The following is a 60,948-nucleotide window of genomic DNA, read 5'->3' on the forward strand; positions in this document are numbered from 1 at the left end:
TAATCATAAGTATCTACTAAAGAGCAGGAAATATTCACACAAAATAAAATAAAAACAGCTACATTAAATAGTTACTTAAACCATCACAAATACTACAGCCTGCTGTACTGGTTATTATGCCAGAAGTACACTGCCCCGGTTACTGGTAATGGGGCAAACCGTTTTGTAACAGTTGGTCCTCTTGGCTGGGTGCCAACATCCTGCTGTGGTCAGTGATATCGATCCTGCTGTCTATTCATTGTCTGAGAGAGTCAGCTGACTGCTCTATTCTATTCTATTCATAGGACTATGCACAGAACTGACATTGGTGCTGGCAGACAATACACCTATGTAGGGTGTCATACGCCTCGTGCAGCAGAGGGGTTAAACCGTATGTGCAGCTTTTCAAAGCAAAACGCTGTACATACAAACTCCAGCCCCCATGACCATTATACCATATATTGGTCAAACAAAAAAACACTTTCCCATGTTAGACAGTGGTGCTTTTATTATATATTTGATGTATTTATTATTAATGCTTGTTTGTAGTTAAAATGGTTTTCACCACAGGCTTAAGGACAAGTCATCAACAGGTCATGCCACAGGAGCCTGAGAGACTCTTAATTTATGTCAAGTCAAACGGTTTTAAAACAGTTTGACACAGAACTGGAAACCGGGTCAGACGTCTGATAGCATCATAACCACTACAGTGGGCCTTTAACCCCTTAAGGACCAAACTTCTGGAATAAAAGGGAATCATGACGTGTCAGACATGTCATGTGTCCTTAAGGGGTTAAAGGGTCACAAAGCCTCATAGCCACTTCATCTTACTGATGTAGTTATGGTGAAAGTCACAGTCACAAAAATGTTTCATTTCACTTTTTTTGGTGTGCATGATGCAACCTGGCCATCAATACTCTCTTCCTGTCTGGCAATATCAGTTTTGTGAAACTTTTGCATCTGGTGTCTATACACAGAGCACGCTAACCCCATAGGCTTTGGACAGGCTGCCTGTGGCTGAGTTAGTTGCACAAACACTGTCAAAGTTCCTGCTGCCCAGCTAATGTAACTGTTTATTGTTTGATAAAAAAATAAACACAAAACCTGTTAGTCAGAGGAAAAAAAACAAGCCACTCTGTCGGGAGTGTATGCCCCATCAAATTGTGCGTGTACCTGTTGAACTTCAACTCCTGTCATGCTAAGTGAGATTCTAACTTAGGCTATTGGGAGTTAAACTTCTGCGAGGGGAAATATAACTAAATTCAAATTAAATTAATTTGTTATGCTTCAATGTAAGAATAAAATGGTCAGTAAATCCTATAAAGGAACATTATAGTGTCAGGAATACAAACAAGTATTCCTGACACAAGTTTTAAAAACACAGTTAAGGTGACCAACCCCCTTGCCTTCATTTTAAAAGGTGATTTTAAAACCCTTTCTTCCAACGCGACACTGGTCTCCCTGCTGCTTGCCCTCCACATGTTCCGCCTCTTTGGCCGAGAGCAAATCTGACAATCTCAGCTAATCCAATGCTTTTTAGGAAAGCATTCGGGAGGTCATTGGGCATGCACGACAAAACACCATGCTACGCCAATCAGTATTTCCTCATAGAGATCCATTGAATCAATGCATCTCCATGCAGAGCGTGGAGACGCTGAAAGTCACTGCTATGCAGCAATGACCCAGGAAACACCTCTAGTGGCCGTCTGAGTGACTACCACTAGAGATGTTCCAAGGCTGCAATGTAAAAGCAGTGTTTATAATAAAAAAAAAACATACACACCAGAAACACTACATTAGCTGTACTTCTTCTGGTGACTAATGTCTCTTTAATACGCATTATGCCACTTTCAGTGTTTGTACTTTTTGGAGAGTGCAGCAAGATTGGAGCAAATAGTGCCAAAGTAACAAAGATGTATATAACATTATTTAATGTATACATTATATGTACACTGATTTACACAACTCCCATAAAGCACAACTGGTCACATGTGGACATGTCCCCTGCACACTGCTGAGCATTTTGTATCAGGAGAAAAGAACAAATATGATTACAGATAAGTAACACTTACCAAACAATTTTGCTTTGGCAAAAGGTGGAAAGAGCTCAGTCTGTCTGAAGAGAAGCTTGTGTAATTGCCAGAGTTCTTTATGTAATTTTTTAAAATCGCTGTACCTCTTCCAAGTAACTACCTGAAGCGGGGGGAAAAAATGCAGTTACATCAATATGGAAATATAAATTAAATCTGCTCGGCTACCTGTATAAGATCAGTCACCAAATATTTAGAACAAAGGCAAGTATATTAATAAAGGAAATAAAAATAAACTATGTAGACACATCAGAAGCTAGCTTCCATGGAAATAACTTGCAGGAGTTTAATGGAACGATGTAGCAATAGTCTGTTCTATGTTTTAATATTGTCATATGAAGTATAGAAGTTTTCAGGTCCAAATCCCTTTGTGCCACCATGCAATTCAGAGATTTAACACATGGGGCAGCATCCATCATCATGCCTTGTATGTACTAGCAGGGTTAGATCTCTGCTGGGAGACCCAGGTAGCACTGTCAGGTAGGGCCACGTTTTGGGTCCCCACACTGACTGGTGAGCCCTTTAAACTGTGGTTGAGCGATCCCGTTTAGCCATGGACCAGTAATGTCATTCATAGTGTAACTATGATGCCCTCAGAGAGAGGGAGACAAGTATGGTCTGAAAAGATACACACACAAAAAAAACACAAAAAAGCGAACAAGCAAAATAAAGCGCTAATAATAAGCGTAACCTGATAATATATAGAAGTATAAAAAGGAGCGCTGGACCTTTAAAGTGCAAATAGCTCAAAAACAACTAAACAAAGGGAAAAGGTGCACTGTGCCTTTAAATACTGTGCGAGGTATGATAAAGTGCAATTAGGTAGTGCACCTTAAAGTGCAAACAGTGATAATGCCAACAATAGAGGAAATATATATCAAGTGCACTTTAAAATGCACTACCTAATTGCACTTTATCATACTTTGCATACTATTTAAAGGCACAGCGCACCTTTATTTCAATGGTCTGAAAAGACCCTGATCCTTACATGTCCCCTTCTTGAAAATGATTGCTATGGAGAGCATAAAAATAATTAGCAGAGCGAGATCTCCCTCTCATTCTGCAAACATTACAGTACACAGTGCTGTTTACCTAGATGAAATGCTTCTGCAGATATCAGCAGTGACGCAAGCGCAGGCAATCAGCAGAGGGTTCGTGTAGTGTTAGGGTTGGTGTTAGGGCTGGCATAGGGTTAGGAATGGAAACCGAATCAAATTATGACACTATTCAATATAGTTACATAGATTATGTCACATGATATAGTGTTTCTATGAAATAAGCAAAGAGGCATTTCAATATGGGGGCACACAGTATACACACAGTATACATGTGTGGTATTGTTGTACTTGGGCAATGCAGCAAAACACAAATCAAGAGCTTCTGAAGTAGCAGATCACACAAAGCATGTGAAACTAACTATAACAATGCAATATGTATATGGGAAATAAATATTTATCACTAGATTTGGCAGAAACTGCTGACGAAAGAGCCAAGGGAAAATACATAAAGTGACACTATAGTCACCAGAACAACTACAGCCTAATGTAGTTGTTCTGGTGAATATAACCTCCTCCTGCAGCATTTTTGCTGTAAACCCTTCCTTTTCCAAGAAAAGGCAGTGTTTATATTGCTCCCTAGGAAAACCTCCAGTAGCCACTCCTCAGATGGCTACTAGAGGTGCTTCCTGGGGCAGTGCTACACTTTCCCCATAGAGATGCAGATTGGCAAAGTTGGTGTTTGGCTCCGCCCCCACCCCCTTGACGATCTCAGCCAATCAAATGCTTTTCCTATGGGAAATCTGCTGATGTCAGCCAAGGAGGCGGGGCAGGGCTGGCAGACCCGCGCAGCCCTGAAAATAAGGTATGTTTTTTTACCTTTTATGGGGGCAAACCATCTAAATGTTTTTATTCCTAAACCAGCACTAGTATTGCTCTTCCTGCTAACCAATAGAGATAAAGATTATTATCCCCTATACATTCAAAAAAAGAGAAAAAAAAGGCGTGGGAGTATGTGCCTTTGAGTACTTGAGATTTGCACGCATGAAACGCGTTGAGACACAAACGATGTCTTATGTAATTTGTGCCCTGTATTTGGGCACTTATTTAGATGATATGTATTCTGAATTAGAAAGGCTCTGCTGTGGCCACAGTTATTAATAAGGACAGTTCCTGGATGAAATGCAGATAAATGATACAAGTGTTCAGGTGACCGCCGTAAGGGTCATTCAAAGTTGCATTTTCAAGTGAATTTGGGAATACTACTAGAAGCATTTGTTGTGTTGAGCTATATCAATTGCTTTTGTCGGATTTGTTCATTGCAAACAATTGAAAGTCTGTAAATTTTGCAATTGGAGTGGAATAATTTTGATTAAAACTGTATATTTGTTTAGCGTTCTAGGTTCTGTGACTGCTGTTAAAGGGACACTATAGGAACCCAGACCGTGCCATCTCAGTCTTGGTGCCGTGTCCCTGTTCCCTTAACCCTGCAATGTAAAAAACTGCAGTGTTAGGACTGCCTCTAGTGGCTCTCGACCAGACAGGCACAAGAGATGCTTCCTGCAGTTCAATGGAGTTTGACACAGTGAAAAATGCCTTTGGGATAGTGTGCAGGTAACTCTTATTTTGTTTCCATTATATGTACTGGGACTGATGTGTACTATAGTCATTGCTGTTGCCCAGGAGTAGTGGAAGCTTGAGCACTGGACTTAATCTTGTATATTTGTTTGTTTTGTATTGCACAGCCATGTTACAGTGCAGCTGCATACCCCTATTAAGGGTTTATAAGTATGTAGGGGTTTTACTCTGTCTCATTAGAGATTTTTACCTGAAGCTGAAAAAAGCTAGGTGAATTGTTAGCGTAGGACTAGCTTAAAGAGTTTTGTCTTGACGTGGCAGATGAGCTTACACTAAAAAAACCTCCAGTTATTTAAATGTGCGTAGGGGTTTGGGATAGCGTGCAGGTAACTTTTCTTTGGTTTTTATTGTATGTACAATAGTCATTGCTGCACCCCGACATTAGTGGAATTTGAGTGCAAGACTTAATTTTGTATAAATGAAAAACAAATAAAAAAAATTTACATTTGAATTAGATTTATTTTTGCAAAATGCTTTGGGGGGAAATCTATCTAAAGAGAGATATCCAATTGAAAATGCCACTATTACACGCACTGTACTGTCCAAGGGTAAAATAAAAAAATTCACCAACCAATAAAATTCATGCTTACATCATTCCCCATTATACCCAAGATGCCCAGGTCATAGAGAGCAAAGCCCTTTAAAAATGGGGACATGCAGTGTTTGCAGTTAGTGTCCACTTTGTGAGCTGCAGTAGTATATACTGTTCTTGCGAACTTTGTGATTTACTACGCCGAAGAATTTATTTAAAAAATAAATCATTAAAAAGGTTGTACATTTCTAACAACTAGAACTCGGCAGCAAGAGGTGAGTTTTTCAGGATAAGATTCTAATAATTGAATATGGATACTTTATATTATGGGCAGGTACTCAGAACTTCCCAACTGGCATAAAAGCAATATTATTATTTTTTTCTCCTCCCAACATCATTATAACAAAATCCATATAGAGAGAGGAGTGGAGGTGACATTCAAGCCGAGGGACAATTCCCATCAACAAAAATGGACAGCGGTGGACCTCTTAAGAGATATCTTATGGGAGGAGAATATTACCTCTTTAAAGACGCCACTGTATTTGAAAACAAATTTTTTCAGGTAATGCATTTTTATTATTAGTATATATGTGTATTTAAACAAATATTTATTTAAATAAATTTCAAATAATTATAGCAAACTGCACTTTTTTTTTTTTAAATTAAAGTTTTTTTTATTTTGAAAAGGTAGAAAGAAATGGAGGTACATGAAGTAGAAAAGGGGTACTTTTTAATACCTAGACAATAAACGCAACACCCCACCTACTTGTCTAGAACAACCAGTTTCAAAATCACATGCTATGAGGGCATGTATAAGTACAGCACAAATATTGTCAACACCCAGATACACACAATATATACACATACACAAATACTGTAAAGACACTCTGTTGTATTTGTAGTGGGAACTTTTTCAGTTCTAACCTTTGCATTCATAATGGTTTTCCTATATCTTCCCCTCTTGATAGTCCTGCTCCATTCTGACAAACTGGAGCAGGTTCATAATAGTGGTCTTAAATAAAAATCGCTATCAATCTAGACTGGTCTGCTTTTTAATTGAAAATAACTGGAAATGCAGATCTACAATTATGAAGTTTTGTTTTCAGGTCTCAGAAAATGGCCAGAGTATTCATATTTCTCGACGCACACCAGTAATAACTCTGGCCATTGCCGCAACAGAACCATCTTTACCACCCGACTTCCTTTTGGTAGCGGAGGATTCATTTCAACAGCATGAACATCAGCCAGCTCAGCCAATGACTCTAACAAGGTACCACTTCTTAATTTCTGTTATGTTAAAGGAACTATTTAGTGTTTGGTTGCCTGGGCAAAGTCTGCCATTGCAGGAGTCTGTAGATTTCATTTTACACCTTATTTGTTTTAGTGCATATCCAATGCAGACGGTTAGCACTGCGGTGGTTAATGAAGAGACAAGAAGGCTGAAGGTGACCTTGATTACCGGTACAACGTTTTTCTTTGAGCCGGAAGACAAATACAGTGAAGAGACAAAAACATTTTACATATACCTTACTGAATTGCTGTCCAAGAAGGAAAAAGATCAGGTATGTATTCTATGCCTGCTACTTTTTTTTATTTTAGAATAATGGTGCTGTTAGATATTAATCATGTTTTATATATTGGAAAACGAAAGTTGAGCCAAATGGTTTAATATGGTACACCAATGAACTGGGGATAACCCTAAAAGGGAACTATGTGAATGAATGAAAGAGAAAATGGTGTACTTTGGGGACAAAGGGATGCCAGCTTACTACCAGACTGGAAGGTAAATGAAAAATAAATAAAATTTTATTGATTAAAATAACACAATGCACTCCCGGCAGTTGGAGGGCACACACCTACGTTGTTTATGTACATGTACAACAGCCAAGTTTCATATGTTACCAAATAGTTCTTGTTTTTCTTCTTTTATAAATCGTAAAACTAAAGTTGACAAATCGTAACTCGCAATATCTCAGAGTATTAAGGTAACTAATACATCAGTTTAGGGAGCAATGGCGGTGAACTTTAGACCACCATCCGCCGCATGGTTATGCGATGGACAAGTTACACGCACTCTGTATACAAAGTGTATGTCAATCGTTGTTTGAGTTACGAAATGTACTCGACCTATGCATGTTGTTATCTCTGTCAACATAAATAAAGAATTTAAAAATAAATAAATAAATAACACAATGCATTAAAAACAAGTATTCAATAAGCAGGTAAATAGTATAGTCAAATTTTCATCATACGCTTTGGTGAACATTTGACTATATACTATTTACCTGCTTATTGAATAGCTGTTTTTTAATGCATTGTACATGAACACCAACACCACTGTATATAAAGGCTTTTTCACATTGTGTTATTTTAATCAATACCATTTATTTTTCATTTACCTTCCAGTCTGGTAGTAAGCTGGCATCCCTTTGTGTTTAGACTACATCCCAGTCCCCATAGTACACCATTTTCTTTCTTTCATTCACAAGTTTTAAATAATTACTGAATCCTAGATCAGCTCAATTTTTATAAAGGTTTGCTTTGGGATATAAAATGGTAGATCATAGTTTTTGATTTCTGCCAGTTTCACCATGTACAAATATGATACCTATTCACGAACTCATGTGAATACTCCCTTCTAGAATAAATTCTGGATATTTTACTTGTATCTATTCGTGTGTTATCAGGGCAATAAATGTTAGGAAAAGAGGTTGATACTCGTTATCTTTGTTCCTGGTATCAGACAGGACTATTTAAAAGGATGTAAAGTCTGGGTTACTTCACTAAGGATAAGATGGATTCACCACAATTTGTTGATTAGTCACAGCTCATCAGTTTAAACCAAAATTTCCAATTAGATTTTCAGTTCACTACAAGTTGGTACTAAAGGACCACTATAGGCACCCAGACCACTTCAGCTCAATGAAGTGGTCTGGGTGCCAGGTCCCTCTAGTTTTAACCCTGCAGCTGTAAACATAGCAGTTTCAGAGAAAATGCTATGTTTACATTAGGGTTAATCCAGCCTCTAGTGGCTGTCTCATTGACAGCCGCTAGAGGCGCTTCCGCGCTTCTCACTGTGATTTTCACAGTGAGAAGACGCCAGCATCCATAGGAAAGCATTGAGACTATGGACTGATTGAAAGCGCATTCGGAGGATGACGTCGGAAGAGGGACGAGAGTCCCGAGCGCCGCGGGAGCCCGGCGCTGGAGAAAGGTAAGAATCTAACCTTTTCCTCCCCCTTCAGCCCGGCGGGAGGGGGGGGGGACCTAAAGACCATATAGAGCCAGAAAAACAAGTTTGTTTTCCTGGCACTATAGTGGTCCTTTAACCCCTTAAGGACCAAACTTCTGAAATAAAATGGAATCATGACATGTCACACATGTCATGTGTCCTTAAGGGGTTAAAGGAGCACTATAGTCACCTAAATTACTTTAGCGAAATAAAGCAGTTTTAGTGTATAGATCATTCCCCTGCAAGTTCACTGCTCAATTCACTGTCATTTAGGAGTTAAATCACTTTGTTTCTGTTTATGCAGCCCTAGCCACAACTCCCCTGGCTATGATTGACAGAGCCTGCATGAAAAAAAACTGGTTTCACTTTCAAACAGATGTAATTTACCTTAAATAATTGTATCTCAATCTCTAAATTGAACTTTAAATCACATACAGGAGGCTCTTGCAGGGTCTAGCAAGCTATTAACATAGCAGGGGATAAGAAAATCTTAATTAAACAGAACTTGCAATAAAGAAAGCCTGAATAGGGCTCTCTTTACAGGAAGTGTTTATGGAAGGCTGTGCAAGTCACATGCAGGGAGGTGTGACTAGGGTTCATAAACAAAGGGATTTAACTCCTAAATGGCAGAGGATTGAGCAGTGAGACTGCAGGGGCATGTTCTATACACCAAAACTGCTTCATTAAGCTAAAGTTGTTCAGGTGACTATAGTGTCCCTTTAAGAGCAAGACAATATTTTAGGAAAACTTTCTAAAGAACCTTCAGTAAAAGACATTATTGTCACTGATCGATTATTTTCTTATTTTGACATTTAGGAGGAATCACCAGGAATACAAACTGAAATTGAAGTTAATGAGGAAAAAGAGAACATCAGGTAATACTCTGTGCTATCTAAGGCCGCCACTATTGGTAGGAATGTCACTTAGTACTTTACATTAATAATTACTCAAATAATAAATTAATATTTCAAAATAACAAAACAAATTTTGTGATCACTTCCTAGCAACGAAGACAAAGGCAAAAAAATCATGAATTCATCTATATTTGGAGTCCCAGTGGCAAAAGGCAAGACAATGAAAGGTAAGGTTGCCTTAGACTAAGTTGTGTATATCAAACAGCAACTATTTCTATAAGTTGAAGTGGCTAGGATGTCCAGAGCGTTCCGTTAACATTTTATGGAGTTTGCCGTTTAATGTGAACTGCTCATCCAAATATCCTGTTCATAAATCATATTTTTTTGTTTCTATTACAGAGAAAAAAAGCTTTGGTGGATTTAAAAAAAAGAGGAAAGAGGGTAAAAGAAAATCTAATGCCGTTGAGAAACAACCCAAGAAGAAAGTTGTAAACAAAATCATCACACTCCTGCCTTAGTTCTGTAGAGTCTCCATGAAGTTCGCAAGAACGTAAATACAGAGTTGTTGTTGTTGTTGTTTTTTGAAAATACAGTGTTTATTATTCAGCAATTCAAAACTTTGATTATATAATAGTGTCTTTTATTATGTAACAGATCTAAAAATATAAACATTAAAGGGATTCTATAATGCCTGGAAAACAAACTCGTCAAGGCCCCCTTCCGCGGCACATAATTCAGGATCTCCTCCATCCAAGCTCAAAAACATTTAGTAGGTACTCAATTATAGCATTTTTCCTCTTCAGCCAAGACTAATTTTTGTCCAGAAACAAACCGATTTTGTTTGCTCCACCAGCACCATAAAGACTATAGAGGAAAGACAATTAAAGGACCACTCTAGTGCCAGGAAAACATACTCGTTTTCCTGGCACTAGAGTGCCCTGAGGGTGCCCCCACCCTCAGGGACCCACTCCCGTCGGGCTCTGGAAAGGGGAAAGGGGTTAAATCTTACCTTTTTCCAGCGCTGGGCGGAGAGCTCTCCTCCTCCGATCCGCCTCTTCTCCTCCCTGTCGGCTGAATGCGCACGCGCGGCAAGAGCTGCGCGCGCATTCAGCCGGTCACATAGGAAAGCATTCTCAATGCTTTCCTATGGACGCTGGCGTGCTCTCACTGTGAAAATCACAGTGAGAAGCACGCAAGCGCCTCTAGCGGCTGTCAGTGAGACAGCCACTAGAGGACATAGGGGGAAGGCTTAACCCATTCATAAACATAGCAGTTTCTCTGAAACTGCTATGTTTATGAAAAAATGGGTTAACCCTAGAAGGACCTGGCACCCAGACCACCTCATTAAGCTGAAGTGGTCTGGGTGCCTAGAGTGGTCCTTTAAATGCTACCAGAAACAGTAAGTCATCCACCACCTTCAGATTTGGAGCTAGCTTCTATTTTTAACAAACAAACAAACCTTTTCCTTAGTCCCAAATGCAATCATACAAATCCTAAATCTGAACAAACAATTCAACTCTTTTTAAACACTAAACATCCCATAAACTCTAATTCTAAATTAAACTCAACTCTAACCCTAAGATTTATAATCCTCTAATAAACTAAAAACTCACTTTAACTGCTTTTTTGGGGGGGGTGGGAGGATGAGTGTTGGTTGCAGGGGCACCTTAGAATTCTCTGCCTAGAAGTATATGACACATAAATCACACTATAGCTTAACCATATTTTGTATTTTGTACTTGTATTTAGCAACTTTTCTGAGGGTTTCGGGATAAACATGTTCTTAAAGCGTCATGGCGAATCCAGTTTGTTTTGGTTTTTTTTTTTTTTAACACCCCTCCCGACTCCACTTCATCTAATTGTCCCCATAGTCACCCCCAAATGCCCCTAAGTCCCACATATTACCTATTTTAAAATCTTTATTTTATGCCCGGACCTAGGTCCTGGGCACTGCTATCTTTGTGTAAGAAGATTAAGTCCCTGTGGGAAACGTCATTTCCCCACACTAGATAGCACTGTGAAATTCCCGCACATGCCCAGTTAAACACTTGGGCATTCGTTATTGTCTGAAATTCGGACAGGAATTTCATCTATTCATTCATTCGTCAGAAAGACAAAGAATGAATAGAAATTTCAGAAAAACAAACAATCACCGAATATCGGTGTTGGTTTGTTCAGTTTATTACAAGGAGCTAGCTACCGGCACGCAGCTCCCTCCTTGAAATATGTAAAAATAGAAGCGGCAGGGAGCAGTGTTCCCCGCTACTTCCTAAGCCCCCCATGTCCTCCCTCACTCTATGGGGGTCAATATGAACCCCATAATAGCATAAGGGAGATTAAAATCTCCTGAATAGGCCGCAAGAGGCTCCACCATAGTACCATCCGAAGAAGCTCAATTTTCGTTCTACAGGGATCTCTCAGGAAATACCGTAACATGGAGGAAGTCCTTCCGGCAGGTCACTCAGCTACTTCGCGAACAAGCCATTCCTTACACGTGGGGCCCACACCATCTACAGGCATATCTCCGCTCACACTGCATGCGACCCAGGCCTTCCCACCCTGTTATGGTATTAAACCAACGCAGAGGCAAGCTATTGAAAGACTCCTACCGGCAAACTACATGCCCAGAGGTGCCCACTGTCTATTATAAACGCAGAACCGCGCCTTTACTCATGTGGGCATTAAACCGCTGCGCAATGGCACCCCCCAGGCCCAGCTTATGACCCCCTTAAATTAAGCGAGACCGAACTGAACAGCTTTTATATAAAAATTCAAATTGGGTTGCCCCCCCCTGTTTGTAATAAAATCTGTTTCTTATAAAAAATTTAAAAAATACAAAAAATAAAAAATAATTCAAAGGATTCTCTAGTGCCAGGAAAACACTAGAGAATCCTGGAGTGCCAAATTCCCTCCCGCCCCCCATCCCACGCTGCTGAAGGGGTTAAAACCCCTTCAGACACTTACCTGAATCCAGCCCTGATGTGCCTCAAGCTGGGTCAGGCTCCACCCACACTTCACCCCTGCCGACGTCCGCCGATGCTTTCCTATGGGGATTACGCCGACGCTGGAGGTCCTCCTGCATAGCGTGAGGACGTCCAGTATCATTTAGACGACCAAAAGTCGTCTAAGTAGCCGGAAGTCCCTCTTTGTGGCTGTCTGGTATAAAAACTGCAACAATTACATTTGCAGGGTTAAGAGTGATGGGAGTTGGCACCCAGACCACTTCAATGGGCTGAAGTGGTCTGGGTGCCTACAGTGTCCCTTTAAATTTTATTTATAATCCTGTTGTGTATATTGAACTTTAATTACATACATGAGACTCCTGTAGGTTCTAGCACCAAAATCACTGTGTTAAGATGCAGTGGTTTTGGTGTTTGGGTGTCCCTTTAAACAGAAAATGTTACATTACAGTGGAGTAAACACAAAGTAAAAGTCCCAAACCATGGAATCTCAGAAAAGTCTTGGTCAATATGGGGTTACATTTCCATAAGCATAGCTACATAATGATTTTTAATTTTTCAATCGTTATTCATAGCATGGCAATATATTTTAGAATTAGAATTCCTATGATATATCAGACTAGCACAGTGGAGCAATACAACCAGCAGATAAGCTTACTATTAGTTTTTAATATATTAAATGCTACCAGTAAATTCCCAGGATTGCTTTTGCTATTTTAATTTTTTTTTTTAAGGAACTTCGCATTCATCCCTTCATGACCAAAATAACTAAGATTACAAGACTACTCCAGACCCATAAAGCTTTATGGGTGAGGAGTATCCCAGAATATTGACAGTTTATAGAAGTACAGATTTCTATTAGCAATCGTAACTTTTACAAATAATCTTGAAAGGTCCACTTGGCTGTCAAACGGGGGCGGAGGGGGGGGTTCTTCCTGCTTCAATTTGCTCTCCTGAGCCAACAGAAGTAGCAGGCACGCTTTACTTGAAGGCACCATGACCACTTCAAATCTGTGAAGTGGCCATGGTGTTTTGAGTAATCCTTTAAACTAATCTCAAAGTACATTATTCTAAATATGGAATCCTTACCAGGCTGAAAAAAATGAAGATTTTAACCAGCAAGAATGAGTCTTTACATTTAAACTCATGATTTAAATCGAATACACCATGCATTGGGGCATTATCTCCCCAGGCTGACAACAGTTTCAGAGACTTGATTTATTCAAATTGGTGACATCAATTACCGAGTTCAATCAGCAAAACTAAAATTAATTTTTACAGATAACTGGCTCCGAGACCTGCGACTCTCACTCATATTGCAACGTATTTTGACCTGAATTACACCTTCATGTGTGATTTCCGTAAAGAATTTATATAAGAGAGACCGAGATCTGCAGTTTTTACTTGAATGAATAGACTTTTCAATATGAAGAAAAAAAAAAAAAGTCACCATTTAACAATGTTTTTTGTATATGGACAGCAACACATCTTTCAGGGTAAACTTTCTTTTCATCTCATAAATAATCAGAAATAAATTACATTACCTCCTGAACATCTTCAGGGCTTTTTCTTGACACAATCTGAAAAAGAAATAAGATTTTATGTTTTTTTTGTACAAAGTAAAAGGATTAAAAAAAAAAATATATATATATATATATATATATCACTGTATCCACTGACTCATGTCTTGAAAGTTAATAAAATAGGATCCATGATGGGAAGGTTTGATATGGCAAATAATAGGCTTTACCCGCAATGAATTAGAGTATATCAGTTGCAGCAAACTCGGCAAACAAGTTTATTTTAATTGTTTTAGCATCTACGTCAAGCAAGAGGAGAAAGGGCGGCACTGGAAAATAATGAAAGTTCTAATCACACTCAAACTCAGCATTTTACATCCTGCAGAAACTCCTACCACTCTCAGGCCTCATCTCACACTCAAACTCAGTGAAGCTCTGCATTTTACATCCTGCAGAAAATCCTACCACTCTCAGGCCTCATCTCACACTCAAACTCAGTGAAGCTCTGCATTTTACATCCTGCAGAAAATCCTACCACTCTCAGGCCTCATCTCAGACTCAAACTCAGTGAAGCTCTGCATTTTACATCCTGCAGAAAATCCTACCACTCTCAGGCCTCATCTCACACTCAAACTCAGTGAAGCTCTGCATTTTACATCCTGCAGAAAATCCTACCACTCTCAGGCCTCATCTCAGACTCAAACTCAGTGAAGCTCTGCATTTTACATCCTGCAGAAAATCCTACCACTCTCAGGCCTCATCTCAGACTCAAACTCAGTGAAGCTCTGCATTTTACATCCTGCAGAAAATCCTACCACTCTCAGGCCTCATCTCACACTAACTCAGTGAAGCTCTGCATTTTACATCCTGCAGAAAATCCTACCACTCTCAGGCCTCATCTCACACTCAAACTCAGTGAAGCTCTGCATTTTACATCCTGCAGAAAATCCTACCACTCTCAGGCCTCATCTCACACTAACTCAGTGAAGCTCTGCATTTTACATCCTGCAGAAAATCCTACCACTCTCAGGCCTCATCTCACACTCAAACTCAGTGAAGCTCTGCATTTTACATCCTGCAGAAAATCCTACCACTCTCAGGCCTCATCTCACACTCAAACTCAGTGAAGCTCTGCATTTTACATCCTGCAGAAAATCCTACCACTCTCAGGCCTCATCTCACACTAACTCAGTGAAGCTCTGCATTTTACATCCTGCAGAAAATCCTACCACTCTCAGGCCTCATCTCACACTCAAACTCAGTGAAGCTCTGCATTTTACATCCTGCAGAAAATCCTACCACTCTCAGGCCTCATCTCACACTAACTCAGTGAAGCTCTGCATTTTACATCCTGCAGAAAATCCTACCACTCTCAGGCCTCATCTCACACTCAAACTCAGTGAAGCTCTGCATTTTACATCCTGCAGAAAATCCTACCACTCTCAGGCCTCATCTCACACTAACTCAGTGAAGCTCTGCATTTTACATCCTGCAGAAAATCCTACCACTCTCAGGCCTCATCTCACACTCAAACTCAGTGAAGCTCTGCATTTTACATCCTGCAGAAAATCCTACCACTCTCAGGCCTCATCTCACACTCAAACTCAGTGAAGCTCTGCATTTTACATCCTGCAGAAAATCCTACCACTCTCAGGCCTCATCTCACACTAACTCAGTGAAGCTCTGCATTTTACATCCTGCAGAAAATCCTACCACTCTCAGGCCTCATCTCACACTCAAACTCAGTGAAGCTCTGCATTTTACATCCTGCAGAAAATCCTACCACTCTCAGGCCTCATCTCACACTAACTCAGTGAAGCTCTGCATTTTACATCCTGCAGAAAATCCTACCACTCTCAGGCCTCATCTCACACTCAAACTCAGTGAAGCTCTGCATTTTACATCCTGCAGAAAATCCTACCACTCTCAGGCCTCATCTCACACTAACTCAGTGAAGCTCTGCATTTTACATCCTGCAGAAAATCCTACCACTCTCAGGCCTCATCTCACACTCAAACTCAGTGAAGCTCTGCATTTTACATCCTGCAGAAAATCCTACCACTCTCAGGCCTCATCTCACACTCAAACTCAGTGAAGCTCTGCATTTTACATCCTGCAGAAAATCCTACCACTCTCAGGCCTCATCTCACACTCAAACTCAGTGAAGCTCTGCATTTTACATCCTGCAGAAAATCCTACCACTCTCAGGCCTCATCTCACACTCAAACTCAGTGAAGCTCTGCATTTTACATCCTGCAGAAAATCCTACCACTCTCAGGCCTCATCTCACACTCAAACTCAGTGAAGCTCTGCATTTTACATCCTGCAGAAAATCCTACCACTCTCAGGCCTCATCTCAGACTCAAACTCAGTGAAGCTCTGCATTTTACATCCTGCAGAAAATCCTACCACTCTCAGGCCTCATCTCACACTAACTCAGTGAAGCTCTGCATTTTACATCCTGCAGAAAATCCTACCACTCTCAGGCCTCATCTCACACTCAAACTCAGTGAAGCTCTGCATTTTACATCCTGCAGAAAATACTACCACTCTCAGGCCTCATCTCACACTCAAACTCAGTGAAGCTCTGCATTTTACATCCTGCAGAAAATCCTACCACTCCCAGGTACTGAGTGAAGCTTGGAAGATACTACACCTCATTTATTCTTGGATTGCTACCATATTATCATTGTTACTATAGATTTGTTAGCATTTATACCTGTAGTTTGCCACTGTAATTTTCTGTGCATGCAGTTTGTACTATTGTCATATAATGTTTCTGACCAATATTTCATGTACACAGTTATTAATATTTTGGGTGATAGAATTTGGTTGCTAAACTTTTCAATAGTATATAACACATGGCTACTTTACTTTGCTGGCACTGTGTCGCCAACAGCAGATAGCCCTCTGTCTACGTGGGCAATGCTTCAGGGACTTGCCCTTGGTGGCCTCGTCCTGGGTAGGCATGCAGTAGAGTACATGGGAGGCGTTGCCTGAAGGAGGGCTGAATAGTGTTTTTAACACTGTAGGGTCAGGAAAACACTTCTGTATTTCTGACCCTATAGTGTTCCTTTAAAATCAGCCTCTAATGAATGTCTGTATAAAAAAGAAAAAATTTCAATTCACAGCACAGATTTTAATAGCTTGTGTTAAAATGAATTTATGGTCTATACAGGAATAAACAAAAATAATGGCCTGATAATGTAGAATGCTGTGGTCTGTAGTGCTCAAGCAAGGCCACTAGATGGCATGGCACAAATATGCAGTAATGACCAGAACGACAGGTTAGAAAAAATTAGGCAAAAAACTAAATATAAATCCCTTCTATTAGAGATAGTAATTGTATATTTATTTTTAGAGATAGTTTCAATGTAATAGAGGAATACAGATGTACTTCCTATTCATGAGTAAATATATTGGGGATTGGGGGCAGATATTCATTCCAGGGGTAGTGAATGTCTAGCACCAACCACCTTCAAATTTCAACTGCCACCACTGGTAATATTACGGATAGCTCAAAAAGCACAAGGATGTGACACTCCAGGGGGATAGGAGTAAGAACCAGTGCACTACCTGGTACCCCGCAACATCCAAGTAGTAGTAGTATCAAATTGAAAATGCATAGGTTCAAAATGTAAGGTGCAGCTTTATTGAAAATAGTAAAACAAAAAATGTTTCAGTTGAGAGGTCTTAAAGAGACACTCCAGGCACCAAAATAACTTAATCTAAGTGATGATGTTATGGTGCCAGAAGGCCCCTGGAGGCACTCTTATCTCAAGGGGTTAACCCCCAAAGTTGGGGCGAAGTTTACTCCCCACCTGGCAACATCCGGCTTCGTAATTCAGTAAGCGTGGAGTGCCGCCGGGCGGGAGCATCGCTGATTGGTCGAGAGCAGTCAGCTGATGCTCTCAGCCAATAAGTGACTCCCGATTCACAAAACTGGAAAGAGCTTGGAAAGAACATACCTTTTTCAAGACTGTTTAGAGAATGGGGTGTTACGGTTTAGATGAGAGTAGTCTACTCTGTGGCACACCACGCTTCCTATATCGGAAAATTCAGAAACCAGATGCTGCCTTGAAGGGAGTGAACTTCACCGCTGGAGGCATCTTTGGGGTTGGTTTACTCCCTTGAGGCAAGAAGGCCTCCAGGGGCCTCTTGGCACCATAACTTAAAGGATCACTATAGTGTCAGGAAAACAAAGCGGTTTTCCTGACACTATAGTGCCCTCTCCTCCCCGTACGACGTCATTTCCCCCATCCGACGTCACTGGAGCTGAATGCGCATGCGCGGCAAGTGCCGCGCGCGCATTCAAAGTGTCCATAGGAAAGCATTTCTCAATGCTTTCCTATGAACGCTCTGCGCGATGGAGGAGAAATTTGCCTCCAGCGTCGCAGATGTGCCTCTAGTGGCTGTCCGGAAGACAGCCACTAGAGGCTGGATTAACCCCAAATGTAAACATAGCAGTTTCTCTGAAACTGTTATGTTTACATGTGAAGAGTTAAAACCTGAGGGACCTGGCACTCAGACCACTTCATTGAGCTGAAGTGGTCTGGGTGACTATAGTGTCCCTTTAATTTAGATGAAGTTATTCTGGTGCCTGGAGTGTACCTTTAATCATGTAAGGAAAATTCAAGTACATCAAGCAGTTTAAATACCTACAAACTTGGATCCAAAATTGAAAACTCCCAAAAGGAGCTGTGTATAGTAACCATGGTAATGAAACAACAAATGGCTTTACTAGCTGCAAGAATAAACAGTACCTTCTGATTTTTCATGCTGTGCCTAACAAAAGACTTAAAAAGAGAAAAAAAAATACAGAATAAACACTGTTTTAATCACGCTATGGAGTTAAGTCTTGTAGTAATAAAAAAAAAAAAAATATGGCTTGGGTCGCTGTTGCATCTATTGCAACAGTTAGATAAAAAAAAACAGGGTGCAAGTGAATACAGACAACATCTCAAATAGCCTGCCCTTCAGTGGGTTCCCGCTCAGATTGCAAGCTGGTTTTAGCTCATCATGTCCCATTACAAAAAGAACCAGGGCGACTTGCATATCAGACTGATTCCACCCAAAACTGTGTAAAAGATCCAAAATGCAGGCCAGCTCTCTCTGCACGAGAGACACAGCAACCCAGACGATTGTTTCAACCTGGTAAGGCATCCTCAGTGAGGTATAGCCAATACCCCTCTAAGCACCATGAGCAAGGGGTTTACATCTGGATTACCCTTTAAACTTAGGGGGAGCACAAAACAGAATACAACAGTTATGCCAATGTAATGTAACAGGTACTGATTTAGTCACTATTCAATTTAATGTCACATGTGCTGATTAAGTCATATTTAATATAATAGACCATGAGTCTATTACAGTTTCTGTAATCTTTAAAAGGACACAATAGTCACCAAAACAACTTTAGCTTAATGAAGCAGTTTTGGTGTATAGATCATGCTTCTGATTTATACAGACCCCACCCCCCAAAGATACAAAATGTATCTGTATGGAAAGTGTTCGGAATCTCATGCAGAGCGTGAGGTTGCTTGACATCAGTCCAGCAAAGATTGCAGAACCATAAAATAAAGCACCTCTAGTGGTTGTCTGAGACACAGTTACTAGAGATATCCTGAAGGACAAATGTAAACACTATTTTTACACAGAAATTCTGCAGGGGCAGGCATTCTGGTATTTAGAGTTGGGGATCGACTGATATAATTTTTCCAGAGCCAAGCCAATACAGATTATTGGTCGCCTTTCAAATCTGGTATTAACTGAACATGCTGATAGCAATCACACTTCTACCACTCTCAGGCAGCCAATACATGCTGGGATCATCATGGAGGGGATACGTAAAGGTTTTGACTTGGCGCCTAATTGGTTGGAGGCTGTGTTATCGGTAGGTTATTATAGAAATTAAGACAATACCAGTTATTGGAAATATGGAGAATATCGTCTCCAATATTCGGCAGCACCGATAATCGGTCTATCCCTACTTAGAGTGTCCTGTTAACTATACCATACACTGAAGTCATTGCAAAATGTCACGTAATAGGCTCTGATTAAAAAAAAATATACAAGATTTAATTTAACAGGCATTAACTTTCCGCAAGATTTAATCAAACATGTTTTAGGCTACAGTAAAATGTTATGAAACAAGTATTAGCTTGTGAAAATACAGTACTGAATGTAAATAAATAAAATTGAAAAAAAATGATGAAACAGATATTGATTACCTCAATGTGAAAAATAATGAAAGATTTAAGTCACTGCAACATGGATAAATACTTGCAAAAACATAACATACAGGGATATAATTTCTAATTAGTGGGGTAATAGCTGCTTGATCCATGGAGACATCTGACTGATATTTTGGGGTCAAGAAGGAATTTTTTTCCTAGTTTGTTGCAAAATTGGAAGCACTTCAGACTGGGTTTTTTACCTTCTTTTGGATCAACAGCAAAAACAAATGTGAGGAAGCCTGAACTTGATGGATGCAAATCTCTTTTCAGCCTATGTAACCATGTATCTATTTGTAACATAAAGCTACTGATTAGGTAACATTGTTTTCGTTCTGAATGAATGTATATCTTGATATTGATTGTACATATCCCAGTTCACATCCCCCCTTTCTCGCAAGCAACAATAGACAAAGACTTACCCTGGCTGTGACTTTATAGATGGTGAAGCCTTTCTGGTGTCTCCTGGGATCAGTGACAGTGTAGAAACGAGCCAGATCCCCTGTGTCTCTTTGGGATATCATACTGTTCAGCTACCACCATTACCCTTGTTATCAGCCATTTAGACACCACATGCCCCTCTATTGATGAATGGCAACACACAGAGCGAGCAGGTCTGCTGTACCTCCAGCCATACACACAGACAGCACATAGAGGCTGTGCATAAATCACATATTATCAGCATTATCCATAGCACAATATAAATAATATCAATATATATATCTATTCTTTATCTGGGGACAATTCCAGGCACTCTTATCATTATGTTTATATTAAACCCAAGTTATAATAACATTCAGCCAGTCCAAGCACAGGGCCACACACCAATTAACATCATATTATTCCCTGACACCGTATTATACGCACCAGCAATCACACACAATCTATCCCTTTCACTCTGTCACTTGTACAACACCCTGTCATTACTACTTCCGGCCCCAGGGTATAATCACAACATTCAACTAAACACTAGAGTGGATTTGGGTATTTTGGAGATGGAGCAGACATTTTGGTGGAGCCCGGAAATGGCCGCTTGCGCCAGGGAAATGAGCGGTTGCTTTTGTCGTCGTGAAGTCCTGTTTACAGTTATATGTGCCGTCTCTAGGGTTTAGAGCTCCGTGGGAATAGAAAGGCACTTCCGGTGCCGGTACGTTATGTGTGAAGCTTTCTGATTGGTTGAGAGTTAATCGGCCTTAGTGGTTGATGAAGTCAGGCGGAGTTAAAGGGAAGATGCCTCACTTCCGGGGAGGGCAGAGTGTACATGGGTAGAATGTGTTTTGATTGCTATAGAACAGAAGTGTCAGGAATATGACAAGGGAGGCCCAAATTTCACCAAAATAAAATTATTCAACAGCAAGTTTTCTTGCCCTGGTGTTTCAACCTGAAAGCTTTTAGTGCAAAATCATTAAGAAGGTTTCACCATTTAATAAAGTCCCATCCTACCTCTAAAAATGGAGGGGCATTGTTCCCTAAACACCACTTTAAGTAGTAGGCAAATTTGCTAAATACATTTTGCTTTTTGTTAGCGCACCTACATAAATCCACAATATTTGATAACTCGCAGAACAAGAAGGCAAATATTAAAATACAAACATAAATACTTGTTTGAATATACATTTAAAAAAAAAGTTTTAATTACTACCAAGGAGTTTGTAGTCCCAATAATAGCAAACTATTTAACCAGGAGAGGTACATAATGACATATTTTAGATATGCCCGCTTCCATTAGAATTGGCAACTGTCTACCTGCAAATTTAGTCCAACTAACGGATTCATTTGGTAGCACCTTTAAGATCGAAAATCTAGACTATATTTTCATATCAGTTCAGAAGTTGCCTTGCTCAATTTGGTTGATAAATACTGGATGTAGACCAGATTGTCCTGGATTTTGCTCTCCAAGTTAGGATCCATTAATAGACCCATGTGTGTTTAAACAGGCCCAGCTTGTACTTTTAGACTTAATTTAAACCTCTCTGAATTGCATAAATAAATAGAAAACACCACATGTTGCTTGTATATCAAATTTGTCTTATTTATTGGTAATTAGCTACACACAGCATGTTAAGGTAGTCACTAAGGAGCACAACCAGCCTCATTCTGTGATTTCAGAAGGTCAGAGCAATATAACAAGGTCCATGAAACAAAGAGGTAACTATGTTCCTGAAAAATTGAAATTTTTAATACTGCCCATGTCACTCAAAAAATATTCCCATAAAGATGTAAAGGGTAGTTCACTAAAGTGTGAATTATAGGGAATTCAAAGTGAATTTCAATATTGAGGCCATGATTCCTTTGAGGAAAAATTCTCAAACTCTGCTATGTTTACAGTTTAGCGACTTTGGCCTAATATGTGAAGTTCACACTTAACTAGATTATTCACGAAAATAAGAAATTTAGGTTTAATACTTTTTTTATTAGGATAACTTCCTTTTTTTTTTTATTACAATACAATGACATAAAAAAAATCATTCATAAATATACATATATCACTACATACATATACATACGCCTCCGTATATTAATGATACGATGTAGGTAGCTCACTGTTGAGTGACCTACCCAGATGGTATCATCACATATCCTAACGAACATTTAACAATACTTGGGTAGAGCAGGGAATAATAAGTATGGGTCAATCAACTAAGGTGAACTTTTATGTTAGATACCATATTATTAGAGTAATAAATCTATTATCTATCGTTATTAAAGTATCCGGCACTTTTTTTTTCCATTTTGAGCCAGACTACTAAATGAAACTTTGTATAAGTACATTGCTTTATAAGTACATTGTTTTTTCACAGCTGATATCAGTATAGTTAGTATTAAACAATATTTAAATAGAAAGAGAGAGAGGGTAAAATCAACTAAAACAATCTCTAATTTTTAGTATCAAATTATCTAGATGATGGATATACTTTCTGTTGTTGTTAGAGTATGCAACTCCTCTTTCCATTTCTAGTGGAATAATCTGGTGCAATAATTGTACTATAAACTGTCTGCTATCCGGTATGTGGGTTTGTTTCCAAGTTCTTGCAATTAATATCTTTGTTGCAATAAAAGAGTGAATAATTAATATTAACTGAACTCTTGGGAGTCTATCACATTTGAGGTGTAATACGCCTACTTGTGGGCATTTTTTGACTTTGATATTAAAAAACTCAAAAAAACTGTATGTTTGGTCCCAAAGGTTAGAAATTAATGGGCAGCTCCACCATATGTGTAGCATATCACCTTCATGCTTGTGGCATCTCCAACATAGAGAAGAATTAGATATAGATATTTTAGCTAATCTTGTTGGTACTAAATACCACCTATGATAGACTTTAAAAAAAGTTTCTATTAGGTTTAGACAATGTATGTGTTTTCTCAATATTTTCATAGGAGTGCACCAATCGTAGTCAGTCAATACTATATTGAGATCTTTCTCCCACTGTTTTTTAGCAGTAGGAAGAATATCCGAATAAGTTTGTCTGATCAGATCTATAGCCATGGAGCAAATCGATTTTGTTGTTTGTTTCTCAAAAATCTTATATATCAAATTTTTTAAGACACTATCTCTTCTTAATAGAGATTCATTTATAAATCCTCTAACTCTTAGGTAAGTAAAAATCTCTGTATCAGAAAGATTTAGGATGGATTTAAGATCCTTAAACGGCAATAAGCTTCTATTTTGGAGAAGGTCTCTGACACATATCTCCCGTTCTCCTCTCCAATTGGAGAGACTTATGTCAGGGATAATCCTTTCGATGACCCTTGTATTTACTCCCTCGATTATCTTTGTGGATATCTTAAGTAATTTTTTAATTCGCTGCCATTCTCCGATCAAATTAGAAACGACCATAGAATTGGTCTGCATTAAATGTATATTATAATTAGTTTTATCATCCCAAATCATAAGTGATAGATCTTTCTCTTTTATCCTTGTTGATTCTATCTGATACCAGGGTTGTCTCCTTGAGTCAGAGCAGTAGAACTTATGTATATGTGAAATTATGTTAGCGCTGTATATATCTTTAATTAGTGGGAGGGCCATTCCTCCTTGATTAATTTTTTTTGTTAAAACTTGCGATTTTATTCTTGGTGATTTTCCTTTCCAAATAAAATTAGAAAAAGAATGTTGGAGCATATCCAACCATGGTTTTGGAACTTTCAATGGAATCATATTAAACAAATAGGTCCATTTGGGGATAACATAAGCTTTTATTGTGTTGACTCTTCCCCACCATGAAATTTCCAGAGGGCGCCATTCCCTTAAAATCTTGTTGGTGTTTTTAAGTAATTTTTAAAAATTACATTCTAGTATATTCTGAGGATTCGCCGTTACCATAATTCCCAAATATTGGAACTCTTTTTTTGTCCAGTGAAAATTATATTTTTCCTGGAGATATGCTAAGGTACAAAAGTCTATATTAATTGTTAAAGCTATGGTTTTATGGAGATTTATCTTATAATTAGATAGTTCGTAGTTCTTAATCTCTTTCATTAAATTACCAAGAGATATCTTCGGATCTGTTATTGAAATTAATACATCATCTGCGTATAGGCATATCTTTGCTTCTACTTCTTCAATTATCACACCTCTTATCCCCTTATTTTCTCTGATAGCTGTAGCTAACGGTTCAATTGAGAGAACGTATAACAGGGGAGACAATGGGCACCCCTGTCTCGTTCCATTGTTTATATCAAACCATTCAGAGCATATATCATATCCTATTATTCTCGCAGATGGACCTTTGTATAGAGCCTTAATCGCACGTGCAATCCAGCCCTCAAAACCGAATGCACTTAGAACTCCGTTCATATATCCCCATCCGACCCTGTCGAAAGCCTTCTCTGCATCGATCGACAGGGTCAGAAGGGGCGTCTCCGTCAAGCGAGCGTATTCAAACAAGTCGATGATTCTCCGAGAATTATCGCTCGCATGGCGACCTCTGACAAACCCTATTTGATCTATATGTATCAAATCGGGGAGTATTGAATTGATTCTATTAGCCAGTATGGCAGCATATAATTTGATATCTATATTTATTAGAGAGATAGGCCTATAGTTTGTTATTTCTGTTGGTGGTTTATTTGGCTTCAAAATAGGTTTTATGTTGGCTCTCAATAGTTCTTGAGTTATTTTACCAGATGAGGCAGCCTCATTAAACATTGCCGTCATATTAGGACTTATAGTTTTTTTAAATAATTTAAAGAATAAATTTGAAAATCCATCCGGACCCGGAGCTTTTGATAATTGTAGATTATTTATAGCTTCTTCTACTTCCATCTGAGATATTTTTTGATTTAATTTTTCTTTTTGGGCTAATGTAATTTTTGGAATTTTTATTTTATTTAAATATTTTTCTATTGCTTGTTCTGTAGGTGTATATTGAAGATTGTATAATTTTTCATAATATTTCCTAAATGAGTCGCCTATATCTTCCGGAGACAGCAGAACTTTTCCGCCATCAACAATTTTATAAATCTTATTGTCCATTTTGTTTTTCTTAAGACGGTCTGTCAGTAATTTATCTATTTTATTACTTCGATAATAAAATTTAATTTTAAGTCTTTTCAAATTGAATTCTATTCTTTCAAGAATCTTTTGATTTATCATATTTTTATATTTTTTTATCTGAGTTATTGTATCTTGAGAAAAAAAATTATTATTTTGAGCTTGTAATTTGTATAATTGTAGATAAAGTTCAGATATTGGGGCCCCTCTGTTTTTTTTTTCATAGCTCGCAAGCTTTATAAAATAACCTCTGGTGACTGCTTTATATGTACACCATACATTTTGATTAGATGTTGTTTCAGGAGGATTTTCCTTGAAAAACATTTCAGAAAGATTTTTTATATGTTCTATATTTTGTTTTTTTACTAATAGAGAATCGTTAAGTTTCCATGGTGAAAATTCTTTTTTCCCATTTTCTTTGATTTCTACTATAAGGAGATCGTGATCTGACCATGTATTAATTTCAATTTTGATAGTTTTTATTCTTTTTAAAAGATCCAGGTCTCCCCAGCACATATCTATCCTTGCTGAGGTTTTATGGGCCGTAGAAGTATGGGTGTAATTACGCTCACTGGGATGGAATATTCTCCATAAATCAAAGATATCATTTTTTTTTGCTAATTTACTTAGGGAGGCTGCTTGGTTTACCAGGTTTCCGTCTATGTGTTGACCAGGTTTTATTTGTTTATCTAATTTAGGGTCGGCCACACAGTTGAAATCGCCCGCTATCAGGAGTATTCCTTTGCGGATTGTTTCTACTCTTCTCATTATTTTCAATAGATGTTTAACTGGGGCTTTATTTGGTAGGTATATGTTAAGTAAGGTATATTGAATATCATTAATCTTTCCTATCCAAATAATTGATCTCCCTTCGATATCAGTTTCAGAATAGTCGCATGAATAATTAATCGAATTAGAAAACAATATTGCAACCCCCTTTTTTTTTTTAAATTGATCTGAAGCTTCAGCAATAATATTAAACTTTTTATAGTTCCAGTAATGATTATCTTTTTTTTTCCAGTGTGTTTCTTGGATAAAGGAGATTTGGGCTTTTTCTTTTAATAAAGTATTATATAGATAAGCTCTTTTGTTTGGGGAGTTGAGTCCCTGCACATTAATTGATATTAATTTTAACATCTTTAGTAGTTGGTTTCCATAACGATCACCTTTAGTTTAGCGATTCCCATTAACCATTCCCTTTTCAACCAAGTATATATACAACAACATTTAAAAACAAACAACAAATCATTCAAGATGCTAAAAAGCATCCAAGCTGTATAGGTGCTGGCAATTTTGCAGCACCTCCGTATTGGAATACAACTAGATTCCAACATCAAAGTATCATATAGATACCCACAGGGAGGGGGCCTTTGTTGGAGACAAGAGGGGATAGTATATCACAAAAAAGAAAAATTGACAGATAGTTAAATTGTTCCCTGGTATTACCACCTTGCCTTTTCTCTACTTCAAAACAATTGCGATTTTAGACTTATAGTGCGTACTTCCTGTGCTATATTACTTTAGCGTAACCTCATTTCTAATACTATATTTCTTTAACTTGCAGTGTATGGTTTGTCTTATTATATCACCTTAGGTTAGAGTGCGTGATTTCGTATGTTGTGTTTCATTAGCTTACTATACATATTTTCCAGTGTTTTATAGCGTTAATTTACAGTGCCTAATTTCTAATAATATATTGCCATAATTAACATTTGTGATCTCTTACATTAATTCATTAACCTTAATTAACAGTGTTTAATTTATCGTGATATGTTGCTTTAAATTCCATTGTGTAAATAACCATACTACTTTCCCTTACTTAAAAGTGCATAATTTCTCGTGATATTTTGCGCTAGCTTACATTACTTAATTAACAGTGCATATTTTTCTTGTGTTATATTATATTGAATCAAATCTTATACTATAATAGTCCGTTATGGTATATATTTTCTATTTGAAATTCTACCAAAATATTTTCAAACAAATTGTGATTCGAGTGTCTAATGTTTGGTGGAAAATTGCGGTAAGTCTAATCCTCTAGTCCTGTAAATAGCCTGTGATATATGGATACTTTAGGTAGTTTTCAGCTTCTTATTTTCCATTTTTCTCTGCCTTCCTTTTAATCTTCTTTTTTTTTTTTTTTTTCCCTCTTGCTGTTTTCTTTTATCCTTCCTCTCTATCTTTTCTCTCACATCCTCTTTCCTTCCTTTTCTTTATCTTCTTCGTTTCTTTTTTCCCTTCTTTCTATCATTCCAATCTTTCGTTTTTAGTTTTCTATTAGTTGTAACAGCCACTCATTGGCTTTCTCATATGTTGTAAATGAGAACCATTCATTATGGTGATATATTTGGAGAGAAGAAGGATGTCGCCACCTAAACCTCAGGTTGTGTTTTGTTAACGTTTGAAATATTGGTGAGAATTTTCGTCTTTTGGCTCTTGTGTGATAAGAGATATCTGGAGTAGCAAATATCTCTTTAAATTTTCCTTCTGTTGATCTATTATTTTTTAAGGCCGACAAAATTTGGTTTCTAGTATCATATGAATGAAACGCCACTATTACATCTCTTGGAAAGTCGTTTTTGATATTTGTAGGTTTAAAAATTCTGTGGCATCGATCCATTATTAATTCATGGGGGTCTGTTGATATCTTGAGAGAAATGAACAATTCTTTTAGGAAGTCCTTTAATTTTTCATTTGTTATACTTTCTGGAATATTTCTAAATTTTAGGTTTGTTCTTCGAGTCCGGTCTTCCAAGTCTGCCAATTTGACTTCCAGTTGTTCCAATTTGCGCTCCATTTCTTTATGAGAATCTTTAAAGGATTGGATCTGAAACTCTGTATGATCCTGTTTTTCTTTTCTATTGTTTGTATTCTAGTTAGTACTTTAGAGATATCATTTTTAAGGTCGATAGAATTATCCTGGATCTCTTTTTTTATCTCTTTTGAGGTGTTATCCAGCAGTGATTTTATGATTTCTATAGAGATAATCGGTGGTTCTATAGCTGGCAGGATCATCTCATTGAAGGAATCTGGAGAAGGTTCTTCGTTGGTATCTTGAATTTTTTGAGGAGAAAAAAATGTGGAAAGTCTCTTTTCTTGTTTTAAGGATTTCTTTTCAGTTTTTGATGAAACTTTAGGTTCCTGCGATCGTTTAGAAGCCATTTTAAGAGGAGACTAGGGTGGGTATAGCTTTAAATTCAGACTTAATATCCGAGGTTTTTTTTTTTGGTTTTTTTTGGAATAGAGTTTACCGTTCTAGACTCGTCTTTGTATAGAATTCTCCTTTATTTTCTTTATTTTTCTTTATTTTCTTGCTTTTATATTGTTTCTCCGATTATTTTTAACAGGTTTTAACAATTTTTAACAATTTAGGCGATATGTCCATTAACTGTTTTCTCGTCTTGCTCTCTTGCTCTCTTTTTTTTATCAAAACAGTTGTTTTAAAGCTATCGAAATTATATGGGAAGAAGCCCTTTGTTTAAGTATTGGGGTATGTTGGGGTGTGGGGTATGGGGTATATATGGAGTATATATGTTTCAATTAATTTCCCCCCCCTGTTCTTACCCCTTTGCGTTATCTTTTCCCCGTTTTTCCCTTTCCGTCCTCTTTCTCCTCTCCCTTTTTCTCTCTTTTCCCCTCTTTCTTTCTTTGCCCTCCTTTCCGGGAAAGTATATGTTATATATTTTTTTTTTTTTTTCCAAAGAAATACCTCTATGAGATGCACTTGCCCTTTTAGTTTCGCCTTCCTTCATATGACCTCGGGACAATAAACGGCGCTGAGCCGAATCAGTACAGGTACTGGTACGCTGGCAGCTTCATCCCTCGATCCGCATAACGGCGGCAAACGAAAATCCCCTTCGTGTAGGGCAGCCTTCCTCAACTCAGTCCCCGACAGGCAAGACAAAGTAGAAGGTAGGAGATAGGTAGTGGTTGTTTAGCAATTATTTAAGCCGACCTTCCACTGGGGATTAAGCAGTTTAAGCAGTATGCTCGGCATGTACCGTAGTATCGTAGTATCGTGCTTGGCGTGGTTTCATGAGGCTACTACCATGCATCAATCGTCTCCAACGGCTCCCTCCCCCTTTCGGTCCGTACACCTTCCGGTCTACGTCATGATCCCTCCGCTCGACCCAACGTTGAAAATAAGAAATTTAAAGTGAATTTCAAATTCTACATTAAAAATAGCAGAACTGAAATCAAAGCTGACTTAGAGAATTTTTCCAGTTGTTTTTTTTTTTTTTTTTTCATTTTGAATTCTAATTTTCGTGAGTAACTCTTCTCATGTTCTCTCCCTGTTCAGTGGTTTGCCAAGTTAGATAAATATAAGTTTGACTTATTTTTCAATCTCTGCTAATTTGGACTTTGGAGACAACCACAATACATTTCAAAATTAAGGCAAATACTATTGGCAACATTCTCTTGAAATTACCTGGTTTTTGGTGGTGGTTGATCCATTTCAATTTTTAATTTTTATGTTGGTTTGTTCGTTGTGCCTCGTATAGTATGTGCACATTGCTATATGTTGCAAAATGTATTTTTTTTTTCTAATTTTACTCTGGTATTACAGCCCCTGTTTTTTGTTGCTCTAATTGTACATATCAACACCTTTTTATATGGTGTGTGTGGAGAGAGAGAGAGAGAGAGAGAGAGAGAGAGAGAGAGAGAGAGAGAGAGAGAGAGAGAGAGAGAGAGAGAGAGAGAGAGAGAGAGAGAGAGAGAGAGAGAGAGAGAGAGAGAGAGAGAGAGAGAGAGAGAGAGAGAGAGAGAGAGAGAGAGAGAGAGAGAGAGAGAGAGAGAGAGAGAGAGAGAGAGAGAGAGAGAGAGAGAGAGAGAGAGAGAGAGAGATAGATATATATATATATATATATATATAAGGCTTGCACTCCTGTTCACCCTCAGTAATGCCCTGTGCTGGTCTGGCAAATCCTATAGATAAAGCAAAAAGAACCGCACTCCAAGGACTTCGTTCAAAGTTAAAGCAAAACTTAACTTTTATTTAATTCATTAAAAGTCGACATTTTCTTGTAAGAATGTTATAAAAGAACATTCTCTATTTTTATTTTTGTATCTGAGATTTGCATTTGTAAATTTTAGTAGTCACCCTGCAGGTATGCTGTAAATCGTAGATGGCCATAGGGGAGGTCTGTATGTCTTTAAAGAAGTGTCATGATGCATTGCCAGCCTCAAAGGAATGCTCTGTGATCACTTGTGTGAAAGTGACTATCTTTCTAAATGTGATTGAAGTTTTATAATGGAATGAGAAGTTGTCAAGGTAAATATAAAACACACTGACCTCTGTGTGGGTTATGTCCCTGCCTCATGATTATTTGGGCAGTCTAATGGTCTCTCATGCAACATAAACTCCCAAATATTACTTCCACAGTGCTCTACACCTGCATTGCACCCTCACAGTGCCATCCTGCATCAAACCATGGACTTGAACACTTTTGCACTGCTAGATAGCATAGCATCTGACAGACTTAATTGATATACTGTGAATAGTGCCAGATGGTTCGAGGAACCACTACACTGAGCTGTGGTCCTTAAACTTTCCCCTTTTAAAGGGACAATTAAAACACCATAACCACTACATCACACATCCAGTAGTCAAACCCATTTAGAAGTTTGACATCTTACATGGGCTCTGCTGGTTACCACTCCCCGCCTCCACTACTACAGTTGACACAGAGCCATAACCTCCTGCATAGGAGCTTCCAATAGCTCTCCTGAGCTGAGCCCTGCATTGCCAGGCTTGGCTCAGAAATCTCCCAACTCTCTGTCAGCAGTACTGCACATTGTTAATTACAATGGTGGGAAGCCAGGGCACTTCATGCACCATAACAGCACGCTGCAGTGGTTATAGTGCCTGGATAATTATTTTAATTTTTGTGGCAAGTAATAGGGGATTTTCACAGCAATACAGTGTCCTAAACACTCCCTTATAGATGGACTCAGTCAGGCACTAAACTCTAAAATGTAGCAAATTAGCCTTAATTTTAAAAATGAACTAAAATAAGGCTTTTATTTTTTTGTAAATTCTACAACTCTGCTGTTTTCCCAGCTTGGCTATTTTAGTCCTAGTTTTGCCAGTGGGATTTAACTCCCCCAAATTCAGAGCTTAGTGAATAACCCCTTAGGGCTGTGAGTGCACCCCTTGCTGGCCTTGTGTTGCCAGGCAGCACGTGATTCCCAATCTCGTCTGTGTGTGTGTGACCAGACTGGCTCAGAGCTGTGCGTTCCATAGACATAGAATGTCTATGGTGCGTTCCACGTGTCGACCAATGACCGGCGGGGCGCTCAGCAGCCAATCCCGTGCCGCCTTACATGCTGAGCTCGGGACCCTCTGAACTGTCATGGCGGCCGTCCTCAGTGAGAGCTTCCCAGCTAAGAGTGAGAGCCCTGGCTGTGCTGTAACCGGAAGCCGGTGACTGGCAAGTAAACCGCTGGCTGTGGGAGGGTTCAGCTACTCTGATATCTACAGCTTGTCATCTGTAACCCTTCTTACTCGCACTACTGAGACTGGAAGCCACCCAGCTCCATGGTGCCATCCCTAATAACAGACACAATGCCTTGTACTGAGAATGGAGGCCACCCAGCTCCATGGTCCCATCCCTAATAACCGACACAATGCCTTGTACTGAGACTGGAAGCCACCCAGCTCCATGGCCCCATCTCTAATAACAGACACAATGCCTTGTACTGAGAATGGAGGCCAACCAGCTCCATGGTTTCATCCCTAATAACAGACACAATGCCTTGTACTGAGAATGGAGGCCACCCAGCTCCATGGTCCCATCCCTAATAACCGACACAATGCCTTGTACTGAGAATGGAGACCAACCAGCTCCATGGTTTCATCCCTAATAACAGACACAATGCCTTGTACTGAGAATGGAGGCCACCCAGCTCCATGGTTCCATCCCTAATAAGACACCATGCCTTGTACTGAGAATGGAGACCAACCAGCTCCATGGTGCCATCCCTAATAACAGACACAATGCCTTGTACTGAGAATGGAGGCCACCCAGCTCCATGGTCCCATCCCTAATAACAGACACAATGCCTTGTACTGAGACTGGAAGCCACCCAGCTCCATGGCCCCATCTCTAATAACAGACACAATGCCTTGTACTGAGAATGGAGGCCACCCAGCTCCATGGTCCCATCCCTAATAACCGACACAATGCCTTGTACTGAGAATGGAGACCAACCAGCTCCATGGTTTCATCCCTAATAACAGACACAATGCCTTGTACTGAGAATGGAGACCAACCAGCTCCATGGTGCCATCCCTAATAACAGACACAATGCCTTGTACTGAGAATGGAGACCAACCAGCTCCATGGTGCCATCCCTAATAAGACACCATGCCTTGTACTGAGAATGGAGACCAACCAGCTCCATGGCCCCATCCCTAATAACCGACACCATGCCTTGTACTGAGAATGGAGGCCACCCAGCTCCATTACGCCATCCCTAATAACAGACACAATGCCTTGTACTGAGACTGGAGGCCAACCAGCTCCATGGTCCCATCCCTAATAACAGACACCACGCCTTGTAATGAGACTGGAGGCCACCCAGCTCCATGGTCCCATCCCTAATAACCGACACAATGCCTTGTACTGAGAATGGAGGCCACCCAGCTCCATGGCGCCATCCCTAATAACAGACACAATGCCTTGTACTGAGACTGGAGGCCAACCAGCTCCATGGTCCCATCCCTAATAACAGACACCACGCCTTGTAATGAGACTGGAGGCCACCCAGCTCCATGGTCCCACCCCCAATCACAGACACCACGCCTTGTACTGAGAATGGAGGCCACCCAGCTCCATGGTCCCATCCCTAATAACAGACACAATGCCTTGTACTGAGAATGGAGGCCACCCAGCTCCATGGTCCCATCCCTAATAACCGACACAATGCCTTGTACTGAGAATAGAGGCCACCCAGCTCCATGGCCCCATCTCTAATAACAGACATAATGCCTTGTACTGAGAATGGAGACCAACCAGCTCCATGGTGCCATCCCTAATAACAGACACAATGCCTTGTACTGAGACTGGAGGCCACCCAGCTCCATGGCGCCATCCCTAATAACAGACACAATGCCTTGTACTGAGAATGGAGGCCACCCAGCTCCATGGCGCCATCCCTAATAACAGACACAATGCCTTGTACTGAGACTGGAGGCCACCCAGCTCCATGGCCCCATCCCTAATAACAGACACAATGCCTTGTAATGAGACTGGAGGCCACCCAGCTCCATGGACCCATCCCTAATAACAGACACAATGCCTTGTACTGAGAATGGAGGCCACCCAGCTCCATGGTCCCATCCCCAATCACAGACACCACGCCTTGTACTGAGAATGGAGGCCACCCAGCTCCATGGTCCCATCCCTAATAACCGACACAATGCCTTGTACTGAGAATGGAGGCCACCCAGCTCCATGGTCCCATCCCTAATAACCGACACAATGCCTTGTACTGAGAATGGAGGCCAACCAGCTCCATGGTCCCAATCCTAATAACCGACACAATGCCTTGTACTGAGAATGGAGGCCAACCAGCTCCATGGTCCCATCCCCAATAACAGACACAATGCCCTGTACTGATAATGGTTTCTGTTTTTATATTATGAATACATTGTATGCATTATGTAATCTGTACATGGTGATATAGCAATTCCTGTATACAGAAAAATAGCAATAATTTACAAGAAGAAATATGAAAAGGGTTAAAATATTCCAGGTAAAGGTCACCAGGCTTCATACTCAAGGTAAACACAACTTTGCGTAACTAACTTTTTTATTATTATTAACAATAAAGCACAAGTTATTTATGGTGGTTGGATAAGCTGCCAAGCCCCTCTCAGCAAACTCAAGGAGCGAATGAGTTGTAAAAAGTGATATGGTTTAGCCTTATAGAAAATACGTACATTTAACCCTTTTTAAAAAACAAAAAAAAAAAAACTTTTATTATTCCTTTATCTCCCATTGCATCAAAGGTAAAGGTTACCAATAGGTGTCCAAGGGCTTTTGTGTAAATGCTCTACAAACTTATAAAACAATTACAAATCAGTATCCTACAATTCCTAGCTTGCATTCGTGTACTAAAAATTGTTGGATACTGGCCATGCTTTCCAGCTGCCATCATTGTGGAAATGATGTTAAATGCACACTCTAGGCTGGAGGAAAACCACCCCCAACTTTAATGCATTATATAGATAATCCACTAAAATAAGCGCAATAAAATAAATGGGAACATTAAACTTTCTGCAACTCTCCAGGGTTTTCATCTTCTGAAGTGAGTGGAGGATATCTCTCAGATTTCCTGCCATATTGTGTACAGCACTGCAATGGAGGCATTTATGTGAGTTGTAATAAAGCTACAGTTGAATTTTCCAAGAACAGAGTCCCTGGTGTACTTTCACATATGTGTTAGAACACAAAATATCATTCACAGGTTCATTGGACCAGGCATCTACTTGTGTAATGAACAGTAGAGGCATCTCATTGCCCATAGCCAAAGAAGGTCTAGGGAGAATATGGCTGAATCTTCAATCGATTACTGGTTTTGCACTCTTGTAGAAGCATACACCAGTCTTATTCCACTCCCTCTGTGTGAGTGGACATACCACCTGAAATGACAGTTCCTCTTTAATCACTATAAACTTGATTGTAGTAATATGGAAAACTAATATAAAACATTATAGATAAAATAGCCATGCTTTGAGTAGAGCGGAATCGAAGTGTCCACACTATAGGCACCAAAACAACTTTAGCTTAATGAAGCCGTTTTGGTGTATAGATCATGCGCCTGTAGTCTCACTGCTCAATTCTCTAACATCCCTTTAAACCGCTGTCCAGTAGGAGTTTGTGGGATTAATAGTCTATCCCCATCTGTCATTCCATTCCTTATATAGGATGAGTGTAACTGCTTCATACTGCAGCTGCTGTCCGTTTATACTGCGCCTAGTTCATAGTTTTGGGAGGTGGATTGTGCAGAGAGAGATCTTCCCACTTGCATTTGCGAAATCCAGATTTTGTATGCACAAATTGAGCAAAAATGACACCAGAAAGGAGGAAGTAAAAACTCTTTAATTTTGGTTTCTCAGCCATTGGACTGGCTAATAGTGATCTGAAAAAATAAATAAAATGCATCTGATAGTACTTGGCATTCTTTGCACCTTAATCTTTGCAATCATGCGAAAGTTATGGATCTTAGACAAAACATTTAAACGTGTTTCTGTTTTTAAAGCTATAGACAATGTCTCTGCTCTTTGAAGCTTCCAACATAATAAGCATTGTTGGACCAACTGCTGTTTGAAATGTAACGGTTTAGTTACCTTCAGAAACAAACTGCCATGTATGAATGTTTGCACTTAACTTTCCTTAAGTCTTAGACCAACTTTCCTTAAGTCTATATCCCCCCTTTTAATATTTGAATTGAAGGATCAGGTAGGTACACTCATAATGAAATATTTTGCAGGTTTAATTGCCAGGAAGTGTATAGCTTCCAAGATGTTATTAAAGATTGCCTACCACTCATCTAAGATGGCTGCCATATATAAGAGAGACGGTGTGTCTGCCAAACCCATGGTCCATAGTTCGCTTCAGCATTATTCGTCCACTAAGAAGTGATGTGGTTCCCAAAGAGACCATGGTCTCTGTGCTTCATTGAAAAGGAAAATATTCCTTTTAAGAAGCTGACCTGTGTGCGGGCAGTGTCCAGTTTAATGCTTTACATTTGACATGGTGAATCTTGAAACCAAAATAAACTCCTCCAGGGTCCGAATGAGACTAGGTTGAGAAAATATTGCTGAAGTTCAGAAAAGCAGAATATCATCTGCAAGTAAACTCCATTTATATATTGCGCCTCCCCACTAAAGGCCAGTTTCTTGATGGCTTAATGCAAACAGAAGGTGGGACACTGGGCACACCTGTCTAGTCCCATTACAAATGAGGAGCGACCTGGAAAGCCTTTCCCTTGCGTTCACTGTGGCTTCTGGGCAGGAGTACCAAGCCCTTATGTCTTTCAAGAAGTTTTCGCCAAACCCCTCTAAAACCATCTGTAGGTAGCTTCAGTCCACATGGTCATTAGCCTTCTCTGCGTCCAACGACTATGTGAAAGCTGGCATGCCTGAGGCCTCAACCAAATGACCAAATCCACTTTTCTCCTAATATTATCTGGAGCGTTCCTCCCTAGAATTAAACCATTCTGGTCTGGTTTTGAAATATATAAGGTTGTCGCATGGTTAAAATTTTTCAAGCCTTTGTATTGCCCAAGAGAGTCTAATCCTGTCCCTGCAAGAATCTAATATAGAGCGGTGAGATGTGGCAGGAGAATTACTTTACATTTCTTATAATAAAATACCAAGCAACCATGCGGTCACAGTATATAGGATCTGTTTTAATATTTTGAAAAAATAATTTTTTTTTTATCCAAAAATATTAAATCATTTGAAAAGCTTTATCCTAAATGACATGTATTAAAGGGACACTGTAGGCACCCATACCACTTCAGCTAATTGAAGTGGTCTGCGTGCTGTGTCCCTTTTGCACCTAGTGCTGCAATGTTAAACATAGCAGTTCCAGAGAACTGCAATGTTTACATTGCAGTGGCTGTCTACGAGACAGCCACTGAGGGCGCTTCTGGAATCGTAACAGACTTTTGGTCCGTTATCTGGTGCTGGACGTCCTCACGCTCTGCATGAGGACCTCCAGCATCAGATTTTACCCATAGGAAAGGTTTGATTCAATGCTTTCCTATGCGGAGGTCTAATGCGCGTATGGCATTTGCGGCACATGCGCATTAGATTCCGCACGGAGGGGGGTGGAGCTTTGACCCAGCTCAGAGGGACATGATTGCTGGGATAAGGTAAGTGTTTTTTAACCCTCTATTTACTGGGGAGGGGGGGCAGAGGGATCAGTAGTGCCAGGAATGCAGCTTTGTATTCCTGGCACTACAGTATCCCTTTAAATAGAGGCCTTAGTTGGATGAATTGACTAGTTATGATATAGACCTGTTATGCCCACCATCCAGTGTGAGCTGTAAACGCTAGTTGGCCTATTTAACTGTTTGGAACTCTTGACTGGAGCCAGAAGTGTTCTGGATAGACTTAGCAGTGCTTGAGGCTAAATATGTGATCGCCGTGAGATTCTGGAAAACACTGGCTTAACATACCTCTAGTGGTTGTCTTCCAGAGAGCCGCTAAAGGAGCTTCCATGTTGAGAACCATTTCAAACTTCAGAGCAGCATCTGATTGGCGCAGCACTGCATTTGCCACACATGCGCACTAGCCTGGGATTGACAGCGCCTTCATGTCCTCCACTTCGTGGTTATTACTCTTCTTGTAACAACTACGTACAGTCCGCTTACGCTCTGCCTGCTGTCTTGTTTTATTTGCCCTACTTCGGCAAGTACTAAATAAATAAGCACATCTGTGCCTTCGAGGGCACCTACATAGAATTGAGTGGCTGTCTAACTTTGTATTTTTCTCGAACTACTAAAGTACCGTGGCTCTGTTAATAAAGCTTTATTTAAGGAGAGGAAATCATCCAAGTACGTAAGGATTGATATGTCATAAATTGGTAAAAAATATTGTACAGCTATTAAGAAGAACAAAGCAGAGCCCCGCCGCTTATATCGCCGGTCAGGTGACTCTTCAAGAGGAAGGGCCAGCGTAATTTTTGGACACTGTTTGTATTGGATTGAATTGTGTTATGTTTTAACTTCTATTCCCTAACAACCTATTGGTTTAGGCAAGTTTTCACTCCTCCACAAAAACTAAAGAACATTACAGTAAATCCAAAAGAGTGTATAAACACATATATTACACTTTGTAATACCTGCTCTAGGTACAGTACACCTTGTGGCGATTTTAAGTTTCATATCTGTGTTTTTTTTTTTTGTTTTTTTGTTACCACACCACCTTAAATCGGCACAAGGAGTTGTACCTAGAGCCGTTGTTACAAAGGCACTCTCAGGTGTTCCCAATAATAGAAGTGCAATACCTGTGTGTATACCTTACCAATGGTAATATACCAGATGCCTGTTTTCTCAGAACAGCAAATGTCAAATGGTTGCTGTTTAGGTGGTGTGCTACCTTTTTTATAGGCACAGAGGCGCAAAAGATCAAAGCGACCATATTCTCTCTCCCCTCCTTTACATTAACTAATTGTACACTCTTTCTTACAGGGAGACCCATGATACCTCGTCATCTTCATAGTTTGGGCAGAAACTATATTGCCCGATCAGAATACCCTAAGGCTCTGTTTATGAACAGGCCTGGTTTTTGTTACCCATGGTGGACTGGACATCATCCCTGGGCTTCATACCCACCAGTCAACAATTGCCATCCTCCAGTAAACTGGAGACCTCACCATTCTTTTGGCCCAGTAAGAACTTCATATCCAAATTATTTTCATTGGAACGCCCCTCAATCATCTTGGATTCATTTTTCTAACTTTAACATGGCATCTAAGGGAGATGAACCGTTGCCGAAACGTTTCAAAACTGGAGACGAAAGCCGTCATGAAAAAGTGTCCTCTAAAAGATCATACAGTCCAGCTAAAGATTTCATAGTCCCACCAATGACTAATTCTTCTGCTTTACCTTCCTCCAAGAATCTTGGAAAAGAGGCACCTTTCAAAGGTGAGTTTTTCTGTTTAGATAAATGTATGGGGGGAGGGGGCGGGGAGAAATGCAGTCAAATTTTCACTTTTGCAGTAATCTGCAAATGCATGAGTGTAGACAGCTGGCATGGGGAACTTTTGGGTTTAGCTATGTCTAAAGAGTTCCTCGGACTGCAGGTGCTGAGGACTGAAATAACTGACTCTTGCCAGAAGACTCATGGCTCTACAGCCAATACCACTCGCTGTAGTGGTTATGTTGCTTAGACTGCTGTTTTAAAGTGTGACCTGCCAGTTTGGTAGACACAACATGGCTGTAAATGATAGGAATGTATGTTGAATTGATTTACAGTCAAAGTTCTCTTTGTTTAACAGGACCGATTAGAAGACAGTGGGAGAATTTTAACCACTGTTATATGGAAACATCTAGTGCTCAACATGGTCGCAGAAGATCACCTATACAATTTGACTTCACTGTTCTATCCTATAACATTCTTTCTCAAGACTTGCTGGAGGACAACTCTCACCTATACAGCCATTGCCGAAGGCCAGTTCTTTTCTGGAGCTACAGACTCCCCAATATCCTCAAAGAGCTCAGAGAGATGGATGCTGATGTAAGTGTAACTTAATTGCCATAGGTTCTTCCCTTAAGGCCAATCAGTGATAATTGAACTCTTCTTAATTCCATGCTGGCAGACTTCCTTGGCACATATATTGTGGTTTCTGAAAGTGAAATCTGCTTCGATCTGGATTTATTTTTATTTTTTTCTCATTTGTATTAAAGGGACAATATACTCACCAGACCAACTACAGCTTATTGTATTTGTTCTGGTGACTAGAATCATTCTCTTCAGGCTTTTTGCTGTAAACACTGTCTTTTCAGAGCAAATGCTGTGTTTACATTACAGCCTAGTAATAATTCCACTGGCCTCATGGCTACTAGAGGTGCTTCCTGGGGCAGTGCTGCTAAGTATGCATCACAACATTCAGTGTGTCCACCCTCTGCATGCAGACACTGAACTTTCCTAATAGAGATGCATTGATTCAATTAATCTGTATTATGAGATGCTGATTGGCCAGGGCTGTGTTTAACTTGTGCTGGTAATGCCTCTGATCTACCTTCTTGACAATCTCAGCTTATCATATGGGGAAGCATTGTGAGTGGATCAGACCACCACTTCTCATGATGTCAGCAGACAGGGGCATAGCCAGCAGCTGCAGACTTGAATGCAAGTAAGATTGTACCATCTTTAGGGGGCAAGAGGGTCTCAGGGCGGCTAGATGGTGGTTTTAACATAAAAGGGTCAGGAATACATGTTTGTGTTCCTGACCCTATAGTGTTCCTGACCCTATAGTGTTCCTGACCCTATAGTGTTCCTGACCCTATAGTGTTCCTTTAAAGAGTTACCCCACGATAACCATTATCTGTCTTTAGAAGTGGTCATGGTGCAAGCGATCTGTAAGTGCAGTGTTTTCAGCTTGAAATGCTGCCTATACAGAGAGATTCCTACTTTTGTGTCACATTATACCAGCACACTTTATCTAGTCAGTCCGGAACATTGTTCCTAACTGGCTAATGTTAATACTGTGCATAAAGGCAACTGTTGTCAACACGCGCTGGCAACGAGCATAATTAACTTGGCTCTTCAATTGGGAGATGAGCGGCGTAATTAACTTGCTCTCACCGCTCGTAAACGCTCACATCACGTGCATGATGTAGTGTTCACTATTTCTGACAGAGAAGCATTAGATTCAATGCTTCTCTATCAGAATGATCTGATTTGGAGGGTTGCTGTTGCACATGCTCCCTAGGTCCAACAAATCTTCTCTCTGAGAGGCATTTGATGGGACCTCAGACCAAAAAGCACAGAGGCGGGTTGACCTGGGTGTAGGCTGCGAGAGCTTCAGGGAAAACTTGGTCCCAGCATAGTGTTCAAGGTAAGGAAACAAACAATGGGATTGTAAGTGCCAGTGTCACATTGAGTACAAAATAGGTATTCATGAATTCTATGCTTTGGGTAAACTTTCAAAGGGACACTATATGACACTAGAGCACTGCAATTTAACTGCATGTCTCGGCAGGCTTATGCTATAATCTCGTTGTTGTGTCCCAATGCTGCTGCTGTTTTTAATTTTTAATTTTTTTTTTTAATGGAATGTTTCATTTAATCTATGTAAGCTACATGCGTGATGGGCAGGAACTATTTTTTTATATATATATATATCTATCTCAGATGAAGACGTTCTTTGCAATGTAATAGAGTTTGGGGAATTATTTAATCTCTTCGATATCTATTTACAGATACTTTGTTTACAAGAGGTTCAAGAAAATCACTACCGCACCCAGATCAAGCCCAGTTTGGAAGCTCTTGGTATGCAGTATTAATGTTTTTCCAAAGGTTTGGCTCATGGGATGTACAACCCTGTTGTAAAGCAAATTAATTTTGAATTTAAAGGGACAATAAAGCTTAATGTTGCTGCTGTTGTCTATAGTGTATCTCTGAAGGCTGAGCACTGTAAATGCTACATTTCCAGAGAATTTCTAAGAATCTACAGATGCCCATCTAAATTACTCTAAATTCTAGTGCTCTCTGCATGATAACCTGCAAGTTCAGAGTGTCAGGAAGGAGACCTAGATACATAACCTCGAATCTTGTGTCAGACCAGAATCAAACACTGTAGCAACAGAAGAGCTGTTCCACCCTGCATCACCCTAATGTGTTTGTTTGAAACCATATTTGTCTGATTCTAAATCCTAATTTTTTGTTAATTTCAGGTTACCACTGTGAATACAAAACACGAACTGGAAGTAAGCCTGACGGTTGTGCCATTTGCTTCAAGTCCTCTAAGTTTCTTTTAACAATGACAAAACCTGTGGAGTATTATCGGGAGCACATTAATCTGTTAGACAGAGATAACATTGGCCTTATTCTTCTACTCCAGCCGAGAGTGGACCAGGAAGCGCCCTCAATATGTATAGCAAATACACACTTGTTATATAACCCACGGAGAGGAGACATTAAACTGACTCAGCTGGCAATTCTTTTGGCAGAAATTTCTGGTGTTGCACATTTGACAGGCAGCAGTTCTTGTCCTATTGTCCTTTGTGGAGACTTTAATTCTGTACCCGGATCTCCCTTACACAGTTTTATAAAAGAAGGGGTGTTGAACTATGGGGGATTATCAATTGGAAAGGTAAGGAGCCATCTTGAGTGGGGGGTGAGGGTACTATATCCAGTACATTTACTGGTTTTAATTTAAAGGGACACTATAATCACCAAAACAACTTTAGCTTAATGAAGCAGTTTTGGTGTCTAGATTATGCTCCTGCAGTTTCACTGCTCAATTCTCTGCCATTTGGGAGTTAAATCGATTTTGTTTATGCAGTCCTAGTCACACTTTCCTGCATGTGACTTACTACATTACACAGTCTTTCTAAACACTTTCTGTAAAGAGTCCTCTAACGTTTACACCTTATTGCAGATTCTGTAATTCATCTCTTGCACTGTTAATAACTGTATTGTATTTTTTTTTTTCTTCCAGGTTTCAGGCCAAGAGCAGTATTCTTCAGGAAGAAGGCCTTTATCCATTCCTATTTGGCCAGACTCACTCGGCATCTCCCAGAACTGTGTTTATGAATCAAAGGAAAGCACAGAAAAAGCTGGTATGTGTTGTGTTTATTACCATTATTGGGACAAGCTGCATCCAGGACATTCTGTTCAGTTTGTGTCCTACAAATAAAGTTTAGACATGGGGATATTTTATGGATATGAGACGTATTTTATTTAACACTGAAAAATCTTAAAAGAGCAGTCTAATCGGCGTACCGCTGCATGTAATTCTAATGGTTATGGTGCATGATTTCATTGGGGATATGTGTCAAACCATTTTGAGCCTTCTGCTCGGATAGTCGAGAACTTGTGTAACAATTGTGTGGATGTTCTTAAGAAGTAAGTAAAATGTTCTATAATTTTCACTTTTTATTCTTTAGAAGAACAAGCAATTGAAGAGCAGTCTGTACAGAATAAAAGGTATATTTTTATGGAGAACTTCTTTTGACACACATTTTAAGAGAAACACATCATATGTATGCTGTTCTAGCTGGAAAATAACTAGTTCTTTTGTGAAGCATTTAAGACCATGCAGTTTCACACTTGATCATCACAGCAGATCAGGCTGCATGTAATGTGCATATACCATCAACACTCTTCTAGCCACCCACTGACCTCTGTGGGTAGCATTATCATATTGCTACTGTACTGAAATGTGCTTGTTTTCATACATAGGCCTCAATTCAATATTTTTGGATAAGCCTTTTGTTAATTATTTATCTACAGAAATCGCCAATAAAGTCTATATGGGGAATTTTGTAGATAAATAATTTTGAAAAGTTTATCTAGCAAAATAAAAATGGAGGCCATAGTTCATAGTGGAGAACAAATTAAACCATTTTGGTGTATAGATCATGGCCCTACAATCCAACTGCCAAATTCTCTACTGCTTCGGATAATTATTTTGTTTTCGTTGCAGCCTACATGTAAAAATGTTTCAATCCGGTATTACAAAACATTGGGTTTACTGTAGCTGTACTTGTCTCCTGCTCTGTTAGTTGAACTTTAATCCCCCACCTGAGACTCCTGCGGGTTAATTGCAGAGCAGGAGAGAAGACATTCTAAATAAAACACACTACATAAATCGCAGGTGAGGTGAGGCTAGGACTGCATATGGTTTAACTCCTAAGTGGAAGAGCATTGAGATGCTTATTGAAGTTATTTGATTTATAAATCATGCCACTGCAGTCTCACTAAAACTGTTTTGGTGCTTAGTGTCGCTTTAAATACTAGACTCACTCACTCTTAAGTTTGGCAACATGTGCGTTTCTAATTTCTAAAAATAACTTGGGGTCTGTGTCCTTAAATGAATCCTTTTTGTTCAGTAGGGTGCAATCCAGCATACAGCACCATTTCAGCTTGTCCTCAGTCTATTCACATTATGTTCCTGGGACTGGAATGCCTGAAGTCACAACATGTCACTCCAAGTCTGCAATCACTGTGGATTACATTTTCTACTCCTCTGCTATGGATGATATTTTTGTTCCGCCAGGTAAGCCCCAAATAAGTTCAACATACATTTATATATGCAGAGTAAGTAAAAACCTCCAAAGCTTGATATGTTAAAGAGAACGGTCACAAATATTTGTTAGTGTTTTAAATAATGACATATATAACAGTAAATGTATCTGGTTCTCTTGTATCTTAGTAAAAAGTGCATATAAAATGATCTTGCACCTAGCACAAGAAACGTCTTAGAAAATGTAAGAAAAGAACAAAATAGAGCCAAATTAGATACACTCAAGAGATGGGGGGTAACCCCGAATTTAAAATGAAGAGGCAAAGAAATAGTGTATCTGATAGATGATGCAAAATATGTGCATCAATAGGATGTCTAGATATCTGCTGGACAAACTAGCCAACAAGGTAAACCAACCAAAATAAAAAAGAAAATAATACAATTTTAATTAAACACGAAATAATAACTATAAAACCCAAATAAGTGATAAGTGTGTACACCAAGAAGTGAATCTAAAAGTAGGTGCTAAACGGACCTGTAATCATAGATACAAATGGTCTAGGTGTTGTGAAGCCAAAGTATCAGCATAAATATAAATGGTCCGTGCAGCCCTATGTGTAAAACTTCTCCTGCCAGTAGTAGGTTGTAAGTAGTAATCCAGGTTTGATAAACTTAGTCAGAACGCCGATATAATGATTAAGTAATTAATAATCTATTCAATGGTCTGCCCCAGCTCCCATCCGTTGGGAAATACCAGTTCTATAAAGATAGCAGTAAGGTGCTCGTGGATTGAACTAATCCACTTAGCACATAAAAGACTGCTGATTGATTCAATGACAAACAAAAAAAATATGATAATGAATGTCAAAGCAAAAGTATAATAGGATAAACCCGCGGAGAAAATAAGTACTGGGTGAAAAAGAAAAATATTGATAATCTACTAGATAGTAGCCTTAAATACCACCCATACCAGTTAAATAGATATTTAAGTAATATAAAGCAAAGAAAGATACTTAATTAACCCATACGAAATAGAAAGGTAATGGGTATATTGTAAGTCAGTAATACTTGCTAGAACTCCAAAATGCTGGCATCTACATTCAATCACTGAATGCCGAAACATCGAATCAAAACTGACAGTGAAGCAGATGTTAGAATAAATCTAAATATTACTGAAAGGATATATATTGATACGATGGGGGAGGGGGGGGGGAGGTTACAGCTGAGCGTGCTTGCTAGAGGTCTTATACAAAGTAGCACACAGTACACCCCATAGGCTATTAGCGAGGTAGGGGATCTAACAGCCCCTATAGTTCTATGATACCCTGTGCCTTCGAGGGCACCTATCTCCAACCCCCCTACTAGCTAATCGCTAAAACAGGTAGCGGATAAATCATAAAATAAAAATGAAAAATAAATAGAAATTAAATAGAAGAGCACGGTCGCCAGTTTGTGCACTACACTAAAAATCCAATAGTGTAGCACACCACAAGCCCCTGACGCGCGCGTTTCGCCCAACCTAGCTCGTCAGAGGGGAAACGGTCAGTGCTTAGTATCGGGTTTAAATATACAGAGGTGTCACTCTATTGGTCGGGACTAAGCAGTTCCTAATTGGTTACGTAAAAATGACGTAACGGAAATTTCTTGCAGAGGAGAAGAAAACCCTTGGGTGGATTTGTTAACCCTTTGTAGCCTGTAAAGTAAACATGGCTACTAAGTGCAATACCGTTTAATATAACCGGGTAACTATTAGAATATTATGAAGGGAAATAACCCCAATTTAATTAACCCTATGCTATAAATACTTAGAAATCTTGTGAAACATTGATTTCCAAATCTTTGAATCACATCAAATACATAAGGATCGCTAGAATACATCCTGATAGAGTATATTCAACATTCTTTGTTAAAGATTCCTTTGTTAGCCTTTAGTGGAACCCTAAACATTTTTTAGGGTTCCACTAAAGGCTAACAAAGGAATCTTTAACAGAGAATTATGATTCATTATCATATTTTTTTTCGTTTGTCATTGAATCAATCAGCATTCTTTTATGTGCTAAGTGGATTAGTTCAATCCACGAGCACCTTACTGCTATCTTTATAGAACTGGTATTTCCCAACGGATGGGAGCTGGGGCAGACCATTGAATAGATTATTAATTACTTAATCATTATATCGGCGTTCTGACTAAGTTTATCAAGCCTGGATTATTACTTACCACCTACTACTGACAGGAGCAGTTTTACACATAGGGCTGCACGGACCATTTATATTTATGCTGATACTTTGGCTTCACAACACCTAGACCATTTGTACCTATGATTACAGGTCCGTTTAGCACCTACTTTTAGATTCACTTCTTGGTGTACACACTTATCACTTATTTGGGTTTTATAGTTATTATTTCGTGTTTAATTAAAATTGTATTATTTTCTTTCTTTTTATTTTGGTTGGTTTACCTTGTTGGCTAGTTTGTCCAGCAGATATCTAGACATCCTATTGATGCACATATTTTGCATCATCTATCAGATACACTATTTCTTTGCCTCTTCGTCTTAGAAAATGTTACTTAGTTTAATATAATTCACCTTTAGGACAATTATTGTTTTTTTGCCATTGCAAAGTGTAAAATAGTAATTTTGGAGTTTGAATAGAGGGGTGTGTTTGTGTTTGCACGTTGTGTTGGTGAATGCATTGCTTGGATGTATGCACATACACATGAACACCCTGACCTACGTACTTACACAGGTATACATACACATTAACACAGAGATACATCTAAACACACTGATACATCTAAACACACTGACACACAAGTACACACTGACATATATATACATATACACCCTCACACACTGACCTACATACTTGCACAGGTATACGTACCCTGGAAGTATTTCTTTACAGAGAGCGTTAGTGGATGCATGAAATAACCTCTACCACTTCAGCTGGAAGGCTAACACAATGAAGGAGTTTAAGCATGGATGGGATAGACATAAGGCTATCCTAGCTATAAAATAAGGCCAGGGACCAAATGAGTATTTAGAAAATTGGGCAGACTAGATGGGCCGAATGGTTCTTATCTGCTGTCACATTCTATGTTTCTATGTTGCACATTAACACACAGATGCATATATACACACTGATACATACAAAGATACACACTCTGACACAGACATGCACACACTGACAGATCTATACACACACACAGTGACATAATCACATAAATGTTTTATATTTGCAGCCACCCTCCTCTTAGCTTACCTTTCAGTGTAGTGTTGTGCTGCAGCTCCTGTCTCTCTCCCCTCATGCTGCATGTGTGTGCCTTCTTCGCCTCCTCCTTCCCTCCAGCGTGGTGCACTCAGTAAGCGGCTGGGAGAAAATTATCGGCTGTCTCTTCCTCCCAGCCTTCAGATACTGCAGGGGCCCTGGTCAGGCTCTTAAAGGGCCGTGGCACCTGACACCCTGGTAAGCAATAAGGCAATATTACCCATCGGGTGGCCCTATGTGCATGGGCCCCCTGAGCTGGCGGGCCCCGGTGCGGGTGCACTGGCAATAGTTCTGCCACTGGATATCACTGTTCAATTTTGACCACCTTGGATGCATAGGATTCTGGATTTACGTTCTCCAGTAAAATCTGTGCTTGAATTCAATTCACTGATACAAAAAATATCTAAATAATTGCACCATGTACAGATGTCATTAAACTTAAAATTGATGCTATATACTTACTGTCACTTTTTTTTTTTTCCTTTATAAAAAATAAAATATATATTTTATTTACTGTCATCGGTTTTCTAGCTAATTGTTATTGGTATTGTTTTGTTTTTTCTTCAGGTGCCAGTGTGCCTTCTAATGGATTGAAGCTTCTCGGGAGACTATCTCTACTCACTGAACAGGATCTATGGAGTGTCAATGGGCTACCCAACGAAAACAATTCCTCCGATCACCTTTCATTACTAGCCAAATTCAGGCTGGAAATATGACTCCGACTCAAAAAAGGATTTTCATTTTCTTTGTCTTAATTTACATTTTGAGTAGGTTTTAATAAAACACCTGGATAAAACTTAAAGCCAGGATGAAGGACAGATATTTGTTTTAGAGCTCTTATTTTTATTAATGTTTTTTGTTTTCTCTTTATCCCTTTTAAAAAAAAATTTTTTTTTTGTAAATGTATTTTTGGATTGCACTTGTTAGTGCTGGTTTGTAAAGTGTTATATAAAACTGCTGTGTAAATATTTTCTAATCCTGTTTTAAACGTGTAAAATAAATTATTTTTGGTTTTTCCTTTTGTCAACCTATACGTTTGCATACTGTTTTTATTGAGCAGTGATGGCCAACCTCTGGTACTGTACATAGTTTTCCTGTTGTCAAAAAACTGCTTGGGCTGACCTCTGAAAATGTAATATACTAGAAAGACCGGTTGGATCCTTGCAAATGCATGTTTAATTTTTTTATATATATATATATATATATATATATATATTTATATTTTGTTCGAGCTATTTTAATTCGGCTATGTGAATGCTAAACTAGGAACTCTGCAGACAAGATGTAAACCTTTTGTGTGAGGTAGGTTCAGTTCATACAGATTATTGCATTGATTTTTTTTTCCCCATGTTAATTGGCTACATAGGTTTCCTCACCGCTTAAACCAAAACAAAAAATCTATGTGATCATAATATCTTGTGATCTGTACATTTATCTTGTTTGTCTAGCATGATGCATTCATGGGCTTGTTTGTGCTTAATGTGCCCTTATTGTGTTTACTTAAAGGGTACCTGTCATAGTACATACAACGTATGTGCAAACTTATAGATTGGGAGAAACCACAATTGTAAAATAGGTTCTTCTAATGGGGGGAGGTACTTGACCCTGGAGCAGCCCAGACGCGTGGCATGCAAGCTCCTGCTTATATGGTTGATTTGGGGTTGCTAATCTTGGCCAGCACTCAAAACTGACTAACTAATAAAAGTGTGCTACCTGGGTCGGGGCTTTCCTGGACGGACACACTAATACCCTACTCGTGTCTTACCACCACCGGGAACCTGAGCAAGACTGCTGTGGATGGAGCAGGGGAGAGGTGGCCAATCTTCCTTCTCTACATATTCCGACACTGCACTGCTGTGCCCCCCACCCCCAGTGGGGGATATCCCAGTCCCCACTGGACCGTCTTGAACGGCTCTGCCGTACTTATTTTGAGCTCCAAACTTCTCCTGAGCCACACTTTACGCACTTTATCCATTCAAGATGGTGGCAGCCCTTCACCATGACACGCTGGTTCTGGGCCTAACTTGGCTACCACTCTTTTGCTTTGCTACTCCTACCCTGATGGAGGAGATTTTCCAGAACTATTGGATAAAACTCCAGAACTGCAGGAAATCACGCCTGCCGAAAGCAAACCAGAGAGGACTTGTGCCGAAACAGGGGGGGGATCCCCTCTGGACAAGCCTCCTATACAAAAGCAGTCTCTTGACACTACCTGGGAGCCTACTGGAGTGTTGCCTCCAAACATTGACGACACGGGCCAAAGATCTTATGCCAAATAGGCCCCCACCAACTGGATCTTCCCACCACCCCCACAGTGGGAGACTTGTCACCTAAAGATTACCAGGTCTGTGGTTTACGGCGCTTAGATCTGCACAAATGTGCTATCATGCAGAGAATTATGTCTTTTATCTATTTTTTTTGCTACTACATGCAGTGACTTGCTATGCCTAACTCCAGAGGTTTAACACTCTACTTAATTGTTCTCCATGGTATATGAAAATGGCTATGAATGTTACCCTGTACCATGCTTTCAGCTCCATACTACCATGTTTAGCTTGTCATGTTTTACTCTGTATGGTCAGTTGATCTAGCTCAGCTATTTCACTAGCGGTTTAGAATGCCTGTCTGATTCTTGCAATCTTTGGAGACATGACACTCCATAAAACAGTACAGAAAGCGTGACATCTCATGCAAAGCCTTTACTTGTTTATCATATATATTGCTGCTGAAATTTTTCTTCAGTGCCTGTAATTATACCATGCAGTGAAAAAATAAAGGTAATAAAATAGATCCTTCTTCCCCTTGTTAGTTCTTTAATTCTTCGGCATAGAGCCATAGACTCTTTGCTAACGAAATGATTGACAAGGGAAAAGAGAAGACGTTCCACAGATGGTTCTACTGTTCACCACACTTAGAAACCACAGCCCATGCGTTAGCAGACACTGACAGGACTGGCTAGAGAGTATAGGAACGTAGTGACTGACATTATTTTAGATGCTGGCAACAAAGCCAGTTTATTGGTGTCATAGAGGTTCGCCCTCCTTGGTGGAAGCGTTGCAAGCAGTGAAAATTAAAGAAGACTGCAGGAGGAACTAGTAATGCCCCCGGAGAAGAGGAAATGGTGGTGCTGGATAAGAGGTACATCGATTTTTATATTTTAAAACTTTATATTGAACATTGTATCTAAGGAATATATAATGTAATCAATGCATTTGGGGTAAATTTTATGTTCATGGAAACCTATAGACCTCAAAACCACTGTTGCTTAAAGGGTTACTATAGTACCAGGAATGCAAAGCTGTATTCATGGCACTGTAGCTCCCTCACGCCCACCGTTGCAGTAAATAAAGGGTTAAAAAACCCTTTTACTTACCTGATCCCAGTGCCAATGTTACTTACTGGTGGGCGCCTCCTCTGACATACCTTCACTACGTGGTGCCAATGCGCATACGCGGTATGTGCTGCTCATGCATATTATACCTCCCCATAGGAAAGCATTGAATACATTCTTTCCTCTGGGGAAACAGCTGATATTGGATGTCCTCCTGGACAGCGTGAGGACGTCCAATGTCAGCAAACCAAAAGTCTAGTAAGCGCCTCCAGTGGCTGGCTGGAGCCCTCATTTGTAGCACAAGTTTTATCAACCCATAGAGCCATTAGAGAATTATGGGCGAAAGAATACATTTCGAGCATGCTTATGATCATACTGAAAATAAATGAGGCTATAGAGACCATCCATCCATCCTTTCCTTCTCCCCTCTAACTGTTCACTGAGGCACACATCTGGGCGCCCTCTTTTCTCTTTCACCTTATCCCAAGACCCCCTATACGTATTCACCCTTCCTTCGTTTTTCATCTGTCCCAATGGATTTGTATATAGTTCTTTACCCTCTGACCCCCCTTTGCCAAACTTATACCACTCCTGCCAAGACCCAGAATCCTTCTCCCCATTCCCCCCTAAATTCCTTAGCATGGATATACAACACCCATGAAACTCTCAACTCATGTTTTTGGCCACACCAAACATTTCATCTCTCTTATATAAATGTGTTTTTAGGGGGAGTTTACTCTTTCCAAATTGCTCGATGTAAGTCAGTGCTCTGAGCGAGTGACAGTCACTCCCTCATACATATAGAAAGGTTACTTATTTTATGTATTTGGGATGTAGACAATTAGCAAATTGTTTAGAACCATTGATACAACAAAAGTGTGTTCTATTTCCCCACTCTATTACCTCTTTGTTTTTTAAATTCATTTGTATTTGCTTCTTGTTTGTCTGAAACAAATACAAGTTAAAAAATAATACACTTTGTTTCAAGCAGCATGTATAGCCAGACTGTTACTCTTATTTTACTAAGCCTGTCCAAGCTTACCTTTCAATTTATCTTTGCTATTCTAATGACAAAACGGTTTAGCCATGCTGATGATTGGTATAACTATATATATATATATATAAAACGGTGCAATTCCTCATGCCACTGTTCAATTTACGTACATACTCAATACTGTTTATAAACCAAAAATGTGCTCGTTCTATCGTGTACCTCTATGTTTAACTGTTTTAATACGCTGGAGGATTGCCTCTGGGGTACCTCCTAAGCGAATGTTATAAGCTTACGCACAACAAAAATAAAGAATTGAAGAAAAAAAAATAATAAATAAACTATTTAAAAAAATAAAATAAAAAAAAAAAGCCATAATTAAAATGTGCTTGAAATATCAGAATTGAGCATTATTGCTGATAGGTGAAAGTCAAATTGTTAATAACGATCAGCAAGTCTTAGAACTGTTTATTATATTGTGGGCTTAACCTAAAATAGCAGCATCGGGAAAGGTTTCCATGTTGAAAATGGTAAAGATATTTTTCTGCAGACACTGTAGTCATTTCCTGTGACAAAGAAGTGCGTAATGACAATACTCTGCCATAATAATCCTATTACTTTACTATAATAACCAGCATTATTTGAACAACGTGGGCATTGTATTATTTATGTAGAATCACTTGGTGATACTTTGTGATTAAGGGTTTAACAAAAACAGCTTTTCCCATTTTAGGGACACTCCGAACACCATAACTAGTTCGTCTTACGGTACAAGGAGGCTATAAGTGGAGTCCAGGTTTTTGTTCATCTGTTTCCAAGTAGTATGACAAGTGCGGAATTTCTTCTAAACCCACCCTCTGTACTAGGACTGCCGTAACGAAGAACACGTCCAGTTCCTTATGATCCATAAGGTAACATTAGTACAGCAAGAGTATGCAGAATCTGTAAATTCACAAAATAAATAGTAATTCCATGTGGCCAAAACCGCCTCCTAACCCATTGCTTGCTAGACTTGTGCACATCCTGGGTGACCTGGGGAGTTTTATCCATTGAAGAACCCCAGACGGATTGATTTGTTCAGGTACAGATTTAACCCCTTAAGGACCAAACTTCTGGAATAAAAGGGAATCATGACGTGTCAGACATGTCATGTGTCCTGAAGGGGTTAAAGGAATATGATACATTTGTACCAGCTCACCCCTTCCTAATGCATGCTATGAGCATGAAATATCCTAACCATGCAAATTTCTATGGATGAAATGCACTTTCTCCCCAGCAGAGGGAGAACTTCTAGAATGCCAGAGAATTCCTCTCTGTGAAATCACTTGAGAATTTTTGGCTAAACACATAGGAAGCTACTTGCATCATAAGCACTAGTAAGCTATTATGGCGCTTCCAGTGTCCTGTTTCATTATTGGATGGAATAATATTGGGCACATAACTTGCATATAAATATAATTAATTAGATAGAGCAACCAGTGTCATGGAATAAAATATAGATTGTCTTTCAAACAGGCTGAAAGAGATAGAAGGGAATCTACCAGCATGTCAAACACCACAGTATATTATATTGTAAATCTAGGGGACGGGAGCTGAGTGTTCCTCTTGGGATAGCGCAGTTACTGCCATACTCACTCAGCCGTTGTAATTGGAGTCATAGTCTATAGTTAATTTTAAAAAATTATGGTTTCTGCAGGCCAATGTTGAAACATATGAAGTAGTGCGTACATTACAAAAAAACATTATTTAAAAAGCTAAAGTAAAAATTATAAAAAGACTGTTTCCCAAAAATCACAAAACGTAAGTATATTGAAGATACAATGACACCTATTAATTAAAGGGGGAAAAACAGGACAGAAAACATTACCAAAGCTGAACGTATATCACGTCTCCACTGGACGATTCGTTATTATTTGTTTTATGATGTTTATGTTTAGTCTGCTAATATCTCTGGTATATTGAGGAATGTTTTGTATCATGCGGGCATGTTACTTCAAAAAGTGTCTGCTAAAAAGTGTATGAAAACAAACCTTTTCTCAGCCACTCACTCTGTTCTCCCCAGTTGCAGGATGGGAGATTTCACAGTACTTATGCCCTCTTTATCCACCTCATCACGTGGCCCTCGGTCCTGTCCACGCAGACACTCACAACATCATTGGAATTTTTCCAATTCTTATTCTCTTCATAACCAACATCAGTTTCTCTTCCAGTACTTTCCCAGCCTCATATAAATTATAAAAAAAACATAGTGAAGTTTCATTCCCATCACCCTCTACACTTTTTCTGTTTATCTACTATGCTACGTCATCGCAACATCCACAGGTTTCTTGAATTATTTCTAAATAATCAATTGATTTAATTTCTCAATACCAACTCGTATTAGACCCTCAACCCGTTGCCAGTACGCACACTACTGAGCCCGCTCTAAGCAAAGCGATGAATGGTCTTCATGACACTTCTCAATCTCATTGCTGGTTCAACTTTTTTCCCTCTCCCTCTGCTCCTATGATGTCTCCAGCACTACCTTTTAAATTCAAGGTCCCCTAGGATCAGATCTGGCCCCCCTTCTGTTTTTTTTTTCTTCTTTTAGCCATAGTTTATTCACAATCTAAGAACTTTAGGTTCCAGTACCACCTATAAAATAAGGTCCATCTAAAATACGTCCTTTCCTCAGATCCTTCCTTTTACTCTTGAATTTTGTCACCAAACCTTTCCTTAAATGTTAACCCTATGACTTCTTACTTTAAAGGGAAACTATAGTGCCAGGAAAATTACCTCCAGTCCTTGCATTCAATAATTAAAGCTGCCTACTGAGTGATCTTAATTGGCTCCTACTTTTCTCATATGTCATTAAAGGACCACTATAGTGCCCTGAGGGTGCCCCCACCCTCAGGGTCCCCCTCCCGCCGAGCTCTGGAGAGAGGAAGGTGTTAAAATCTTACCTTTCTCCAGCTCCGGGCGGGGAGCTTTCCTCCTCCTCTCCTCCATCCTAGCGACGTCACCGGCTGAATGCGCATGCGCGGCAGGAGCTGCGCGCGCATTCAGCCAGTTCATAGAAAAGCATTTACAATGCTTTCCTATGGACGCTGGCGTCTTCTCACTGTGATTTTCACAGTGAGAAGCACGCAAGCGCCTCTAGCGGCTGTCAATGAGACAGCCACTAGAGGCTCTAGACAGAGGCTGGATTAACCCTCAGTGTAAACATGGCAGTTTCTCTAGCTGGACCAGGCACCCAGACCACTTCATTAAGCTCAAGTGGTCTGGGTGCCTAGAGTGGTCCTTTAATAAATCCGCTTTCTATATCCACTGTAATTCTACTTCAAATATTTCAATTTATGGCTCTTGTCTATAAAGCTCTTTAGACCTATAACATTTTGTATATACACTGAACAAAATTATAAAACACAAACACTTTTGTTTTTGCCCCCATTTTTCATCAGCTGAACACAAAGATCTACGACTTTTTCTATGTACACAAAAGGCCTATTTCTCTCAAATATTGTTCACAAATCTGTCTAAATCTGTGTTAGTGAGCACTTCTTTGCCGAGATAATCCATCCACTTCACAGGTGTGGCATATCAAGATGCTGATTAGACGGCATGATTATTGCACAGGTGTGCCTTAGGCTGGCCACAATAAAAGGCCACTCTAAAATGTGCAGTTTTATCACACAGCACAATACCACAGATGTCGCAGAATTGAATGTTCATTTCTCTACCATAAGCTGTATCCAAAGGCTTTTCAGATAATTTGGAAGTACATCCAACCAGCCTCACAACCGCAGACCACGTGTAACCACACCAACCCAGGTTTACTTATCTTGAAGATACAAAAGCACAAAAAGTATAGTGAGTCTCCTAGTTTTCACCAACACCTTGGTTAACTCCAAAAAACACAAAAAAAACCCACAAAAGGCAAATTAAATAGTGTGGTGTGCTACATTTACATGTGTGAGGATCGCCAATGAGATAATATACATACACTGGTTATCGGTCTCCTGAAAAATACTGGTAGTACTCCAGTTAGGAAATAATATTTTCTAGCTTTTAATCACTTAAAAACATACGCATACGGAGCCTCCATAACTCTCTATTTGGGACATCCTTCTCCAGAACTCACTCCTTTATTACCCCTTGGGATCCAGAACCTTGGTGCATTCAGGAGCTGACTCAGAACATCTCGGTGTCCCTTTGTGGCAGGTCTTTTAACCTATTGATGTACCTTTCTGGCCACTGTTAGTGGCGGACCACTTGTGAATGCATTAATCACCTTATCTTTTATCATTGTATCTAACAGTTTTACACTAGGTTTTGTTTTATGTTTTTAAGTGATTAAAAGCTGGAATATCATTTCCTAACTGAAGTACTACCAGTATATTTTGGGAGACCAATAACTAGTGTATGTATATTATCTCATTGGTGATCCTCACACATGTAAATGGTAGCACACCACACCAGCTTTTTTACTTATCTTGAATCCAGCATTGGGTGAAGCTACTGGTGCTGAATTCCCCTCCTTCGTCTGACGTCACATAGGCCTCGCGTGGACCATTTCTCCCACCAGGCCCGGACTGGCCATCAGGCAAACCAGTCAAATGCCCGGTGGGCCTTAATGGCCATGGTCGTCAAGGGAGATCAGAGGCTGTGTGCCAGGACCGGCCGTGGAGAGGTCAAAAATATCCCTCACCAGCCCTCTGGCACTTCATTGTAGCAGCCCGCAGTGGAGAGAGGCAGGAGTCCAAGGAGCTCTAGCCTGCAGCTCAGCCTGCTTCCTCTCACAAGGTCAGAGCGTCGGCCGGTTACCATGGTAATGCGCCAATTTCGAGAGAGTGAACTCTAGCCAGAGGAGCGCTGCAGGGTAGAGTTCACTCCCCTCTGGATCACCAGGGTTGTAGCAATGTTTCTCCTCCCTGAGCAAAGGTAAGAAGGGAAGAGAGATATAAAGTATATATATTTTTTTTATTTAACCCCCCCCCTCCCCCCACAGACACACATACTGCACACTTCCCACACACACAATACACTCCTACACGCATTGCAGTCCATACACACTAGATCCTCTATACCAGTGTTTCCCAACCCAGTCCACTAGGCACACCTACCAGTCCAGGATTTAAGGATTACCCAGTTTTGTCTAAGGTGTTTTTAGAAAAAAAAGAAAAAACACCTTAGACAAAACTGGGTAATCCTTAAATCCTGGACTGGTAGGTGTGCCTTGAGGACTGGGTTGGGAAACACTGCTCTATAAAACTCTGGATCCTCTACACACACACACACACACACACACAAACACACACACACACACTAATACACACTCTGGGCCCTCCAAACACACAATAGATTCACTATAGGCACACACTACATTCCTGACATGCACACTCTGGATCCCCTATGCACACTAGATCTCCTGTGAGCAAGCACAAACACACACTACCGCGCCTATGCACACACTTCCTATCCCCTGTACACATGATGGCACCTAAACACAACACAACTGAAACACACCTATTTGCACAAAATACCACACCAGCTCACTCTACACACACACAATCCCACAAGCAGCCTCCAAACACATGCACAATACGCCCTTTTGTCCTCTGGTATCCCACTTATGGAGACACCAGAGACAAGTCACAAGCAAACACAGCGCAAGCATGCTAATACCTTTCCTTGCACTGCGCAGAGCAAACACAGGGCCTTTTTCTCATGAGCTAGCTCTTCAGCGGCGCTATGTGCATGGGCTGCCCTGGAAGAGTATTGAACCAACATGCTCATTTTGAGAGAGGGTTAGCTTGTCATTGGTGACATTCTCTGGCCCCCACCCCTGGGACACTGTGATTCTAAAAATTCCAGGACCAAACTTTTTTTCCCAATCCGGCCCTGTTGCTGGCTCAGAGCTAACGTGCAAGCTCTGGGCCAGCAAGGCGAGGGAGAGTTTTTTTTTAAACTGTGTGCGGTGGAGGGAGGCAGGATGAAGGGGAAGGCTATCTTCCCCTTGTAAGTGCTCTGCCTACAAGGGAGAAGATGATCACACCTGTCACCAGCACCCTTTGCACACAGACAACAGACACAAAACATTCACAGAATTGACATTAAGCAGCCTGGAACAGAGTTGTGGGCTACCTAAGTCATGTTTGCTGTGGGTGCAACTAGTCACAGCACACAATAAACAATAACTCAGTATGTGTAATGTTTCAAAAAGAAATACTGCACATACATATTCCCACCACCACAACCACTTCAATTCACGGATTGGAGTAACCCTTTAATATCCTGTACCAGAACATGAGCCAGAACTAAAATGATTTTAAAAAGCAGTTAATCACTATTTTCTGCAAGGCAGCTTGCATGAATCCTGATCTAGGACAGTATCAATTCACTTTTTAAGACGATGTAACAATAAAATATGAGGGGAAAATGTTTTATTGTATAACAAAACAAAAATTTTACATTTTCAAGCATTTGTAAAAAGCAATAGTTATAGTCCCATGGTCTTGTACGGCATGGCAAGCACAAAGAATAGCCCTTTATATCAGCGTGACAACGATATTGCTAAGTGATAAAATTAACAAATTAACAAGGCACCAGGAAGACTAGACTGAAAGATTATTGGGTTTTATCAACAAACGTGCGTTGTGGAGAATTGACAATTCAATTGCAAGCTTGGCAAACTGGAAAGATCGGCTGGTTTGGCCTGAAATTTCTACAACCCTGGTCAGTTTTCCACAACAGATAACACACATTGTTCATGTAGAAAATCAATTACATTGCATTGTAATTAAAAGTCATCAAATACTAAGTCTTGGAGTTCTATTGATTCTTAACAACAAACACTATATAATGAATAGTTACACAAAACGTCCATGTTACAAAGCATTATTTTGTTTAAGGAACCTGTACCTGTATTTCTGACACTATAGTGTTTAACTAACTATTTAGGTTTCCAGCCCCCCTCTGATTGCATGGGAAAGGAGAGTTTTCTTACATTTTTCCCCACACTGCACCGGTCTTGCTGCAGCTGGCTCCACCTCTATGGCTGAGATCATCAGTCTTGATGATCTCAGCCAATCCAGTACTTTCCCATAGGAAAGCATTGGGAGGTTATTGTGCATGCGCGGTATAACACCGTGGTGTGTCAATCAGCATCTCCTCATATAGATGCATTGAGCCAATGCATTTATATGGGGAACGTTCAGCATCTCCATGCAGAGCGTGGAGATGTTGAACATAGGTGCTGCGCACTGTGCCACACTGAGATAGGAATCACCTCTAGTGGCCGCCTGAGTGACTGCCACTAGAGGTGTTCCTAAGCAACAATGTAAACATTGCCCTTTCTTTGAAAAGGCCGTGTTTACATTGATAAACCTGCAGGGACATGCTATAGACACCAGAACAACTACATTAAGCTGTAGTGATCCTGGTGACTATAGTGTCCCTTTAATACCCACTCAGGGAAGAATATTTGGAACTATGACGCTCATCTCTCAAAGCACAACAGTCAAGGCTAGTCTTATAGGAATACAGATATTGAAGAATAGAAGGTGCAATATTTGCCATTCTAAAATGTTTTTTTTTTATCAAGAACTATATTTGAGGTGGACTGATATATATATTTGCAAAGATATAAAGAGATTTTTATGTTTCAAACTAAACACTGACATGTACCAAATTCAAGCATGAATTGCAAAATGTAGCCAAAAAAATGATTTTAAAAATATATAAAATCACCAACTTAGATACAGTCACAGTTTTTTGTGATAAAGTTGTCAGTTCACTAAAATTCTGTGTTTATTGAATAAAGCCATATGTTTACAATAGATTTTACACTTTTAGACCAATCTAATTAGGATAAAAAAATGTCCAACTCGAGCGGTTTGAGATCTAAAGTTTTGAGAATTGGACGCCCACTCACAACTCACATTCTTAATGAATAAATCCCTACATCTTAAATCAGAACTGTCACCTCAACACTATTTTCTAGCATAATGATCCTTTCAGCGAATTTTAAAAGGAAATTAATTTTGTATTAAATGAAGTATATGAAAAAAATTAGAAAAACACATCCCTACTCGTAGAATATACAGACACCTTGGGTCAGTAAGGGTGTGCCCAAAAGGTAGGTCCCTTGATGTTGTAGAACTATAGCTCCAATAATGCTTTGCATGCATTGTGTTATTATTTAAAATGTCTTTAGAATGATAATGCACCATGGAAGCTGTAGTTTTAAAGGACCACTATAGTGCCAGGAAAACATACTCGTCTCCTGGCTCTATAGGGTCCTTGGGTCCCCCTCCCGCCAGGCTCTAGGGTGAGGAAAGGGTTAATCCCTTACCTTTTTTCCAGCGCCGGGCTCCCTCGGCGCTGGGGACTCTCCTCCTCCTTTCCCGTCATCGGCTGAATGCGCATGTGTGGCAAGAGCTGCGCACGCATTCAGCCAGTCCACAGGAAAGCATTCGCAATTCTTTCCTATGGACGCTGGCGTCTTCTCACTGTGAAAACCACAGTGAGAAGCGCGGAAGCACCTCTAGCGGCTGTCAATGAGACAGCGACTAGAGGCTGGATTAACCCATATGTAAACATAGTAGTTTCTTTGAAACTGCTATGTTTTCAGCTGCAGGGTTAAAACTAGAGGGGCTTGGCACCCAGACCACTTCATTGAGCTGAAGTGGTCTGGGTGCCTATAGTGGTCCTTTAAAACATCTGGGGATCTACCTTTTAGGCATCTCTGATCTCCATAATATATATGGTCTTCCTTGCTTCACTCTGGTGATAGAAGTCTAAAACAAAAGACATTCTTAAAGGAACACTCCAAAACACCATAACCACTACAGTGCACTAAACTGTTTTTGACGTCTTACCTGGGGTCCACCTTGCACTACTCTGTGCCTCCTCTCAGCGAGCAGAACTGAAACCTCCTACATAGGAGCTTTTATTTAGCTTTTATTATCTCTTCTGAAGTAAGCAGTGCAGTGCAGGGTAGCTCATCAGCGGGTGAATCTCACGGAATGAGCAAAATCCTGCCTCGACAACTTAGCTCACACAGAGAGTATTGGAGGCAGGGATTGCACCTGCTGGAACCCAGGTAAGCAATCAAACCATTACTAAACAGTAATGAC

At 39.7% G+C, this 60,948-nt stretch overlaps 2 protein-coding genes across 6 annotated transcripts in view; one reads left to right on the forward strand and one right to left on the reverse strand.

Annotated features, from left to right (window-relative positions):
- Positions 1–20,905, reverse strand: part of RPS6KC1 (ribosomal protein S6 kinase C1) — a 154,799-nt gene extending 133,894 nt beyond the window's left edge. The window contains exons 1-3 of the mRNA XM_063443840.1: positions 20,456–20,905; positions 13,825–13,860; positions 2,052–2,172 (exon numbers count right to left, since the gene is read on the reverse strand). Of these exons, the coding sequence (XP_063299910.1) occupies positions 2,052–2,172; positions 13,825–13,860; positions 20,456–20,557 (259 nt within the window). The 5' untranslated portion in view covers positions 20,558–20,905. The remainder of the gene's footprint in view (positions 1–2,051; positions 2,173–13,824; positions 13,861–20,455) is intronic.
- Positions 20,906–22,129: 1,224 nt separating this feature from the next.
- ANGEL2 (angel homolog 2) lies at positions 22,130–48,401 on the forward strand. 5 transcript variants are annotated; one of them, XM_063443843.1, is made up of 9 exons: positions 22,130–22,181; positions 38,737–39,192; positions 39,546–39,784; positions 41,473–41,542; positions 41,947–42,365; positions 42,714–42,834; positions 43,162–43,201; positions 44,110–44,273; positions 48,078–48,401. In XM_063443843.1, the coding sequence occupies exons 1-9, from the start codon at positions 22,169–22,171 to the stop codon at positions 48,224–48,226; spliced, it is 1,671 nt and encodes a 556-aa protein (XP_063299913.1). In that variant the 5' UTR covers positions 22,130–22,168; the 3' UTR covers positions 48,227–48,401. The 5 variants fall into 5 exon arrangements, with proteins under 5 accessions (XP_063299913.1, XP_063299914.1, XP_063299915.1 ...); XM_063443844.1 differs by having other exon boundaries at positions 43,165–43,201; positions 44,107–44,273; XM_063443845.1 differs by having other exon boundaries at positions 43,165–43,201.
- The last annotated feature ends 12,547 nt before the right edge of the window (positions 48,402–60,948 follow it).

The sequence above is a fragment of the Pelobates fuscus genome, chromosome 2 (assembly GCF_036172605.1).
Source record: "Pelobates fuscus isolate aPelFus1 chromosome 2, aPelFus1.pri, whole genome shotgun sequence".
Taxonomy (NCBI): Eukaryota; Metazoa; Chordata; class Amphibia; order Anura; family Pelobatidae; genus Pelobates; species Pelobates fuscus.

What these genes read in the sequence shown, in the direction of transcription:
- ANGEL2 (XM_063443841.1), top strand. An exon ending in AAAAGAGGCACCTTTCAAAG is followed by an intron (nt 39,193 to 39,545) that starts GTGAGTTTTTCT and finishes TTTGTTTAACAG; the next exon opens with GACCGATTAGAAGACAGTGG. An exon ending in TGATATTTTTGTTCCGCCAG is followed by an intron (nt 44,274 to 48,077) that starts GTAAGCCCCAAA and finishes TTTTTTCTTCAG; the next exon opens with GTGCCAGTGTGCCTTCTAAT.